Here is a 72,089-nt window from a genome sequence, read left to right as displayed (position 1 = left end):
CCTCCACAAGAGCAGGGCAGCCTCCTGGGAGCAACATATGGGCCAAAATCAACCAAAATTCAATTTAATTCAATTCCTCACCAAATTGAATCAAGGCCATCCAACACCCATTCTCCCTCAAATCCAAAGCTAGCAAAGCCCACTCAACATGACTCAAAGGCACATAGAGAAGCTAGATTAGGAATTTCATTTTTGTGAATTTGTTTTTAATTTCAATTTCATTTTATTTTCATTTTGTAAAAAAAGCCTATATAAAGGGCATCATTCTCATTTCAGAGAGGAGGTTGGCTCTAGGAGAGAGCCCCCATTAGAGAATATTGGAGGGAAGCTCCATTAGAAAGCTCTCTTAGTTTTCATTTTTGTTTTGGATCTTGGGTGGAGAATTGAAGAACTTCTGTTTCAATTCCACCTTGAGATCTCTTGTTAATCTTTCTGCATAATTCAAAATTCATTTGCTGTTTTAAATCTTCTTCTTCTGCAACTCTAGCCTTTTTGTTTTGGATCTTGAATTGAGGTTGAAGAGCTCCATTGATTCAAATTCTGAGAATCATCTTTCACTCATCCTCTCAATTGATCTAAGGATTAGGTTTTAATCTTCTCTGCTATTTTTAAACCTCAGTTTCTTCTGCAATATATTTTCTAACTGAGCAAAGGAGAATTGAGATCCAGATTTGCTTCCTGAGTTCATTGCTCTTCTTGGATCCTCAAATTCTCTTTTAGATTTTACAATTGAGCTAAGTTTCTTTCTGTCTTGTTCTTCAACCAATTTTTCATTTCTGTTTGAATCTGCTGCACTTACTTCATCTTTTACTTCTTTGCTTGATTGCACTTTACATTTTCTTGTTGAAGTTTTAATTCCCTGCACCCAATCCCCTTTACATTTGATGCAATTTACATTTCTTGTCATTTAAGATTTTGCCAATTTACTTTTCTTGCTCTTTAAGTTTCTATGCAAGTTACTTTCTGCACTTTACAATTCTTGCAAATTTACATTCTGTTGGCTACAGTTTCACACAATTCACTCAATGTTAGCTTGACTAAACTAATCACCCACTAAAGTTACTTGATCCATCAATCCCTGTGGGATCGACCTCACGCTTGTGAGTTATTACTACTTGATGCGACCCGGTACACTTGCCGGTTGGATTTGTGTGTTGGAAATTCGTTTTTCCACAAAAACACCATCATTGGGGAGACACGACAGAGGGACAGTCCAATGGTTAGCTACCAGGACTTGTCGGGTTGGCTCTATAACCGACAGATGATATCATCAGCCACTAGGAACAGGCATGCATCATATGCATCATAAGGCTAGACACCAATAGCTTGGACCTTGACTAACTCGGGATTATTAACCAAAAGTCCACTATCAATATCAACCTAGTTACAAGACTTTAGTAACCCAAAGAGGTGCTGGGCATCAATGTTCTAAGAAGAATTGTGAGCCAAGTGTCTGTAGTGAATATGTGTCGAGTACAAATAAGCTAAGAAACTGCTACAACACATGAGACTGAGCTAAAGCTTACAGGGAAAGAAAATAAAGAAAAGTAATTGCCAAGGATAAGCGATTAATAAGAGGTCATAGCAGTATGTTAATTGATGCTCGAAGGAGACATTCTATGCCTAAAGATCAATAAGAAGTGAGTTACTGCATTTTCTGCATAAAACCCCATGAACTAATAATAATAACTTGCTGACATGAACACCCTTTTCTGTTTCATTCTTTCTTCTTAATAATTCAATACTTGCTTAGGGACAAGCAAGATTTAAGTTTGGTGTTGTGATGCCAGGGCATCTTAGGCTAGTTTCACTAGCATTTTTCTTTGTTTTCAATTGGCTTTATGCACTTTCTTGAGTTATAAGTAAGCAAATTAGGTAAAAATTCATGCATACCTAGATTCATCCAATTATGATTAATTTGATGCAATTTCATCAGAATTATGCCATAAATACTTATGTGCTAAGAATGAGGCAAATTCCTGTGACTATAGCAAGACTTTGATGTATTTGTTTGGTTGATGATAGGTGAAAGAAAGCATGGAAGGAGGTTGAAGAAGGAGCCTGGAGAAGATGAAGAGGAAGCAACGTTGGTGGCCAAGTTGGACCACCAACGTTGCCTCCAACGTTGGAAGAGAGGCAGAGAAATCCTCTGTAAAGTTTACTGATGCTCACGTTGGAGGGAGCGTTGGACATCCAACGTTATCCCCAACGTGGTGATGAAAAATTCAATTCTCGTGTACCACCAACGTTGGTGGCCAAGTTGGACCACCAACGTTGCCTCCAACGTTGGAAGAGAGGCAGAGCAATCCTCTGTAAAGTTTACTGATGCTCACGTTGGAGGGAGCATTGGACATCCAACGTTATCCCCAACGTGGTGATGAAAAATTCAATTCTCATGGTGAAAAAGGGCACCGCACGCGAAAACGTAGTGTACGTGCACGCGTGAAGAAGCAAAAACTTAGCCTTCACGCGCACGCATGGTGCATGCGTACGCGTGAACAAGCAACATTTCAAATTTCACGCTTACACGTGATGCACGCATACGTGTGGTTAAGCTGAACGTTAGCCCTCCAACGTTGAGTCAAACGCCAATGACAACAAGCTTTCCAATTTTTTTGGTTTTGTGCTAAATGGCGTTTGAGTCAACGTTGGCCATCAAACGTTTACTCCAACGTGAAGCATCAGAACTCACAATTCAAATAGATCACTTCTCAACAGCTACGGAAACCAATTGGAGCCATTTTCAACCCAATTCTATCAAGGTCAAAAACCCAATTTAGAGATTGAAGAGCAATGGAAGAAAGTGTATAAATAGCTTAGGAATTGAGTTAGAAAGGGGCTTTTTCCATATTTTCTATTTTTACACTTACTACACTTTTCATTTCAGAATGTATTTTTTAATTTCAATTTCCATTTTGAGAGCTATGAACAACTAAACCCTATTTCATTGGGTTAGGGAGCTCTATTATAATTCAATGGATCAAAAGTAGTTTCATCTTCTTCTTCTTTATTTTCTCTTGATTTTTGTTAGAAAGCTTTCGGTATTAATTCAATTGGATGGTTGTCTTGAGAGAGAAGCTATCCATAATTGGAATTCTTCGAAGTCTTAAGAGAGGAATAAAGAATTCATGCTAGAATTGCTTTCTCACATTGGATTAGATTGGGGGGTTGGATGGATATAATGACATGTAATCCTACCAATACTTTGATCTATGAATTTGTGTGGTATAGTCAGTGACCGAACTTCAACTCTTCCCATGAGTAATTAAATCAAGACATTGGGCAATTGTTCATGCTTAGATAGATTGGTGAGCCAAGACATTGGGATCCGATCATCTAAGATTGCCAAGCAATGTCAATGAATGCATTGATTGATGAAGAGATGAAAATAATTTGATCCGGAAAATTCAATATCTCCTAAAACCCAATGAATTCCCTATCTCTGATCTACCCATTCTATTTACATTCTGCTCTTTAATTTTATGCTTAATCCCTATTCCCATCTAATTTCTTGCAATTTAAGCTTCTGTTATTTAATTTCCAGCAATTTAATCTCTGTTCATTTACTTTCTTGCAATTTAAGTTTCCCGCCAAGTTACTTTCTGCAATTTTCAACTAAATCTGATTTCGCTCAACTAGCACAATTCACCAATTATAATTGATAAATCTACCAATCCCTATGGGATTTGACCTCACTCTATTGTGAGTTTTTACTTGACGATGAACCAGTGCACTTGCCAGTAGGAAATTTGTTGAGAGGCAAATTTTAACGTATCATAATGAAGTGATCAATTATTGGCTATGAAGAACAAGGAGGTTTGATTTTATAAGTGGCTAGAAAATATAAAAGAAAGTAAATGTCAGGAACTAATAAAAGAAAGAAAAAAAACTCTTGGCTAGACATAGGTAACTGAGATCACCATCCTTGTCTACAAACTAAATATTGAAAATTATGAGGGACTAACCCATTTAGTCTACTTCTATACTTGATGTAAGTATAATGTCTACCTCAATGCATTAAGTACGACAAATAGGCTTGATCAACATCAATCCATAAGTCCTAACTTACCTACTAATTGACTTAGTAGTAGGCTAGAGTCAATGGTTATCAAATTGACCACTAAAAGTTCTCAAATCACCAATACATTAAGACCCAATGACTCAAGGTCACTCAATTCCCTTAGCATAGAGCAAGACTAAAGAAAACTACACAATAACTAGAGAAAGCATTTCATCAAACACCTAGAGTGCAATAAAAGTAAACATCACAAAATGCAAGAATTAATGAAACCCATAACTAACATAAGCAAGAAATCAACAATAGCAATGAAGATAAACATAAAAAGACATAGAAACATAAAATTGCATTAAAAGGAAATTAAATCCAACAAGGGTTAATAAACATAAAAGAGAGCAAAATAAGAGAAATTACAAGTAAAACTAAGAAGATTGAGACAATAGAACAATAAAATATAGAGAGAACAGAAATAAAAACAAGAATTAAAAGTGGATTTAAGGAAATTTAACCTAAACTACCATAAATTCTTGAGAGAAGGGAGAGCTTCTCTCTCTAGAATCCTAACCTACAACATGATAAAAACTCTCCTATGAGTCTCTCCCCCCATTCCCCTGCCATCCATGGGTTCAAAAGTATCAGAAATGAGTTGGATTGGGTTTCAGCAGGTCCAGAAATCGCCCCGGCGTTTTCTATTGAGTTGGTCACGTCCTGCTTGTCACGTGTACGCATGGGTCATGCGTACGCTTCGCCTGGCATATTTTCTTTCCATGCGCACGCGTGGGCCATGTATACGCGTCATTTGGCAGATGTTCCTCCCACGCGTAAGCATAGACCACGTATACGCGTCACTTGGCAGATTTTTGCAAACCCTCATTTCTTCATGAATTCTCCATTTTGCATGCTTTTCTTTTCACTCCTTCCATCCAATCCTTGCCTTATGAACCTGAAGTCACACAACAAACATATCAAGGCATCGAATGGAATTAAAGTGAAGTAAAATTAGCAATTTAAAGGCTTAAAAAGCATGTTTTTACTCTTAAGCACAAATTAGGAGCAATTCAAAAAACCATGCTATTTCATTGAATAAATGTGAGAAAAGTTGATAAAATCCCCTAAATTTAACACAAGATAAACCACAAAATTGGGATTTTTCACTATGTCCCTGCAAATTTCTTAGTCTTAGACATAGGAGAGGATGAGGATGACTATGTCATCCTTGGAAGACCTTTCCTAGCCACAGCCAATGCCATCTTTGATGTGGCTAAGGGAGAACTAACCCTAAAGCTAACAGAGGATCATATCTTATTCAAGATGCCTCACCACAATTCTCCCTCTAAAAGAGAGATAATTGTGCAACACTTAGTTTGCCAACTCTCTCTTTCTGTGCAGAGCTTTACAAAGCCCCCAGACATCAATTCTAAGTTTGGTGTGGGGCAGCCCTCAACAAGCTCTAAGCACAAAGGTACTAAAAATAAAGTACCTAAAGGCTGAAAGGACAAAAAGGTTCCTACTGAAGACCTCTCACCTGGCATGAGAGTTGTCTTCACTAAGAAGCCAGCCTTACCACACATAGTGAGCCGTGTCCTATCTATAGAGCATGTAGAGCTCATTCATGATAGGACAGGCAAAAAATTCACTGTCAGGAGAAAAAATCTAAGCCCATACTCACCTCCGTAAGGAGCTGAAGTTCAACCTAGTGACATTAAAAGAGCACTTGTTGGGAGGCAACCCAACTTTACTCAACCATTTTTATTTTCTTCTATTTTGTTTTTCTTTCAATTGTTAGAGTCATGATCATGTGATTCAGTCAAGAGACAGGATTCACAACAGTTAAAATAGAACTCTCCAAGTGGAGTGTCAAAGTTAAACGCTAGCCAGGAAGTCCTGCTGGGCATTCAATGCCCCAAGAGGGGAGCATTACTAGCGTTGAACGCCAGCCAGGGAGCAGCCCCTGGAGTTCAAGTGCCAATGCAGAAAAGTAGAGAATCCGGAATTCCCTATTCTCTTAGGACCAAGAGGTCCCACAGAAGCTCCACCTCCTTCTTCTTTCCCATTTATCATATTTGCTCGAGGGCGAGCAAAACTCTTAAGTTTCGTGTTGCAAAGCTTTGCTTTGTGACCTCTACCACTTTTAAGTATAGAAGAAGAGGATGGAGCAAACTAGAGAGCATGCACATGAACCTGTGCAGCCACCTCAACAAAGACAAAGGAGTGACATAGAAGAGACCAAGCATCACATTGGATCCTCAATGAGGAGCACTGGCCACCATCAGGTGGATTCGTTCTCTTTTAATCCTTTCCTATCATTTTTCTATTTTCTATATGTTTTATTATCTGTTTTCTTGTTCTAGTTGCATGATCATTTGCATTTGATATCTTTAAGTTATAAAATATTCCATATATCTCTCACCTTACTTAAATGAATTTTTTTTATTTGAAAAGAACTGAAAGATGCATGAATTTCAAGGTCTAAAATAAGATTAGTTTGATTAGTTTGATGTGGTATCATTTGCGTTTGTTTTCTGAATGTATGATTGATACACAGAATTCACTCCCCATACAAAATGAATCCGTTCTTTGGCAAGCGCACCAAATTATTGTCAAGTAATAACTCACAATAAAGTGTGGTTGAATCCCACAGAGATTAACGGATTAAGCAAACAATTGTTGATTAATTAGCTTAGTTAGACAAGCATAATTGGATGATAAGCAACAAGGAAATGTAAATAACATGAGAGTAAAGGAAAGCAATAAAGTGCAAGAAAGCAAATGGAATAAATGTAAAGTACAAGAAAGTAAAATGCAAGAAATGTAAAGGGCAAAAAATGTAAATAACCAAAAAGCAAATAAAAGAAAGAAAGATAAAATAAACATTGGGATCAAGAGATATTGCATTATTCGGATTAATTGATTTCATCTCATCTTCAATCATGCAACTCATTGACCTCTTGCCAATCATGAGTGATTGACTTCCAATTCCTTGGTAACTCAATCTCCCCAATTTTGATCAATAGCCAATTCCTTGGTCTAGTTGGTCATAAGAGGAGATGAAGCTTCTTCCCTAATTATACCACACATCCACATAAATCCAAGTAGTGGGTAGATTAAATGTCACAATATCCAACCCAAAACCCAAATCTACTCAAGTATGAGAAGAAATTTCAAGCATGGTTTTATGGTTCCTCTTCCAAGCTTCACATAAAACCCAAATACATTCAATCTCTTTTCCAAGATAATTGAATGCTAACATGAAGAACGAAAATCCTTCAAGTAAATCGAAGAAAGATGAAAAGAAGAAGAAGAATAAAAACAATCTAATTGGTGCACAAAATTGTAATCATCAATAATGGCTCCAAAAACTTAGTAGCGCTCTCAAACGTGAATCACACTTAGTCACAACTCCGCACAACTAACCAGCAAGTACACTGGGTCGTCCAAGTAATACCTTGCGTGAGTAAGGGTCGATCCCACAGAGATTGTTGGTATGAAGCAATCTATGGTCATCTTGTAAATCTCAGTTAGGCGGATAATAAATGTTATGGAGTTTTCGAATAGTAAATAAATAAAACAGAAAATAAAGATAGAGTTACTCATGTAATTCAATGGTAGGAATTTCAGATAAGTGCATGGAGGTGCTGTGTTCCTTCTGAATCTCTGGTTTCCTACTACTTTCATCCAATCCTTCTTACTCCTTTCCATGGCAAGCTGTATGTAGGGCATCACCGTTGTCAATGGCTACATCCTATCCTCTCAGTGAAAATGGTCCAAATGCTTTGTCACAGCACGGCTAATCATCTGTCGGTTCTCGATCATGTTGGAATAGAATCCCTTGATTCTTTTACGTTTGTCATCACGCCCAACAATCGCGAGTTTGAAGGTCGTCACAGTCATTCAATCCTGGAATCCTACTCGGAATAACACAGACAAGGTTAGACTTTCTGGATTCCCATGAATGCTACCATCAATTATAGCTTATACCATGAAAATTCTGATTAAGGAATCCAAGAGTTATGCGCCCGGTCTAAGGTAGAACAGAAGTGGTTGTCAGTCACGCGTTCATAGGTGAGAATGATGATGAGTGTCACGGATCATCACATTCATCATGTTGAAGTGCAACAAATATCTTAGAATAAGAACAAGCGGAATTGAATCGATAATAGTAGTAATTGCATTGAAACTTGAGGTACAGCAGAGCTCCACACCCTTAATCTATGGTGTGTAGAAACTCCACCGTTAAAAATACATAAGTGATGAAGGTTCAGGCATGGCCGAATGGCTAGCCCCCCAAAACGTGATCAATAGTCTCCTCAGATGAATAATAAAATAAAACTGAGACCAAAGATGTCTAGTCCACTAGTAAAAAGTTCTATTTATACTAAACTAGCTACTAGGGTTTACAGAAGTAAGTAATTGATGCATAAATCCACTTCCGGGCCCCACTTGGTCTGTGTTTGGGCTGAGCTTGATCTTTATACGAGCTGAGGCTTCTTTTGGAGTTGAACGCCAAGTTGTAACATGTTTCTGGCGTTCAACTCTGGTTCGTGACATGTTTCTGGTGTTTGAATCCAGAATGCAGCATGGAACTGGCATTGAGCACCAGTTTACGTCGTCAAATCTCGAACAAAGCATGGAAAGCTCTGGATGTCTACCTTCTAACACTGTTGAGAGCGCGCCATTTAGATTTCTGTAGCTCTAGAAAATCCATTTCGAGTGAAGGGAGGTCAGAATCCAACAACATCAGCAGTTCTTTGTCAGCCTTTTATCAGAGTTTTGCTCAAGTCCCTCAATTTAAGCCAAAATTTACCTGAAATCATAGAAAAACACATGAACTCATAGTAAAGTCCAGAAATGTGAATTTAGCATAAAAACTAATGAAAACATCCCTAAAAGTAGCTAGATCCTACTAAAAACTACCTAAAAATAATGGCAAAAAGCGTATAAATTATCCGCTCATCACAACACCAAACTTAAATTGTTGCTTGTCCCCAATCAACTGAAAATCAATTAGGATAGAAAGAAGAGAATATACTATAAATTCTAGAATGTTAATGAATATTAGTCCTAATTAGATGAGCGGGACTTGTAGCTTTTTGCCTCTGAACAGTTTTGGCGTCTCACTTTTTCCTTTGAAGTTTAGAATGATTGGCTTCTATAGGAACTTAGAATTTCAGATAGTGTTATTGATTCTCCTAGTTATATATGTTGATTCTTGAACACAGCTGCTTTTATGAGTCTTGGCCGTGGCCCTAAGCATTTTGTTTTCCAGTATTACCACTGGATACATAAATGCCGCAGATTGTGACTCAGCTTTGCTAAAGTCCCCAGATAGAGGTGTCCAGAGCTCTTAAGCACACTCTTTTTTCTTTGGATCACGACTTTAACCACTGATGAGCGGATATTTTATACGCTTTTTGGGGGTAATTTCATGTAGTTTTTAGCATGTTTTAATTAGTTTTTATTTAAATATTATTAGTTTTTAGGCAAAATTCATATTTCTGGACTTTACTATGAGTTTGTGTGTTTGTTTGTGATTTTAGGTATTTTCTGGCTGAAATTGAGGGAGCTGAGCAAAAATCTGAGTTAGACTGAAAAAGGACTGCTGATGTTGTTGGATTCTGACCTCCCTGCACTCGAAATGGCTTTTTTTGAGCTACACGAGTCCAATTGGTGCGCTCTTAACGGCGTTAGAAAGTAGACATCCAGGGCTTTCCAGCAATATATAATAGTTCATACTTTGCGCGAAGATAGATGACGTAAACTGGCGTTCAACGCCAGTATCATGCTGATGTCTGGCGTCCAGCGCCAGAAACAGGTTACAACCTGGCGTTGAACGCCCAAAACTACCCCAGGCACGTGAAAAGCTTAAGTCTCAGCCCCAGCACACACCAAGTGGGCCCCAGAAGTGGATTTCTGCACTATCTTTCATAGTTTACTCATTTTTTGTAAACCTAGGTTACCAGTTTACTATTTAAACAACTTTTAGAGATTTACTTTGCACCTGATGACATTTTTAGATCTAAAATTTGTACCTTTTGGCAGCATGAGTCTCCGAACTCCATTGTTGAGGGTGAGGAGCTCTGCAGCGTCTCGATGAATTAATACAATTACCTTTGTTTTCCATTTAAACACGCTTGTTCCTATCTAAGATGTTCATTCGCGCTTAAACATGAAGAAGGTGATGATCCGTGACACTCATCACCTTCCTCGATCCATGAACGTGTGCCTGACAACCACCTCCGTTCTACATCAGACTGAATGAGCTTCTCTTAGATTCCTTAATCAGAATCTTCGTGGTATAAGCTAGAATTGATGGCGGCCACTCTTGAGGATCCGGAAAGACTAAACCTTGTCTGTGGTATTCCGAGTAGGATTCAAGGATTGAATGGTTGTGACGAGCTTCAAACTCGTGATTGCTGGGCGTGATGACAAACGCAAAAGGGTCAATGGATCCTATTCCAACATGATCGAGAACCAACAGCTGATTAGCCGTGCTGTGACAGAGCATCTGGACCATTTTCACTGAGAGGATGGGAGGTAGCCACTGACAATAGTGACACCCTACATACAGCTTGCCATGGAAGGAGCCTTGCGTGTGGAAAAGGATTTCAAGGAAGAATTGAAGTCAGAGGACAAAGCATCTCCAAAACCCCAACATGTTCTTCATTAATAAAGTAACAATTACTTATTCCAAACACTTTTACTTCTTACAATTAAATCCAAATAACCTTATTGACATCCTGACTAAGATTAATAAAATAAACATAGATTGCTTCAAACCAATAATCTCTGTGGGATCGACCCTTACTCACGTAAGGTATTACTTGGACGACCCAGTGCACTTGCTGGTTAGTTGTGCGGAATTGTCAAGAATTGTGATTTTCAATTTCGTGAACCAAGTTTTTGGCGCCGTTGCCGGGGATTATTCGAGTTTGAACAACTAAAGGTTTATTTTGTTGCTTAGATTAGGAAGAATTTATCCTTTTTTTTTCACTAGAATTGCATCTTTTATTATCCCTTTTTAAAATTTTTTTTTCAAAAATATTATTTTTCTTTATCAATTTTTAATTTTTAATTTCTTTTCGTGAGTTCAGTGTCTTGTTTAAAGTTTGGTGTTAATTGCATATTTTATATTTTTCTTTAAATTTTCGAAATTGTGTTCTTTGTTCTTCATTGATCTTCAAGTTGTTCTTGTTTATTTTTCTTGTTTGATCTTGAGTTTTTCTTGTTTTGTGTCTTTTCTTGTTTTTCTTGTTCTTTTTCAAAACATTAACTTTCAAAAATTATACTTTTATCCATAAAAATAAAAAATCTTTAAAATACGTTACATTTTTAGCTGGTTATAGTGTTGGCTTATGTTCTTGGCAATTGGGCATCTTCTTTTTAAAATCTTTTTTTTAAATAATTTTTCTTAATTTAATCTTGTGCCAAACTTTAAGTTTGGTGTTTTCTTGTTGATCTTTCTTTAATTTTTGAAAATTTATCTTGGTTTTCTAAAAATTTTAAGTTTGGTGTTTTTTCTTTTGTTCTTGGTGTTCTTGTGAATCTTCAAGGTGTTCTTGAGTCTTTCTTATGTTTTGATCTTAAAATTTTTAAGTTTGGTGTTCCTTGGTGTTTTTCCTCCACAATTTTCTAAAAATTTTAAGTCTTGTGTCCTTTGTGTGTTTTTTTCTCTTTCATCATAAAATTCAAAATTCAAAAAAAAAAATAAATATCTTTTCTAACTAATTTTAAACTATATTTTCAAAATTTTTTATATAAAAATTCAGATTTCAATTTCAAAATTTTTCAATTCTTATTTTTTTAATATATATTTTATTATCTTTTTTTTTCAAAAATTTTATCCTAACCACTTTCTCCTTTTCCTCAAATTTTTGGAAAATCTTCAAAAAAATATTTTCATTTTTTTTATTTTATTTCGTTTTTACTTGTTCTATTTTTACTTTATTTTATAAAATAAATTTTTATAAAATAAATAATATCAACATCCATACCATCTCATTTATTCCATCATGGAACTAAGTGGAAATGAACAGTCCAGGAGGACTCTGGGGTCATATGCTAACCCCATTACTGCTTCATATGAGAGTAGTATCTGTATACCCTCCATTGGAGTTAGTAGCTTTGAGTTGAATCCTCAGCTCATTATCATGGTGCAGCAAAACTGCCAGTATTCCGGTCTTCCACAGGAAGAACCTACAGAGTTTCTGGCACAATTTTTACAAATTGCTGACACAGTACATGATAAGGAAGTAGATCAGGATGTCTACAGATTATTACTGTTTCCATTTGCTGTAAAAGATCAAGCTAAGAGGTGGTTAAATAACCAGCCTAAGAACAGCATAAAAACATGGAAACAGCTGTCAGAAAAATTCCTGAATCACTATTTCCCTCCAAAACGGATGACACAGCTAAGGCTAAGCATCCAAGGCTTCAAACAAGGAGATAATGAATCCCTTTATGATGCTTGGGAGAGATACAGAGAGATGCTAAGAAAATGCCCCTCTGAAATGTTTTCAAAGTGCGTGCAATTAGACATCTTCTACTATGGGCTTACAGAAAAAGCTCAGATTTCTCTAGACCACTCAGCTGGTGGATCTATACATATGAGAAAAATAATTGAAGAAGCTCAAGAGCTTATTGATACAGTTGCCAGAAATCAGCATCTGTACCTAAGCAGTGACTTCCATGAAAGAAGAAGCTAAAACAGTAATTGCTGAACTCAGTCCTGTGGATCAAGCTAATGAATTCAATCAGCAATTAGACTTTCTAACCCAGTAACTAGCCGAATTCAAGGAAATACTACAGGAAACAAGAATGGCTAACAGGAATATGGAAGTACAGTTAAAGCAAGCAGAAAAGCAACTGTCAAAATAAATAGCAGAAGAATGCCAAGCAGTTCAATTAAGAAGTGGGAAAACATTAAATACTTCACTTCAAAGCAGCAGGAAGCCAAGAAATGAACAAATAGCTACTCAAAATCCCTCTGAGGACAATCAGAGCCCAGAGAGGAATAATGTTGGCGCTGAATGCCCAAACCATGCTCATTCCTGGCGTTCAACACCAGAAACAAGCATGAATCCGGCGTTGAACGCCCAAGGGGAGCACAGTTCTGGCGTTCAGACGCCAGTAACAGATAAGGAGTTAGCGTCTAACGCCACTCTAGCTCCCACCCCTGGCATTCAAACGCTAGTGGGGGATCAGTCACATACAAGTGCTGATAACAACCCTTCTAAAAAGGCTTCCCAATCCACATCTGTAGGCAATAAACTTGCAGCAACTAAGGTTGAGGAATACAAAGCCAAAATGCCTTATCCTCAAAAACTCCGCCAAGCGGAACAGGATAAGCAATTTGCCCGCTTTGCAGACTATCTCAGGACTCTTGAAATAAAGATTCCGTTTGCAGAAGCACTTGAGCAAATACCCTCTTATGCTAAGTTAATGAAAGAGATCTTAAGTCATAAGAAGGATTGGAGGGAAACTGAAAAAGTTTACCTCACTGAAGAATGCAGTGCAGTCATTCTGAAAAGCTTACCTGAGAAGCTTAAAGATCTCGGGAGCTTTATGATACCATGCACATTAGAGGGTAATTGTACCAAGCAAGCTCTATGTGATCTTGGGGCAAGTATCAACCTAATACCTGCATCTATTATCACAAAGCTTGGTTTGACTGAAGAAGTCAAAACAACCCGGATATGTCTTCAACTTGCTGATGGCTCCATTAAATACCTATCAGGTGTGATTGAAGACATGATTGTCAAGGTTGGGCCATTTGCCTTTCCTACTGACTTTGTGGTGCTGGAAATAGAGGAGCACAAGAGTGCAACTCTCATTCTAGGAAGACCTTTCCTAGCAATTGGCCGAACCCTCATTGACGTCCAAAAAGGGGAAGTAACCTTGAGAGTCAATGAGGAGGACTTCAAGTTGAATGTTGTCAAAGCCATGCAACATCCAGACACCCCAAATGACTGCACGAGTGTTGATATTATTGACTCTCTAGTAAGAAAGGTCAATATGACTGAGAGTCTCGAATCAGAGCTAGAGGACATCTTTAAAGATGTTCAGCCTGATTTGGAGGAATCAGAGAGAATAATAGAACCTCTGAAAATCCCTCAAGAAGAGGAGAAACCTCCTAAACCCGAGCTCAAACCATTACCACCATCCCAGAAATATGCATTTCTGGGAGAAGGTGAGACCTTTCCTGTAATCATAAGCTCTACCCTAGAGCCACAGGAAGAGGAAGCACTAATTCAAGTGCTAAGGACACACATGACAGCTCTTGGGTGGTCCATCAGTGATCTTAGGGGCATTAGCCTAGCTAGATGCATGCACAAGATCCTATTGGAGGGTGACGCCAAGCCAGTGGTCCAACCACAAAGGCGGCTGAATCTAGCCATGAAGGAAGTGGTGCAGAAGGAGGTCACTAAATTACTAGAGGCTGGGATTATTTATCCTATTTCTGACAGCCCCTGGGTAAGCCCTGTCCAAGTCGTCCCTAAGAAGAGAGGCATGACAGTGGTTCATAATGAAAAAAATGAACTGGTTCCTACAAGAACAGTTACAGGGTGGCGTATATGTATTGATTATAGAAGGCTCAATACAGCCACCAGAAAGGATCATTTTCCTTTACCATTCATAGACCAGATGTTAGAAAGACTAGCAGGTCATGAATACTACTGCTTCCTAGATGGATATTCAGGTTATAATCAAATTGCAGTAGATTCCAGGATCAGGAGAAAACGGCATTCACATGCCCATCTGGAGTATTTGCATACAGAAGGATGCCATTTGGCCTGTGCAACGCACCTGCAACCTTTCAGAGGTGCATGCTCTCAATTTTCTCTGATATGGTGGAAAAATTTCTGGAAGTCTTCATGGATGAGTTTTCAGTATTTGGAGACTCATTCAGCTCCTGCCTTAACCATTTAGCACTTGTTCTGAAAAGATGCCAAGAGACTAACCTGGTTTTAAACTGGGAAAAATGTCACTTTATGGTGACTGAAGGAATTGTCCTTGGGCACAAAATTTCGAACAAGGGAATAGAGGTGGATCAAGTTAAGGTAGAGGTAATTGAAAAATTACCACCACCTGCCAATGTTAAGGCAGTCAGAAGCTTTCTGGGGCATGCAGAATTCTATAGAAGGTTTATAAAGGATTTTTCAAAAATCGCCAAACCTCTGAGCAACCTGCTAGCTGCTGACACGCCATTCATCTTTGATAAGGAGTGTCTGTAGGCATTTGAGACTCTGAAAGCTAAATTGGTCACAGCACCAATCATTTCTGCACCAAACTGGACATTGCCATTTGAACTAATGTGTGATGCCAGTGACCATGCCATTGGTGCACTGTTGGGACAAAGGCATGACAAGCTCCTGCACGTCATTTACTATGCCAGCCGTGTTCTAAATGACGCACAGAAGAATTACACAACCACAGAAAAAGAGCTACTTGCAGTGGTTTACGCCATTGACAAATTCAGATCCTATTTAGTAGGATCAAAAGTGATTGTGTACACTGATCATGCTGCTCTTAAATATCTACTCACAAAGCAGGATTCAAAACCCAGACTTATAAGATGGGAGTTGCTTCTGCAAGAGTTTGATATAGAAATAAGAGACAGAAAAGGGATAGAGAATCAAGTAGCAGATCACCTGTCCCGAATAGAACCAGTAGAAGGGACGTCCCTCCCTCTTACTGAGATCTCTGAAACCTTTCCGGATGAGCAACTCTTTGCCATCCAGGAAGTGCTATGGTTTGCAGATATTGCAAACTACAAGGTAGTGAGGTTCATACCCAAAGATTACAGTAGGCAGCAATCAAAGAAATTGATCACAGATGCAAAGTATTATCCTTAGGATGAGCCGTATCTTTTTAAGAGATGTGCAGACGGAGTAATCCGTAGATGTGTGCCTAAAGAAGAAGCGCAGAAGATCCTATGGCACTGCCATGGATCCCAGTATGGAGGACATTTTGGAAGTGAGCGAACAGCCACAAGAGTCCTCCAATGTGGCTTCTACTGGCCTACTCTCTATAAAGATTCCCGAGTGCTTGTACTTAATTGTGACAGTTGCCAAAGATCTGGTAATCTGCCTCACAGTTATGCCATGCCTCAACAAGGAATCTTAGAGATTGAGTTATTTGATGTATGGGGTATTGACTTCATGGGGCCTTTCCCACCATCATACTCAAACACTTATATTCTTGTGGGAGTAGATTATGTATCCAAATGGGTGGAAGCTATTGCAACACCCACTAATGACACTAAGACATTGTTAAAATTCCTCCAGAAACACATCTTCAACAGATTTAGCACCCCTAGAGTACTAATTAGTGATAGGGGCACTCATTTCTACAATAAACAGCTCTATTTTGCTTTGGTTCGTTATGGAGTTAGCCACAGGGTGGCCACTCCATATCATCCACAGACTAATGGGCAAGCTAAAGTCTCAAATAGAGAAATCAAAAGAATCCTGGAATGGACTGTAATTAACCATAGAAGGGATTGGGCAAGAAGCTTGGATGATGCTCTGTGGGCCTACAGAACAGCATTCAAGACCCCTATAGGGACCTCCCCATACCAGCTTGTGTATGGAAAGGCATGTCACTTGCCAGTGGAACTGGAACACAAGGCCTACTAGGCAACCAGATTCCTAAACCTTGATGCCAAGTTAGCTGGAGAAAACAATTGCTCCAGTTAAATGAGCTAGAGGAATTTAGACTCAATGCTTTCGAAAATGCAAAAATTTACAAAGAGAAAGCGAAAAGATGGCATGATAAGAAATCGTCATCCAGAGTCTTTGAGCCGGGGCAGAAAGTTCTGCTATTTAATTCTAGGCTCAAATTATTCCCCGGGAAATTAAAATCCCGGTAGAGAGGTCCAACAACAAGTGTATCACCATATGGATACGTAGAGATTCAAGATAATGAATCTAACAAAAAGTTCATTGTTAATGGACAGAGAGTTAAACATCATCTTGAAAGCAATTTTGAGCAAGAATGCTCAAAACTGAGACTTGATTAAAAGCTCAGTAATAGTCTAGCTAATGACATTAAAGAAGCGCTTGCTGGGAGGCAACCCAGCCATTCACAAAATTTAATTTTATTTGTTTTTGCTAATTAATTGATCTTTACAGGTATATGTCAAAGTATCTCCAAAAGGTAAAATAGCAATTGATTGAATTCACAGAGTTACAGGGAAATTTGGAAGCTCACTGACGTGAAAAAGCCAGTAAGAAACGTTTTGGGCGTTGAACGCCCAAAAGAAGCACCCACTGGGCGTTCAACGCCAGTAAGGGTAGCCATCTAGGTGTTAAGCACCTTCTGGGCATTCAACGCCAGATTGACAGCTTCCTGGGCGTTCAGAAAAACACCCAGTGACAAAGGACTTCCTGGCGTTCAACGCCAGAAACAAGCAACAGCTGGGCGTTGAACGCCCAGGAGAAGCAGCAATTGGGCGTTAAACGCCCAAAACATGCAGCGTTTGGGCATTTAACGCCAGGATGGTGGGGAGGAGGTAAAATTCGTTTTTCTTCAAAAATTTTCTAATTTTTATGTTTCAATTCATGATTTCTTGCATAAACATGTTTCCAAATATCATCCTTCAATTCCAAAAATTTTAATCCTAATTTCTAAAATCCCTAATTTCTGAAATCCCTTTTTCAAAGATTTTACATGCATCTTCATCCATAAAGACAAATGATTTCAAATCCAATCCAACTTTTTTTTAAGTTTTTCAAAATTTAATTATCTTTTAAAATCTTGTTCAAATTAAAAATTCAGATTCATTTCAGATCTTTTTAAATTATATCCTTTTCTTATCATATTTATCTTTTATAAATCATATCTCTTATCTTATATCTTTTTCTTATTTTCGAACACCCACCCCCTCCCTTTAAATTCACTTTCGGCGCCCCGCTCATCATCCACCATTCCACACTTGCTCTCCTCCTATCCCTCTTCTCTCTCTTCTTTTGCTTGAGGACAAGCAAACCTCTAAGTTTGGTGTGCTTATCCGTGATCACAAAAACATACTCGCTTTGATCATGGCCCCTAAATGAAAACAACCCAACCCAAGAGGCAAGAAAGAGAATACTCCAAAGCCACTTTGGAATCAAGGGAAGTTCTTAACTAAAGAACATTTAGACCATTACTACAAAAATAATGAGTCTAAGATCAGTGATCCCGGAAGTCAAGTTCGATCTGAAAGAAGATGAATATCCGGAGATCCAAGAACAAATTCGAAACAGGAACTGGGAAATCCTAGCTAATCCTGAAACGAAAGTGGGAAGGAACATGGTTCAGGAGTTCTATGCTAATCTATGGTAGACAAACAGGCAAAGAATAATTGGAGCTGCTCTCTATGACCATCGGACCTTAGTCAGAGGAAAGATTGTTCATACCCATCCTGACAAAATCAGGGAGATCTTTAAGCTTCCTCACCTGAAAGATGACCCAGACTCCTTTAATAGGAGAATGATGAGGGTAAATAAAGGCTTGGACAAGATTCTAGAGGATATATGCATCCCTGAAGCCAGGTGGACCACCAGCACGACTGGCATCCCAAATCAACTCAAAAGATAAGATCTCAAACCAGCAGCCAGAGGCTGGCTGGATTTCATTGGGCATTCTATATTGCCCACCAGCAACCGTTCTGAAGTTACTATTAAAACAACAGTGATGATTCACTGCATCATGTTGGGAAAAGAAGTAGAAGTCCATCAACTGATCTCGTGTGAACTATACAAAATAGCAAACAGGAATTCCAAGGATGCCAGATTAGCCTATCCAAGCTTAATTTCTATGCTCTGCAGAGATGCCGGAGTGAAGATGGGAATAACAGAGTATATCTCAGTTGAGAGGCCAATCACTAGAATATCAATGGACAGACAACAGCTGTAGGATGATCCAATCAAGAGGAGAGCACAGGAAGTCCTCCCAGAACTTCCTCAATTCGAATATTGGGAACATCTTGAGGCATCTATTTCCAAATTGCAAGAAGCTATGAACCAAATAAAGGAAGAACAGAACAATCAAAGTAGCATGCTTTGCAAACTGCTTAAGGAACAAGAAGAGCAAGGGCGTGATTTAAGGGAGCTGAAGCGCCAGAAATTAATCTTTGAAGGACCAAGCACCCCACAGATCAGAGGAACATCTACTTCTCAAAACACAGGTTATTGAGTTCTAATTTTAGCTTTAACTCTGTGATAGTGTTATTATAGAAATTTACCTTAGGAGATATATATAGTAGTAGTAGTAGTAATTAGTATATCTATTCTGGCTTTATTCCCAATTAAGTTATAATTTATTTTTCTCGTCATCATCAGACATCAATAAAATAGTAGATAATTAGAATAAAGAAGTAATTTAATTTTTTCGAGTTCTTAATAAGGAAAATTCTAATTATTTATATGTGGTGGCAATACTTTTTGTCTTCTGAATGAATGCTTGAACAGTGCATACTTTTGATATTCAATTTTATGAATGTTAAAATTGTTGGCTCCTGAAAGAATGAGGAACACGAAAAATATTATTAATGATTTGAAAAATCATGAATTTGATTCTTGAAGCAAGAAAAAGCATCCATTTCCAAATAAAAAACATTTACAAGGAATCATTGGATTAAGAAAAGGATCCAAGCCTTTGAGCATCAGTGGATAGGAGGGCCCAAGGAAATAGTTCCAGGCCTAAGCGGCTAAACCAAGTTGTCCCTAACCATGTGCTTGTGGCATGCAGGTCCAAGTGAAAAACTTGAGACTAAGTGGTTAAAGTCGTGATCCAAAGAAAAAAGAGTGTGCTTAAGAGCTCTGGACACCTCTAACTGGGGACTCTAGCAAAGCTGAGTCACAATCTGAAAAGGTTCACCCAGTCATGTGTCTGTGGCATTTGTGTATCCGGTGGTAATACTGGAAAACAAAGTGCTTAGGGCCACAGCCAAGACTCATAAAAGTAGCTGTGTTCAAGAATCAACATACTTAACTAGGAAAGTCAATAATACTATCTGAATTCTGAGTTTCTATGGATGCCAATCATTCTGAATTTCAAAGGATAAAGTGAGATGCCAAAACTGTTTGGAAGCAAAAAGTTACTAGCCCCGCTCATCTAATTAGAATCTGAGCTTCACTTAAAACTCTGAGATATTATTGCTTCTTGATTTCTTTTTATCCTCTTTTATTCATCTAGTTGCTTGAGGACAAGTAACAGTTTAAGTTTGGTGTTGTGATGAGCGGATATTTTATACGCTTTTTGGGGGGTAATTTCATGTAGATTTTAGCATGTTTTAATTAGTTTTTAGTTTAATATTATTAGTTTTTAGGCAAAAATTATATTTCTGGACTTTACTATGAGTTTGTGTGTTTTTCTGTGATTTCAGGTATTTTCTGGCTGAAATTGAGGGAGCTGAGCAAAAATCTGAGTTAGGCTGAAAAAGGACTGCTGATGCTGTTGGATTCTGACCTCCCTGCACTCGAAATGGGTTTTTTTGGAGTTACACGCGTCCAATTGGCGCGCTCTTAACGGCGTTGGAAAGTAGACATCCAGGGCTTTCCAGCAATATATAATAGTCCATACTTTGCGCGAAGATATACAACGTAAACTGGCGTTCAACGCCAGTATCATGCTGCTGTCTGGCGTCCAGCGCCAGAAACAGGTTACAAGCTGGAGTTCAACGCCAGAAACAGGTTACAACCTGGCGTTGAACGCCCAAAACTGCCCCAGGCACGTGAGAAGCTTAAGTCTCAGCCCCAGCACACACCAAGTGGGCCCCAGAAGTGGATTTCTGCACTATCTTTCATAGTTTACTCATTTTTTGTAAACCTAGGTTACCAGTTTACTATTTAAACAACTTTTAGAGATTTACTTTGCACCTGATGACATTTTTAGATCTAAAATTTGTACCTTTTGGCAGCATGAGTCTCCAAACTCCATTGTTGAGGGTGAGGAGCTCTGCAGCGTCTCGATGAATTAATACAATTACCTTTGTTTTCCATTTAAACACGCTTGTTCCTATCTAAGATGTTCATTCGCGCTTAAACATGAAGAAGGTGATGATCCGTGACACTCATCACCTTCCTCGATCCATGAACGTGTGCCTGACAACCACCTCCGTTCTACATCAGACTAAATGAGCTTCTCTTAGATTCCTTAATCAGAATCTTCGTGGTATAAGCTGGAATTGATGGCGGCGACTCCTGAGGATCCGGAAAGTCTAAACCTTGTCTGTGGTATTCCGAGTAGGATTCAAGGATTGAATGGCTGTGACGAGCTTCAAACTCGCAATTGCTGGGCATGATGACAAACTCAAAAGGGTCAATGGATCCTATTCCAACATGATCGAGAACCAACAGCTGATTAGCCGTGCTGTGACAGAGCATCTGGACCATTTTCACTGAGAGGATGGGAGGTAGCCACTGACAATGGTGACACCCTACATACAGCTTGCCATTGAAGGAGCCTTGCGTGTGGAAAAGGATTTCAAGGAAGAATTGAAGTCAGAGGACAAAGCATCTCCAAAACCCCAACATGTTCTTCATTAATAAAGTAACAATTACTTATTCCAAACACTTTTACTTCTTACAATTAAATCCAAATAACCTTATTGACATCCTGACTAAGATTAATAAAATAAACATAGATTGCTTCAAACCAATAATCTCCGTGGGATCGACCCTTACTCAGTAAGGTATTACTTGGATGACCCAGTGCACTTGCTGGTTAGTTGTGCGGAATTGTCAAGAATTGTGATTTTCAATTTCGTGCACCAACCACTCAGTCTCAAGCTTTTCACTTGGACCTGAATGCCACAAGCACATGGTTAGGGACAGCTTTATTTCCTTGGGCCCTCCTATCCATTGATGCTCAAACCCTTGGATCCTTTTTACCCTTGCCTTTTGATTTTAAGGGCTATTGGCTTTTTCTTCTTGCTTTTTCTTTTTCTTTCTAAATTTTTTTTCGCCATTTTTTTCTCTTTTTTTTCGCAAGCTTTTGCTTTTTCACTACTTTTTCTTGCTTCAAAAATTAATTTCATGATTTTTCAGATTATCAATAGCATTTCTCTTTTTTCATCATTCTTTCAAGAGCCAACAATTTTAACATTCATAAACAACAAAATCAAAATTATGCAATGTTCAAGCATTCATTCAGAAAACAAAAAGTATTGTCACCATATCAATATAATTAAACTAAATTCAAGGATAATTTCGAAATTCATGTACTTCTTGTTCTTTTGAATTAGAAACATTTTTCATTTAAGAGAGGTGAATGATTCATGGAATTTATTTATAGCCTTAAGACATAGTTACTAAATACTAATGATCATGTAACATAGACACAAATATAGATGACATAATAAGCATAGAAAAACAAAAAACAGAAAAATAAGAACAAGAAATGAGTCCACCTTAGTGATGGTGGCGTTTTCTTCTTGAAGAACCAATGTTGTCCTTGAGTTCTTCTAAGTCTCTTCCTTGCCTTTGTTGCTCCTCCCTCATTGCTCTTTGATCTTCTCTAATTTCATGGAGAATGATGGAGTGCTCTTGATGTTCCATCCTTAATTGATCCATATTGTAACTCAAATCTTCAAGAGAAGTGTTGAGTTGTTCCCAATAGTTGTTGGGAGGAAAGTGCATCCCTTGAGGCATCTCTGGGATTTCTTGATGATGAGCTTCCTCATGCGTCTCTTGGGTTCCATGAGTGGGCTCTCTTGTTTGCTCCATCCTATTCTTAGTAATGGGTTTGTCCTCCTCAATGGGGATGTCTCCTTCTATGATGACTCTAGCTGAGTAACATAGATGGCAAATAAGATGAGGAAAAGCTAGCCTTGCCAAAGTAGAGGGCTTATCGGCTATTTTGTAGAATTCAAGGAAGTTAACTTCATGAATATCTATTTCCTCTCCAATCATGATGCTATGGATCATGATGGCCCGATCCACAGTAACTTCAGATCGGTTGCTAGTGGGGATGATGGAGCGTTGGATGAACTCCAGCCATCCTCTAGCCACAGGCTTGAGGTCCAGTCTTCTTAATTGAACCGGCTTGCCTTTGGAGTCTCTTTTCCATTGAGCTCCTTCAACACATATGTCCCTAAGAACTTGGTCCAACCTTTGATCAAAGTTGACCCTTCTTGTGTAGGGGTGTGCATCTCCTTGCATCATAGGCAAGTTGAATGCCAACCTCACATTTTTCGGACTAAAATCTAACTATTTCCCCTGAACTATTGTAAGATAGTTCTTTGGATTCGGGTTCATACTTTGATCATGGTTCCTAGTGATCCATGCATTGGCATAGAACTCTTGAACCATTAAGATTCTGACTTGTTGGATGGGGTTGGTTAGAACTTCCCAACCTCTTCTTTGGATCTCATGTTGGATCTCTGGATACTCATTTTTCTTGAGCTTGAAAGGGACCTCGGGGATCACCTTCTTCTTGGCCACAACATCATAAAAGTGGTATTGATGGGCTTTGGAGATGAATATTTCCATCTCCCATGACTCGGAGGTGGAAGCTTTTGTCTTCCCTTTCCCTTTTCTAGACGTTTCTCCGGCCTTAGGTGCCATCAATGGTAATGGAAAAACAAAAAGCTTATGCTTTTACCACACCAAACTTAGAATATTGCTCGCCCTCGAGCAAAAGAAGAAAGAAAAGAAGAAGAAGAAGAAGAAGAGAAAATATGGAAGAGAGTGGAGAAAGGTGTATTCGGCCAAGGTATAGGAAAGGGGGTTGTGTTATGTGAAATTTAAGAAGAATGGAGGGGTTTATATAGGGAGAGGAGAGGGAGTAGGTTCGGCCATTTAGGGTGGGTTTGGGTGGAAAAGAAATTTGAATTTTGAAGGTAGGTGGAGTTTATGGGGAAGAGTGGATGGATGTGAGTGGTGAGGGGGTAATTGGGAAGAGAGATTGAGGTGATTGGTGAAGGGTTTTGGGGAAGAGTGTGTATTGGAAAGAGAGGATGAATCTCGAGAAGAGGGGAGAAAATGGTAGTTGGGGATCCTGTGGGGTCCACAGATCCTGAGATGATTCTATGGGGTCCACAGATCCTGAGGTGTCAAGAATTTACATCCCTGCACCAATTAGGCATGTAAAATGCCTTTGCATGCAATTCTGGCATTTAAATGCCGAAGTGATGCATGTTCTGGGTGTTCAACGCCCATGTGCAGCTTGTTTCTGGCGTTGATCGCCAGTTCCATGCTTGTTTCTGGCGTTCAGCGCCAGCTCTCCTCAGGCTGTATTCCTGGCGTTTGAACACCAAGGCGTTGCTTGTTTCTGGCGTTCAACGCCAAATCCATGCTCTGTTCTGGCGTTGAACGCCAGCCAGATGCTCCTTACTGGTGTTTAAACGCCAGTAAGTCCTTCCTCCAGGGTGTGATTCTTCTTCTGCTATTTTTGATTCTATTTTTAATTTTAATATTTTTTTCGTGACTCCACATGATCATGAACATAATAAAATATAAAAGAACAATGAAAATAAAATAAAATTAGATAAATAAAAATTGGGTTGCCTCCCAATAAGCGCTTCTTTAATGTCAATAGCTTGACAGTGGGCTCTCATGGAGCCACACAGGTGATCAGGTCAATGTTGTATAGTCCCAACACCAAACTTAGAGTTTGGTTGTGGCCTCCCAACACCAAACTTAGAGTTTGACTGTGGGGGCTCTGTTTGACTCTATATTGAGAGAAGTTTTTCATGCTTCCTCTCCATTGTTAAAGAAGATCCTTGAGCTTTAAACACAAGGTAGTCCCCATTCAATTGAAGGACTAATTCTCCTCTGTTAACATCTACCACAGCTCCTGCTGTGGCTAGGAAGGGTCTTCCAAGGATGATGCATTCATCCTCCTCCGTCCTAGTGTCTAAGATTATGAAATCAGCAGGGATGTAAAGGCCTTCAACCTTTACCAACACGTCCTCTTCTATGCATAAGCTTGTCTTACTGACTTGTCTGCCATTTGTAATTAGAATAAGGCAGGCTGTACCTCAATGATCCCCAGTTTCTCCATTACAGAGAGTGGCATAAGATTTATGCCTGACCCTAGGTCACACAGAGCTTTCTCAAAGGTCATGGTGCCTATGGTACAGGGTATTATGAATTTGCCAGGATCTTGTCTCTTTTGAGGTAAAGTTTGCTGAATCCAGGTATCTAGTTCACTAATGAGTAAGGGAGGTTCACCTTCCAAAGTCTCATTACCAAATAACTTGGCATTCAGTTTCATGATAGCTCCTAGATATTGAGAAACTTGCTCTCCAGTTACATCTTCATCCTCTTCAGAGGAAGAATAGTTTTCAGAGCTCATGAATGGCAGAAGGAGGTTTAATGGAATCTCTATGGTCTCTATATGAGCCTCAGATTCCCTTGGGTCCTCAATAGGGAACTCCTTCTTGCTTGAGAGATGTCCCATGAGATCTTCCTCATTGGGATTTGCGTCCTTTCCCTCCTTCTTGCATTCGGCCATGTTGAGTATTGGTGCACGAATTTGTGATTCGCACAACTAACCAGCAAGTGCACTGGGTCGTCCAAGTAATACCTTACGTGAGTAAGGGTCGATCCCACGGAGATTATTGGTTTGAAGCAATCAATACTTATTTTATTAATCTTAGTCAGGATGCCAATAAAGTTATTTAGATTTAGTTGTAAAAAGCCAAACTATTTAAAATTGTAAGTTGAAATAATAAAGAATAATAGCGTTACTTGTTGTGCAGTAATGGGGAATATGTTGGAGTTTTGGAGATGCTTTGTCCTCTGAATTCCTGCAATGTAATATTTAACTCAATTGTTTGTAAAGCACGTCTACGGCAAGCTGCATGTAGGGCGTCACCATTGTCAGTGGCTACTTCCCATCCTCTCAGTGAAAACGTTCCTATGCTCTGTCACAGCACGGCTAATCATCTGTCGGTTCTCAATCAGGTTGGAATAGAATCCATTGATTCTTTTGCGTCTGTCACTAACGCCCAGCCTTCAGGAGTTTGAAGCTCGTCACAGTCATTCAATCCCAGAATCCTACTCGGAATACCACAGACAAGGTTTAGACTTTCCGGATTCTCATGAATGCCGCCATCAATCCGGCTTATACCGCGAAGATTCTGTGGGGGAATCTAAGAGAAGTTCATTCAGTCTGATGTAGAACGGAGGTGTTTGTCAGACACACGTTCATAGATTGAGAGAGGTGATGAGTGTCACGGATCATCACCTCTATCACAATTAAGCGCGAATAAACATCTTAGATCGGACCATACACACATTTGAGTGAAATAGAAACAATTGCATTAATTCATCGAGACGCTGCAGAGCTCCTCACCCCCAACAATGGAGTTTAGAGACTCATGCCGTCAAAAGTATGTAATTCAGATCTGAAAATGTCATGAGGTACAAGATAAGTCTCTAAAAGTTGTTTAAATAGTAAACTAGTACCCTAGGTTTACAGAAAATGAGTAAACAAAGATAATGGGTGCAGAGATCCACTTCTGGGGCCCACTTGGTGTGTGCTGGGGCTGAGACTAAAGCTATCCACGAGTAGAGGCCTTTCTTGGCATTAAACTTCAGGTTATGACGTGTTTTGGGCGTTCAACTCCGGATCATGACGTTTTTCTGGCGTTTAACTCCAGACAGCAGCATGAACTTGGCGTTCAACGCCAAGTTACGTCGTCTATCTTCACGCAAAGTATGGACTATTATATATTGCTGGAAAGCCCTGGATGTCTACTTTCCAACGCCGTTGAGAGCGCGCCAATTCGACTCTTGTATCTCCAAAAAATCCATTCCGAGTGCAGGGAGGTCAGGATCCAACAGCATCAGCAGTCCTTTTTCAGCCTAAGTCAGATTTTTGCTCAACTCCCTCAATTTCAGCCAGAAAATACCTGAAATCACAGAAAAATACACACACTCATAGTAAAGTCCAGAAATATGATTTTTGCCTAAAAACTAATAATATTCTACTAAAAACTAATTAAAACATACTAAAATCTACATGAAATTACCCCCAAAAAGCGTATAAAATATCCGCTCATCAAGTATATCAATGGCCTTGTACTCTCTCTTTGGATTCTCTTCTGTATTGCTTGGGAGAGTACTAGGAGGGGTTTCAGTGATTTTCTTACTCAGCTGGCCCACTTGTGCCTCTAGATTTCTGATGGAAGACCTTGTTTCACTCATGAAACTTAAAGTGGCCTTAGAGAGATCAGAGACTAAATTTTCTAAGTTAGTGGTACTCTGTTCATAATTCTCTGTCTGTTGCTGAGAAGATGATGGATAAGGCTTAATATTGCTAAGCCTATTTCTTCCACCATTATTAAAGCCTTGTTGAGGCTTTTGTTGATCCTTCCATGAGAAATTTGGATGATTTCTCCATGATGAATTATAGGTGTTTCCATAAGGTTCACCCATATAATTTACCTCTGCTATTGCAGGGTTATCAGGATCATAAGCTTCTTCTTCAGAAGATGCCTCTTTAGTACTGTTGGATGCATTTTGCCATCCATTCAGACTTTGGGAAATCATGTTGACTTGCTGAGTCAACATTTTGTTCTAAGCCAATATGGCATTCAGAGCATCAATCTCAAGAATTCCCTTCCTCTGAGGCGTCCCATTATTCATGGAACTCCTCTCAGAAGTGTACATGAACTGGTTATTCGCAACCATGTCAATAAGTTCTTGAGCTTCTGTAGGCGTTTTCTTTAGGTGAATGGATCCACCTGCAGAATGGTCCAATGACATCTTAGAGAACTCAAATAGACAACAATAGAATATATCTATCATGGTCCATTCTGAAAATATGTCAGGAGGACATCTTTTGGTCATCTGCTTATATCTTTCCCAAGCTTCATAGAGGGATTCACCATCTTTTTGTTTGAAGGTTTGAACATCCACTCTAAGCTTGCTCAGCTTTTAAGGAGGAAAGAACTTAGCCAAGAAGGTCGTGACCAGCTTATCCCAAGAGTCCAGGCTATCTTTAGGTTGTGAATCCAACCATGTTCTAGCTCTGTCTCTTACAGCAAAAGGGAAAAGCATGAGCCTGTAGACTTCAGGATCTACTCCATTCATCTTTACAGTCTCACAGATCTGTAAGAACTCAGTTAAAAACTGATAGGGATCTTCTAATGGAAGTCCATGAAACTTGCAGTTTTGTTGCATTAGAGTAACTAGTTGAGGTTTCAGCTCAAAATTGTTTGCTCCAATGGTAGGAATTGAGATTCTTCTTCCATCAAACTTGGAAGTAGGTGTAGTATAATCACCAAGCATCCTTCTGGCATTATTGTTGTTGGGTTCGGCTGCCATCTCCTTTTCTTGTTCGAAAATTTCAGCAAGGTTATCTCTAGATTGTTGTAATTTAGCTTCTCTTAGTTTCCTCTTCAGAGTCCTTTCAGGTTCTGGATCAGCTTCAACAAGAATGCCTTTTTCCTTGTTCCTGCTCATATGAAAGAGAAAAGAACAGAAAAAGAAGAGAAGAGGAATCCTCTATGTCACAGTAAAGAGGTTCCTTATTATTAGTAAAAGAAGAAAGGGAATAAAGAAAGGAGAATCCAAACACAAAGGTGAGGATAGGGGCAGTGATTTGAGATGAAGAGAGGTGAAGATAAGTGTTAGTAAATAAATAAATAAATAGAAGAAGATGAGAGAGGGAGAAATTTTCGAAAATAAATTTTGAAAAGGAGTTAAATGATTTTCGAAAATAAAATTAAAATTAAAATTTAAAACAATTAGTTAATTAAAAAGAATTTTGAAAAAGGGATGAGATATTTTCGAAAAGTAGAGAGGGAAAAGTAGTTAGGTAGTTTTGAAAAAGATAAGAAACAAACAAAAAGTTAATTAGTTTTAAGTGAAGCTCAGATTCTAATTAGATGAGCGGGGCTAGTAGCTTTTTGCTTCCAAACAGTTTTGGCATCTCACTTTATCCTTTGAAATTCAGAATGATTGGCATCCATAGGAACTCAGAAATCAGATAGTATTATTGATTTTCCTAGTTAAGTATGTTGATTCTTGATCACAGCTACTTTTATGAGTCTTGGCCGTGGCCCTAAGCACTTTGTTTTCCAGTATTACCACCGGATACACAAATGCCACAGACACATAACTGGGTGAACCTTTTCAGATTGTGACTCAGCTTTGCTAGAGTCCCCAGTTAGAGGTGTCCAGAGCTCTTAAGCACACTCTTTTTGCTTTGGATCACGACTTTAACCACTCAGTCTCAAGCTTTTCACTTGGACCTTCATGACACAAGCACATGGTTAGGGACAGCTTGATTTAGCCGCTTAGGCCTGGATTTTATTTCCTTGGGCCCTCCTATCCATTGATGCTCAAAGCCTTGGATCCTTTTTACCCTTGCCTTTTGGTTTTAAGGGCTATTGGCTTTTTCTTTTTTTTTCTTTATCCAATGATTCCTTGTAATTTTTTTTCACAAGCTTGTTTTTCACTGCTTTTTCTTGCTTCAAGAATCAATTTCATGATTTTTCAGATCATCAATAACATTTCTCTTGTTCATCATTCTTTCAGGAGCCAACAATTTTAACATTCATAAAATTCAATATCAAAAATATGCACTGTTCAGACATTCATTCAGAAGACAAAAAGTATTGCCACCACATATAAATAATTAAAATTTTTCTTATTAAGAACTCGAAAAAAGATTATTGCCTCTTTATTCTAAAAATCTACTATTTTATTCATGTTTGATGATGATGAGAAAAATAAATCATAACTTAATTGAAAATAAAATCAAAATAGATATGCTAATTACTACTACTCTTATATAACTTCTAAGGTAAATTTTTATAAAAATACTATCACAGAGTTTAAAACTTAAAATTAGAACTTAACAACCTGTATTTTTGGGGAGTGGATGTTCCTCTAGTCTGTGGGGTGCTTGGTCCTTCAAGGAATAACTTCTGACGCTTTAGTTTCTTCAGTTCACATCCTTGCTCTTCTTGTTCCCTTAGGTGCCATGATCTTGATGAGTTTTAGCTCAGTGATCATGGCAACTCACACCAAACTTAGAGGTTTGCTTGTCCTCAAGCAAAAGAAATGACAGGAGAGGAATAGAGGGAGAGGCAATTTTGAAATCCAAAAGATATGATGAGTTGAAAAAGATTTGAAAAAGATTTGGATTGGAAAAAGATTTGGGTTTATGAATTAAGATATATTTGATATTTTTGAAAAAGGGATTTTAGAAATTAGTGTTTTTAGAAATTAGGATTAAAAATTTTTGGAATTGAAGGATGACATTTTGAAACATGTTTATGCAAGAAATCATGAATTGAAACATAAAAATTTAGAAAAATTATAAAGAAAAACGAATTTTACCTCCTCCCCACCATCCTGGCGTTAAACGCCCAACTGGTGCATGTTTTGGGCGTTTAACGCCCAAATGCTGCTTCTCCTGGGCGTTCAACGCCCAGCTGATGCATTTTTCTGGCGTTGAACGCCAGGAAGTCCTTTGTCACTGGGCGTTTTTCTGAACGCCCAGGATGCTAACAATCTGGCGTTAAACGCCCAGAAGGTGCTTCCTTCTGGCGTTTAACGCCCAGATGGCTACCCTTACTGGCGTTGAACGCCCAGTGGGTGCTTCTTTTGGGCGTTCAACGCCCAAAACATTTCTTACTGGCTTTTTCACGCCAGTGAGCTTCCAATTTTCCCTGTAACTCTGTGACTTCAATCAATTGCTATTTCACCTTTTGAAGATACTCTAGCATCTACCTGTAAAACTTGATCAAATAGAAAAGCAAATAAAATTAAATTTTGTGATTTGGCTGGGTTGCCTCCCAGCAAGCGCTTCTTTAATGTCATTAGCTGGACTGTTACTGAGCTTTTAATCAAGTCTCAGTTTTGAGCATTCTTGCTCAAAATTGCCTTCAAGATAATGTTTAACTCTCTGTCCATTAACAATGAACTTTTTGTTAGAGTCATTATCCTGAAGCTCTACGTATCCATATGGTGATACACTTGTAATTACATATGGACCTCTCCACCGGGATTTTAATTTCCCAGGGAATAATTTGAGCCTGGAAATGAATAGCAGAACTTTCTGCCCTGGCTCAAAGACTCTGGATGACAATTTCTTATCATGCCATCTTTTTGCTTTCTCCTTGTAAATTTTTGCATTCTCGAAAGCATTGAGTCTAAATTCCTCTAGCTCATTTAACTGGAGCAATCATTTTTCTCCAGCTAACTTGGCATCAAGGTTTAGGAATCTGGTTGCCCAGTAGGCCTTGTGTTCCAGTTCCACTGGCAAGTGACATGCCTTTCCATACACAAGCTGGTATGGAGAGGTCCCTATAGGGGTCTTAAATGCTGTTCTGTATGCCCACAGAGCATCATCCAAGCTTCTTGCCCAATCCTTTCTACGGTTAATTACAGTCCGTTCCAGGATTCTTTTGAGTTCTCTATTTGAGACTTCAGCTTGCCCATTAGTTTGTGGGTGATATGGGGTAGCTACCCTGTGGCTAACTCCATAACGTACCAGAGCAGAGTAAAGCTGTTTATTGCAGAAATGAGTGCCCCCATCACTGATTAATACTCTAGGGATACCAAATCTACTGAAGATATGTTTCTGGAGGAATTTTAACACTGTTTTAGTGTCATTAGTGGGCGTTGCAATAGCCTCCACCCATTTGGATACATAATCCACTGCCACCAGAATATAAGTGTTTGAGTATGATGGTGGGAAGGGTCCCATGAAGTCAATGCCCCATACATCAAACAACTCAATCTCCAAGATTCCTTGTTGAGGCATGGCATAACTGTGAGGTAGGTTGCCTGATCTTTGGCAACTATCACAATTAAGCACAAACGCTTGGAAATCTTTATAGAGAGTAGGCCAGTAGAAGCCACTTTGGAGGACTCTTGTGGCTGTTCGTTCACTCCCAAAATGTCCTCCATACTGTGATCCATGGCAATGCCAAAGGATCTTCTGTGCTTCTTCTTTAGGCACACATCTACGGATTACTCCGTCTGCACATCTCTTAAAGAGATATGGTTCATCCCAAAGATAGTACTTTGCATCTGTGATTAATTTCTTTGATTGCACTCTACTGTACTCTTTGGGTATGAATCTCACTGCCTTGTAGTTTGCAATGTCTATAAACCATGGCACTTCCTGGATGGCAAACAGTTGCTCATCCGGAAAGGTTTCAGAGATCTCAGTGAGAGGGAGGGACGCCCCTTCCACTGGTTCTATTCGGGACAGGTGATCTGCCACTTGATTCTCTGTCCCTTTTCTGTCTCTTATTTCTATATCAAACTCTTGCAGAAGCAACACCCATCTGATGAGTTTGGGTTTTGAATCCTGCTTTGTGAGTAGATATTTAAGAGCAGCATGATCAGTGTACACAATCACTTTTGATCCTACTAAATAGGATCTGAATTTGTCAATGGCGTAAACCACTGCTAGTAGCTCTTTTTCTGTGGTTGTGTAATTCTTCTGTGCATCATTTAGAACACGGCTGGCATAGTAAATGACGTGCAGAAGCTTGTCATGCCTTTGTCCCAACACTGCACCAATGGCATGGTCACTGGCATCACACATCAATTCAAATGGTAATGTCCAGTCTGGTGCAGAGATGATTGGTGCAGTAACCAATTTAGCTTTCAGAGTCTCAAATGCCTGCAGACACTCTTTATCAAAGATAAATGGCGTGTCAGCAGCTAGCAGGTTGCTCAGAGGTTTGGCGATTTTTGAAAAATCCTTTATGAACCTCCTATAGAATCCTGCATGCCCCAGAAAGCTTCTAATTGCCTTAACATTAGCAGGTGGTGGTAATTTTTCAATTACTTCTACCTTAGCTTGATCCACCTCTATTCCCTTGTTCGAAATTTTGTGCCCAAGGACAATTCCTTCAGTCACCATAAAGTGACATTTTTCCCAGTTTAAAACCAGGTTAGTCTCTTGGCATCTTTTCAGAACAAGTGCTAAATGGTTAAGGCAGGAGCTGAATGAGTCTCCAAATACTGAGAAGTCATCCATGAAGACTTCCAGGAATTTTTCCACCACATATAAGAGAAAATTGAGAGCATGCACCTCTGAAAGGTTGCAGGTGCATTGCACAGGCCAAATGGCATCCTTCTGTAAGCAAATACTCCAGATGGACATGTGAATGCCGTTTTCTCTTGATCCTGGGGATCTACTGCAATTTGATTATAACCTGAATATCCATCCAGGAAGCAGTAGTATTCATGACCTGCTAGTCTTTCTAGCATCTGGTCTATGAATGGTAAAGGAAAATGATCCTTTCTGGTGGCTGTATTGAGCCTTCTATAATCAATGCACCCACGCCACCCTGTAACTGTCCTTGTAGGAACCAGTTCATTTTTTTTCATTATGAACCACTGTCATGCCTCCTTTCTTAGGGACAACTTGGACAGGGCTCACCCAGGGGCTGTCAGAAATAGGATAAATAATCCCAGCCTCTAGTAATTTAGTGACCTCTTTCTGCACCACTTCTTTCATAGCTGGATTCAGCCGCCTTTGTGGTTGAACCACTGGCTTGGCGTCATCCTCCAGCAAGATTTTGTGCAGGCATCTGGCTGGGCTAATGCCCTTAAGATCACTAATGGACCACCCAAGAGCTGTCTTGTGCGTCCTTAGCACTTGAATTAGTGCTTCCTCTTCCTGTGGCTCTAAGGTAGAGCTTATAATTACAGGAAAGGTATCACCTTCTCCCAGAAATGCATATTTCAGGGATGGTGGTAATGGCTTGAGTTCGGGTTTTGGAGGTTTCTCCTCTTCTGGAGGGATTTTCAGAGGTTCTATTATCTTCTCTGATTCCTCCAAATCAGGCTGAACATCTTTAAAGACGTCTTCTAGCTCTGATTCGAGACTCTCAGCCATATTGACCTCTTTTACCAGAGAGTCAATAATATCAACACTCATGCAGTCATTTGGGGTGTCTGGATGTTGCATGGCTTTGACAACATTCAACTTAAACTCTTCCTCATTGACTCTCAAGGTTACTTCCCCTTTTTGGACATCAATGAGGGTTCGGCCAGTTGCTAGGAAAGGTCTTCCTAGAATGAGAGTTGCACTCTTATGCTCCTCCATTTCCAGCACCACAAAGTCAGTAGGAAAGGCAAATGGCCCAACCTTGACAATCATGTCTTCAATCACGCCTGATGGGTATTTAATGGAGCCATCAGCAAGTTGAAGACATATCCTGGTTGGTTTGATTTCTTCAGTCAAACCAAGCTTTCTGATAGTAGATGCAGGTATTAGGTTGATACTTGCCCCAAGATCACATAAAGCTTGCTTGGTACAAACACCTTCTAATGTGCATGGTATCATAAAGCTCCCAGGATCTTTAAGCTTCTCAGGTAAGCTTTTCAGAATGACTGCACTGCATTCTTCAGTGAGGTAAACTTTTTCAGTTTCCCTCCAATCCTTCTTATGACTTAAGATCTCTTTCATGAACTTAGCATAAGAGGGTATTTGCTCAAGTGCTTCTGCAAACGGAATCTTTATTTCAAGAGTCCTGAGATAGTCTGCAAAGTGGGCAAATTGCTTATCCTGTTCCGCTTGGCGGAGTTTTTGAGGATAAGGCATTTTGGCTTTGTATTCCTCAACCTTAGTTGCTGTAGGTTTATTACCTACGGAAGTGGGTTGGGAATCCTTTTTAGAAGGGTTGTTATCATCACTTGTATGTGACTGATCCCCCACTGGCATTTGAATACCAGGGGTGGAAGCTGGGGTGGCGTTAAACGCCACCTCCTTGTTTGTTACTGGCGTTTGAACGCCAGAACCATGTTCCTTTTGGGCGTTCAACGCCAGATCCATGCTTGTTTCTGGCGTTGAACGCCAGGAATGAGCATGGGCTGGGCGTTCAGCGCCAGCATTATTCCTCTCTGGGCTCTGATTGTCCTCAGAGGGATTTTGATTGGCCATCTGTTCATTTCTTAGCTTCCTGCTGCTTTGAAGTGAGGTATTTAATGTTTTCCCACTTCTTAATTGAACTGCTTGGCATTCATCTGCTATTTGTTTTGACAGTTGCTTTTCTGTCTGCTTTAATTGCACTTCCATATTCCTGTTAGCCATTCTTGTTTCCTGTAATATTTCCTTGAATTCGGCTAGCTGCTTGGTTAGAAAGTCTAATTGCTGATTGAATTCATTAGCCTGATCCACCGGACTGAGTTCAGCAGTTACTGTTCTAGCTTCTTCTTTCATGGAAGATTCACTGTTTAGATACAGATGCTGATTTCTGGCAACTGTATCAATAAGCTCTTGAGCTTCTTCAATTGTTTTTCTCATATGTATAGATCCACCAGCTGAGTGGTCTAGAGAAATCTGAGCTTTTTCTGTAAGCCCATAGTAAAAGATGTCTAATTGCACCCATTCTGAAAACATTTCAGAGGGGCATTTTCTTAGCATCTCTCTATATCTCTCCCAGGCATCATAAAGGGATTCATTATCTCCTTGTTTGAAGCCTTGGATGCTTAGCCTTAGCTGTGTCATCCGTTTTGGAGGGAAATAGTGATTCAGGAATTTTTCTGACAGCTGTTTCCATGTTTTTATGCTGTTCTTAGGCTGGTTATTTAACCACCTCTTAGCTTGATCTTTTACAGCAAATGGAAACAGTAATAATCTGTAGACATCCTGATCCACTTCTTTATCATGTACTGTGTCAGCAATTTGCAGAAATTGTGCCAGAAACTCTGTAGGTTCTTCATGTGGAAGACCAGAATACTGGCAGTTTTGCTGCACCATGATAATGAGCTGAGGATTCAGCTCAAAGCTACTAACTCCAATGGAGGGTATACAGATACTACTCCCATATGAAGCAGTAGTGGGGTTAGCATATGACCCCAGAGTCCTCTTGGACTGTTCATTCCTACTTGCTTCCATATTGGATTACAAGAGATAATTTATATGTTGATTTTATTTATTTTATAAGAGTGGAATAAATAAAAACAAAATATATAAAAAGAAGTTAAAAATAATTTTTTTTTCGAAAAATTTGAAATTAAAATTTGAAATTTATATAAAAAATTTCGAAAATGTAGTTTTAAAATTAGTTAGAAAAGATTTTTTTTTTTGAATTTTATGATGAAAGAGAAAAACACACAAAAGGCACAAGACTTAAAATTTTTAAATCTAATGCTCCTTATTTTCGAAAATTTTTTGGAGGGAAAACACCAAGGAACACCAAACTTAAAAATTTTAAGATCAAGACACAAGAAAAACTCAAGAACACTTTGAAGATTCACAAGAACACCAAGAACAAAAGAAAGAACACCAAACTTAAAATTTTTAGAAAACTTTAATAAAATTTTCGAAAATTATAAAGAGATTAACAAGAAAACACCAAACTTAAAATTTGGCACAAGATTCAATCCAAGAAAAGTTATTTTTGAAAGAGGTTCCAAAGGGTATAACCAATTATCAAGAACAACTTAAATATCAAGGAAGAACCAAGAACACTAACACGAGAATTTTAAAGAAGATATAAAATATGCAATTAACACCAAACTTAGAATAAGACACTAAACTCACGAAAAATTAACAGTTAATTGAGAAAAATAATATTTTTGAAAAGAAATTTTTGAAAAGAAACTATCCTATCAAAATTTAATGACTCTGTAACAACCAAAAATAAATTATCCCTGATCTAAGAAATAAAATATGCCTTCAATTGTTCAAACTCAATAATCCCCGGCAACGGCGCCAAAAACTTGATGCACGAATTTGTGATTCGCACAACTAACCAGCAAGTGCACTGGGTCGTCCAAGTAATACCTTACGTGAGTAAGGGTCGATCCCACGGAGATTATTGGTTTGAAGCAATCAATACTTATTTTATTAATCTTAGTCAGGATGCAAATAAAGTTATTTAGATTTAGTTGTAAAAAGCCAAACTATTTAAAATTGTAAGTTGAAATAATAAAGAATAATAGCGTTACTTGTTGTGCAGTAATGGGGAATATGTTGGAGTTTTGGAGATGCTTTGTCCTCTGAATTCCTGCAATGTAATATTTAACTCAATTGTTTGTAAAGCACGTCTACGGCAAGCTGCATGTAGGGCGTCACCATTGTCAGTGGCTACTTCCCATCCTCTCAGTGAAAACGTTCCTATGCTCTGTCACAGCACGGCTAATCATCTGTCGGTTCTCAATCAGGTTGGAATAGAATCCATTGATTCTTTTGCGTCTGTCACTAACGCCCAGCCTTCAAGAGTTTGAAGCTCGTCACAGTCATTCAATCCCAGAATCCTACTCGGAATACCACAGACAAGGTTTAGACTTTCTGGATTCTCATGAATGCCGCCATCAATCCGGCTTATACCGCGAAGATTCTGTGGGGGAATCTAAGAGAAGTTCATTCAGTCTGATGTAGAACGGAGGTGTTTGTCAGACACACGTTCATAGATTCAGAGAGGTGATGAGTATCACGGATCATCACCTCTATCACAATTAAGCGCGAATAAACATCTTAGATCGGACCATACACACGTTTGAGTGAAATAGAAACAATTGCATTAATTCATCGAGACGCTGTAGAGCTCCTCACCCCCAACAATGGAGTTTAGAGACTCATGCCGTCAAAAGTATGTAATTCAGATCTGAAAATGTCATGAGGTACAAGATAAGTCTCTAAAAGTTGTTTAAATAGTAAACTAGTACCCTAGGTTTACAGAAAATGAGTAAACAAAGATAATTGGTGCAGAGATCCACTTCTGGGGCCCACTTGGTGTGTGCTGGGGCTGAGACTAAAGCTATCCACGAGTAGAGGCCTTTCTTGGCGTTAAACTTCAGGTTATGACGTGTTTTGGGCGTTCAACTCCGGATCATGACGTTTTTCTGGCGTTTAACTCCAGACAGCAGCATGAACTTGGCGTTCAACGCCAAGTTACGTCGTCTATCTTCACGCAAAGTATGGACTATTATATATTGCTGGAAAGCCCTGGATGTCTACTTTCCAACGCCGTTGAGAGAACGCCAATTGGACTCCTGTAGCTCCAAAAAATCCATTCCGAGTGCAGGGAGGTCAGGATCCAACAGCATCAGCAGTCCTTTTTCAGCCTAAGTCAGATTTTTGCTCAACTCCCTCAATTTCAGCCAGAAAATACCTGAAATCACAGAAAAATACACACACTCATAGTAAAGTCCAGAAATATGATTTTTGCCTAAAAACTAATAATATTCTACTAAAAACTAATTAAAACATACTAAAATCTACATGAAATTACCCCCAAAAAGCGTATAAAATATCCGCTCATCAAGTATATCAATGGCCTTGTACTCTCTCTTTGGATTCTCTTCTGTATTGCTTGGGAGAGTACTAGGAGGGGTTTCAGTGATTTTCTTACTCAGCTGGCCCACTTGTGCCTCTAGATTTCTGATGGAAGACCTTGTTTCACTCATGAAACTTAAAGTGGCCTTAGAGAGATCAGAGACTAAATTTTCTAAGTTAGTGGTACTCTGTTCATAATTCTCTGTCTGTTGCTGAGAAGATGATGGATAAGGCTTAATATTGCTAAGCCTATTTCTTCCACCATTATTAAAGCCTTGTTGAGGCTTTTGTTGATCCTTCTATGAGAAATTTGGATGATTTCTCCATGATGAATTATAGGTGTTTCCATAAGGTTCACCCATATAATTTACCTCTGCTATTGCAGGGTTATCAGGATCATAAGCTTCTTCTTCAGAAGATGCCTCTTTAGTACTATTGGATGCATTTTGCCATCCATTCAGACTTTGGGAAATCATGTTGACTTGCTGAGTCAACATTTTGTTCTAAGCCAATATGGCATTCAGAGCATCAATCTCAAGAATTCCCTTCCTCTGAGGCATCCCATTATTCATGGAACTCCTCTCAGAAGTGTACATGAACTGGTTATTCGCAACCATGTCAATAAGTTCTTGAGCTTCTGTAGGCGTTTTCTTTAGGTGAATGGATCCACCTGCAGAATGGTCCAATGACATCTTAGAGAACTCAAATAGACCAAAATAGAATATATCTATCATGGTCCATTCTGAAAATATGTCAGGAGGACATCTTTTGGTCATCTGCTTATATCTTTCCCAAGCTTCATAGAGGGATTCACCATCTTTTTGTTTGAAGGTTTGAACATCCACTCTAAGCTTGCTCAGCTTTTAAGGAGGAAAGAACTTAGCCAAGAAGGCCGTGACCAGCTTATCCCAAGAGTCCAGGCTATCTTTAGGTTGTGAATCCAACCATGTTCTAGCTCTGTCTCTTACAACAAAAGGGAAAAGCATGAGCCTGTAGACTTCAGGATCTACTCCATTCATCTTTACAGTCTCACAGATCTGTAAGAACTCAGTTAAAAACTGATAGGGATCTTCTAATGGAAGTCCATGAAACTTGCAGTTTTGTTGCATTAGAGTAACTAGTTGAGGTTTCAGCTCAAAATTGTTTGCTCCAATGGTAGGAATTGAGATTCTTCTTCCATCAAACTTGGAAGTAGGTGTAGTATAATCACCAAGCATCCTTCTGGCATTATTGTTGTTGGGTTCGGCTGCCATCTCCTTTTCTTGTTCGAAAATTTCAGCAAGGTTATCTCTAGATTGTTGTAATTTAGCTTCTCTTAGTTTCCTCTTCAGAGTCCTTTCAGGTTCTGGATCAGCTTCAACAAGAATGCCTTTTTCCTTGTTCCTGCTCATATGAAAGAGAAGAGAACAGAAAAAGAAGAGAAGAGGAATCCTCTATGTCACAGTAAAGAGGTTCCTTATTATTAGTAAAAGAAGAAAGGGAATAAAGAAAGGAGAATCCAAACACAAAGGTGAGGATAGGGGCAGTGATTTGAGATGAAGAGAGGTGAAGATAAGTGTTAGTAAATAAATAAATAAATAGAAGAAGATGAGAGAGGGAGAAATTTTCGAAAATAAATTTTGAAAAGGAGTTAAATGATTTTCGAAAATAAAATTAAAATTAAAATTTAAAACAATTAGTTAATTAAAAAGAATTTTGAAAAAGGGATGAGATATTTTCGAAAAGTAGAGAGGGAAAAGTAGTTAGGTAGTTTTGAAAAAGATAAGAAACAAACAAAAAGTTAATTAGTTAGTTGAAAAAGATATTAAAATCAAATTTGAAAAGATAAGAAGATAAGAAGATAAGAAGTTAGAAAAGATATTTTAAAATCAAATTTTTGAAAAAAAAAAAAGATAAAACTTGAAAAAGATATGATAAAAAGATATGATTAAAAAGATATAGTTGGAAAAGATTTAATTTTTTTAAAATTAAAATTAATTATATAACTAACAAGAAACTAAAAGATATGATTCTAGAATTTAAAGATTGAACCTTTCTTAACAAGAAAGTAACAAACTTCAAATTTTTTAATCAATCATATTAATTGTTAGTGTAATTTTCAAAAATCATGAAATTCTATTAAGAAAAAGATTTTTGAAAAATAGTTTTTTTTTTAAATTTTCAAAAATAGGAAAAAAATGAAAAAGATTTGATTTTTGATAGAGATTTTGAAAAGATAAATTTTTTAAATTTGAAAATTTGACTTGACTTGTAAGAAACAACTAATTTTAAAACTTTTTAACTAAGTCAACCCAAATTTTCGAAATTTTTGAGAGAAATAAGGAAAAGATATTTTTTGATTTTTTGAATTTTTAATGATGAGAGAGAAAAACATAAAAATGACCCAAAACATAAAAATTTTGGATCAAAACACAAAATGCATGCAAGAACACTATGAATGTCAAGATGAACACCAAGAACACTTTGAAGATCATGATGAACATCAAGAACATATTTTTGAAAAAAAAATTATGCAAAGAAAATATGGAAGACACCAAACTTAGAAATCTTTAATGCATGGACACTATGAATGCAAAAATGCACATGAAAAACAATAAAAGACACAAAACAAGAAAACATCAAGATCAAACAAGAAGACTTACCAAGAACAACTTGAAGATCATGAAGAACACTATGAATGCATGAATTTTCGAAAATTGCAAGAACAAGATGAATATGCAATTGACACCAAACTTATAACTTGACTCAAGACTCAAACAAGAAACACAAAATATTTTTAGTTTTTTATGATTTTATGATTTTTTTTGTATTTTCTTTTATATTTTTCGAAAAACATATAGGAAAAATAAAATAAGAAATTCAAAATTTTTAATAAGAATTCCAGGAATCTTTCAATATTAGCCTAAAGCTCCAATCCAAGGGTCGGGCATGGCTTAATAGCCGGCCAGCTTTAGAAGATATAAATCAAGCATGTAACAACTGGTATTCCAATTAACTTGCCTCTATGCTGATGGTTTTGAAGCCTCAATCCAATTGAGTTAGACATGGCTTCACAACCAGCCAAGCTTCAACATACTTTATGAAACACTAGAATTCATTCTTAAAAATTTTGAATAATTTTTTGAAAAAAAAAAGAAAAAATTTTGAAAAATATTTTGGAAAACTTTTTAAAAAGAAAATAAAAAGAAAATTACCTAATCTGAGCAACAAGACGAACCGTCAGTTGTCCATACTCGAACAATCCTCAGCAACGGCGCCAAAAACTTGGTGCACGAAATTGTGATCATCAACAATGGCTCCAAAAAACTGGTAGCGCTCTCAAACGTGAGTCACACTTAGTCACAACTCCGCACAACTAACCAGCAAGTGCACTGGGTCGTCCAAGTAATACCTTACGTGAGTAAGGGTCGATCCCACGGAGATTGTTGGTATGAAGCAAGCTATGGTCATCTTGTAAATCTCAGTTAGGCGGATAATAAATGTTATGGAGTTTTCGAATAGTAAATAAATAAAACAGAAAATAAAGATAGAGTTACTCATGTAATTCAATGGAAGGAATTTCAGATAAGTGGATGGAGGTGCTGTGTTCCTTCTGAATCTCTGTTTTCATCCAATCCTTCTTACTCGTTTCCATGGCAAGCTGTATCTAGGGCATCACTGTTGTCAATGGCTACATCCCATCCTCTTAGTGAAAATGGTCCAAATGCTCTGTCACAGCACGACTAATCATCTGTCGGTTCTCGATCATGTTGGAATAGAATCCCTTGATTCTTTTGCGTTTGTCATCACGCCCAACAATCGCGAGTTTGAAGCTCGTCACAGTCATTCAATCCCGGAATCCTACTCGGAATACCAGAGACAAGGTTAGACTTTCCGGATTCCCATGAATCCTGCCATCAATTCTAGCTTATACCACGAAGATTCTGATTAAGGAATCCAAGAGATATGCGCCCGGTTTAAGGTAGAACGCAAGTGGTTGTCAGTCACGCGTTCATAGGTGAGAATGATGATGAGTGTCACAGATCATCACATTCATCATGTAGAAGTGCAATGAATATCTTAGAATAAGAACAAGCGGAATTGAATCGAAAATAGTAGTAATTGCATTGAAACTTGAGGTACAGCAGAGCTCCACACCCTTAATCTATGTTGCGTAGAAACTCCACCGTTAAAAATATAAAAGTGATGAAGGTTCAGGCATGGCCGAATGGTCAGCCCCCAAAACGTGATCAATAGTCTCCTCAGATCAATAATAAAATAAAACTGAGACCAAAGATGTCTAATACACTAGTAAAAAGTTCTATTTATACTAAACTAGCTACTAGGGTTTACAAAAGTAAGTAATTGATGCATAAATCCACTTTCGGGGCCCACTTGGTGTGTGTTTGGGCTGAGCTTGATCTTTACACGAGCTGAGGCTTCTTTTGGAGTTGAACGCCAAGTTGTAACGTGTTTCTGGCGTTCAACTCTGGTTCGTGACGTGTTTCTGGCGTTTGACTCCAGAATGTAGCATGGAACTGGCGTTGAGCGCCAGTTTACGTCGTCAAATCTCGAACAAAGTATAAACTATTATATATTGCTGGAAAGCTTTGGATGTCTACTTTCCAACGCCATTGAGAGCGCGCCATTTGGATTTCTGTAGCTCTAGAAAATCCATTTCGAGTGAAGGGAGGTCAGAATCCAACAACATCAGCAGTCCTTTGTCAGCCTTTTATCAGAGTTTTGCTCAAGTCCCTCAATTTCAGCCAAAATTTACCTGAAATCACAGAAAAACACATGAACTCATAGTAAAGTCCAGAAATGTGAATTTAGCATAAAAACTAATGAAAACATCCCTAAAAGTAGTTAGATCCTACTAAAAACTACCTAAACACAATGCCAAAAAGCGTATAAATTATCCGCTCATCACTAATCCACTGAAAAACAATAGAGCTCTTTGAAAGAGTTAGTGATTCATAACTAAAATATTTACAAGTAAGAAAGTGGAAGAGGAGAGAAGTGTGGGTGAGAAGAGGGAGTCCGAAGACCCATCCCTAGCAGAAATTGTTATCCAATTCTATGAAACTAAGGCCTTTATATAGGCTCTCCTAAATTACAAACTTAAATGAAATTGAATGCAAATTACAATGAAAAGCAAATAAACTATTCTAGATGCTTCTTGTGGCCTTGATTGGTTGACAATTGTGGCTTGAATTAGAGTTGAAGTGGGCTTGGTTGAAGGTTGCGGGCTACAGGAAGAAGTTGGCATGTGGGTTCAAGTGCCACGCCCAATAGAATTTGCTCTTTAATTTGGATTGTGACCCACTTTGCAATGTTGAACGTATGGAGTTGTTTGGGCCCCAAATTGAATGTCCACTATGATATATTATATATTGTTAGAAAGCCCTGAATGTCAGCTTTCTAACGCCACTAAAATCAACTTATTTCGACCTCTGCATCTCACGTTATGCCCATTTGAAGGTGAAGAGGTCAGTTTGCCAAGTACCCCGGCTTGCCACGCCCATTCTCGGCGTGTCACGCCCCTTGTGTTGTGAAACTGGCGTGCCATGCCCATTTTTGGTGTGCCACGCCTTGAATGATGCACCAAATCTTCCTCTCTGGCCATTAGAACTGGCGTGGCACACTCAGAACCGGGCGTGCCACGCCCATCTTATGAAAGGGATTGGCATGCCACGCCCTCGAGCTGGCGTGCCACACCCAGGCTTGCAATGCTGAAGAGAATGGTCTTTTTCACTTTCAAGTGTAACATCCACTATTGAGTTTTATATATCGTTGGAAAGCTCTAGATGTCAGCTTTTCAACGCCACCAAAATCACATCATTTAGACCTCTACAACTCAAGTTATGTTCCTTTGAAGATGAAGAGATCAGGCTGGTAACTCTGCAAGGACGTGTTTTGCTCCTTGTGATTTCGGGGTCAATATCTTCCTCAATTCTAGTGTTCACTATAAAGTGTTATATATGGTTGGAAAGCTCTGGATGTTTGATGGGTGGAAAAACGATTCCACACAAAGCTCACCGATAAGTGTACCGGGTCGCATCAAGTAGTAATAAGTCACAAGAGTGAGGTCGATCCTACAGGGATTGATGGATCAAGCAACTTTAGTGGGTGATTAGTCTAGTCTAGCTAACATTGTTGAATTGAGTGAAATGGAAGTGGCAAAAGGTAAATTGCAGTAAATTAAAAGTGCAGAAGAAGTAAATTGGCTGAATCTTAAAGAGCAAGAAATATAAATTGACAGAATCTTAAATGACAAGAAAGGTAAAATGCATGAAATGTAAAGGGGGCTGGGTGCTGGAAATTAAAGAAAGCAATGAAGCAAGCAATCAATGAGATCTTGAGAACAAGTAACAAGAAGTTTAAATTGTAGGAAAATTAAATCAAGCTCACAGCAAACTCAAATGTAAAATTCAGAGGAAGAAATCATGACTTAGAGCAATTACAGGAAATTAAACTTGCAGGAAGAGTAAATCAGATTAAATCATGGACAGAAATGTAAAGATTGCAGAAAAGTAGAAGTGCAGAAGAGTAATCAAGCTCAATGAAAATGAAACTGTAATTAAAAGTGCAGACTAAGTGCAATACTTGAAATACTTGAAAGTGTTTCAAAGAAGGCTTTCTATTCTATCCTACTCCTATTGCTCTCTAGCAGAGACAGCCTTCCTAATGAAATGAAACTGATGCCTTTTTATAGGCTTTACAAAATGAAAATCAAATTGAAATTGAAAATAAATTACAAATTAAATGAAATTCCTAATCTAGCTTGTTCTTGTGCCTTTGAGTGATGATGTGGGCTTTGCTTGCTTTGGATTTAAAGAGAGATAGATCTGGTTGGTCTTGGTTCAATTGGTTTGGAGACATGAGTTAAGGTTGCTTGGTTCAAGTTGATTTGGCGTGTGAGAACCTTTCAGGGGAGCGCTCGGTTAAGTGCAATAACACAGCGCTCCCTTTGCTTTGTGCCTTGGCTCATTTGATGCGTGAGAAGCATTGTTCAAAGCGCTCAGTTTACTTAGATAACATAGCGCTACTAGCTTTGGGTGGGACTCTCCCTTCGAACTATGGTGGCCTCCTTTTAATCCATTTCCTCATGAAACATAGTGCTCAGTGAACTAAGTTCACGTATCGCTCTCTCTTGCTTTGGACAAGGTCCCATTTCGACCCTTGGTGACTTCAATTGTTGTAGGGCAACACCAAACTAAGAATGTAATCATATGCCAATTTATTAAAATTAAACAAAGCAAACAGAGAAAGTAAACAAAGCAAAGAAAAGAAATGTTACCTACGGTTGACATGTTCTTCACTTTCTTTATCTTCTTCCAGTTTGTTAAGAGGAATGACCTCAAGGGGGGAGAAGATTCAACTATTGTCCCTTGTTTTGGCTTCTCCTCAGTAAGCTTCCTTTTGTAAATGGCTTGATTGAGCTTGCATGCTGGATCAGGGACAGAATTGGTGCTCTTGTTAGTTGCCTTCACTTCTTTGGATTCAAGACTTGGTTACTGTGTGTGTATTGGAATTTTATCTTCATCCAGAGCCTTTTGAATTGGTGGCTCAATGAGCTCTTCCTTTATGTACTTCTCTGCCTCACTTGAGTGTGAATTTTCTTGACTGACTTCCTCACTTTCTTGTTCTTCCACTTCCTCCTTTCTATCCACCAATTGATCTTCACCTTCCTTGCTTAGCAATTCTCTGTTTCTTCTTGCTTGCTCCAAATATCCATTCATCTTATTGTAGAGGGTTTCTTTCCTTTTCCAGGATTGTTCTTGTCTTCCAAAAAATTCTCTGGACTTTTGAAGGAGATCCTATGAAGGTTGAGAGTAATTTTTCGGACATGAACGTGTTATAGTGAAGTTGTTTTGAGGGTTATTGAGTGAATTTTGTGAGTTGTGGAATGAATTTTGTGGTTGGTAAGATGAGTTGTATGGATCTTGGAGGAAACATTGTGTTGAGGCATAATCAAGTGATGAAGAACTTTCAAATGAGAAACTGGAAAGTGAGGGTGGACAATTTTGCATGACTTTATTGAGAGTATACTCCAGGAAGATGTCTCTTGATGAATGGAGTACGAACTGTTGACATTCCCTTCCCAGCCATGGTTTGTGTAACTGTCATCACAGGATGAGTCACTTTGTGGCTCTGGGAGATGTTCATACTCTTTCAATTCTTGGTGATACTCCCAACCACCATGAGGATAATGATATGAATCATTTTGTGGTGGTGGTTGGTATCCCATATGATTTTCTTGCTCATCTTGTGTCTCTGAAGTAAATCTCCATGGATTGGAGTGCTCAGAATTTATATTTTCTTGGTGATATTCCCAGCCACCAGTAGAGATTGGTGTGGGTAATATCCCGTAAAATTTGTTTGATCATAAGATGAGTTGAACTCCATTTGAATTTTGTAAAACACAACATCAATGAAGATTGAAATTCATATCTCAGAGAAGAATTTCTTAGTGAGGCAATAACTCAAACACCTTGCTATCAGCATAAAACAAAAAACAAAAAAACAAAGAAAATGCTTAATCTAGACCTCTCACCCACTTAATCATTTTTTATCTAAATCAATCCCCGGCGACGGCACCAAAAACTTGATGGGTGGAAAAACGATTCCACACAAAACTCACCGGCAAGTGTACCAGGTCGCATCAAGTAGTAAAAACTCACAAGAGTGAGGTCGATCCCACAGGGATTGATGGATCAAGCAACTTTAGTGGGTGATTAATCGACTCAAGCTAACATTGTTGAATTGAGTGAAATTGAACTGGTAGTAGGTAAATTATAGAAAATTAAAAGTGCAGAAGAAGTAAATTGGCTGAATCTTAAAGAGCAAGAAATGTAAATTGACAGAATCTTAAATGACAAGAAAGGTAAATTGCATGAAATGTAAAGGGGGCTGGGTGCTGGAAATTAAAGAAAGCAATGAAGCAAGCAATCAAAGAGATCTTGAGAACAAGTAACAGGAAGTTTAAATTGCAGGAAAATTAAATCAAGTTCACAGCAAATTCAAATGTAAATTTCAGAGGAAGAAATCATGACTTAGAGCAATTGTAGGAAATTAAACTTGCAGAAAGAGTAAATCAAATTAAATCATAGACAGAAATGTAAAGATTGCAGAGAAGTAGAAGTGCAGAAGAGTAATCAAGCTCAATGAAAATGAAACTGTGAAATTTAATTGCAATACTTGAAATGTAAAAGCGCAGAAAAATTAAAAGTGTTTCAAAGAAGGCTTTCTATTCTATCCTACTCCTATTCTTTTCTAACAAAGCCAGCCTTCCTAATGAAATGAAACTGATGCCTTTTTATAGACTTTACAAAATGAAAATGAAATTGAAATTGAAAATAAATTACAAATTAAATGAAATTCCTAATCTAGCTTGTTCTTGTGTCTTTGAGTGATGATGTGAGCTTTGCTTGCTTTGGATTTGAAGAGAGATAGGTCCGATTGGCCTTGGTTCAATTGGTTTGGAGGCATGGGTCAAGATTGCTTGGTTCAAGTTGGTTTGCTGTGTGGGAACCTTCCAGGGGAGCGCTCGGTTAAGTGCAATAACGCAACGCTCCCTTTGCTTTGTGCCTTGGCTCATTTGATGCGTGAGAAGCATTCTTCATAGCGCTCAGTTTACTTAGATAACATAGCGCTACTAGCATTGGGTGGGACTCCCCCTTCAAACCATGGTGGCCTCCTTTTGGTCCATTTCCTCATGAAACATAGCGCTCAGTGAACTAAGTTCACGTAGCGCTCTCTCTTGCTTTGGACAAGGTCCCATTTTGACCCTTGGTGACTTCAATTGTTGGCAATTTCCTTGTTGCAATAGCGCTTAGCAAAGTGGCGCTCGCTTGTATGTGCCTGGTTTGATCCTTGGCTCCATCTTTCTTTGACATTGCGGCTTGCTTTTTTTTCATGAGGAGCCTGATAAAATGAAAACAATGAACGGAGCACTCCTTTGATGAATGCTTGCCTTGAAGTAGCGCTTTGCCTTGCTCCCTTCTTGGGCGCTCCGTTTTGATCATGAACGTAGCACTAGTGTTTATTGCTTTAAGCTTTCGTTCCATCCATTTTCAAATAATGATGTCAATGCATGCATGGTTCATGATGATATAAAGAATGCAATATTTAAGCACTAATCATCAATTTCTTGCATGAAAAAGCATAGAAAAACATGACATGATGACATGTCATCAATGTCTACTTTCAAATGGCACTAAAATCACCTCATTTGGAGTTCTGTAGCTCAAAATATATTCATTTGAATGAGAGAAGGTCAGGCTGGCATATGCCCCGGCGTGCCACGCTCAAAATCACTCCTCTAGAACTTAAGGCTGGCGTGCCATGCCCAAAACACCAAGTGGCACGCCCTCTTTGAGATCTTGGCTATTCAAGCATAGCGTGCCATGTCCAGAGCTCCAAGTGGCACGCCCATTGTGTTGTGTTAAGCAACCCTTCTCTGTTTCGTTGGCCTGGCGTGCCACGCCCAAAGTGCTGGATCAAAATCACTCCTCTGGAACTCAAGCTTGGCGTGCCATGCCCATGCACCAAGTGGCACGCCCAAAACTTCTTCTTTTCTTCTTTTGAGCTTGTTTTGTGCTTTTTGCTTCTTTTTCCACCATTTTCTACAAAATTCATCAAATCAAAAGATCAAACCAATATACAACTTAAGTACAACAAATACTTAATAATTGGGCATTATAAATTAAATTTTGATATGAAAAAGTATAGAAAAATATGACATGATGTGCAGTCATCAATGATTAAACAGTACATATTTGAAGTTGAAATTTATGAATGTTGGCTCTTGAAAGAATAAGGAAAAAGGAAAAGAATTATTGATAATTTGAAAAAATCTAAAATTGATTATTGAAGCAAGGAAAAGAAGCAAAAAGAAAAAGCTTGCTTGTGAAAAGAAAATGGCAAAAAAAAAAGAAAGAAAAAATAAAAAGCAAGCAGAAAAAGCCAAAAGCTATTTAAACCCAAAGGCAAGAGTAAAAAGCCAATAACCCTTTAAACCAAAAGGCAAGGGTAAAAAGGCCCAAGGCTTTGAGCACCAGTGGTTAGGAGGGCCCAAAGGAATAAAATTCTGGCCAAAGCAGCTAAACCAAGCTGTCCCTAACCGTGTGCTTGTGGCGTGAAAGTGTCAAGTGAAAAGCTTGAGACTGAGCGGTTAAAGTCGTGGTCCAAAGCAAAAAGAATGTGTTTAAGAACTCTGGACACCTCTATCTGAGGACTCTAGCAAAGCTGAGTCACAATCTGAAAAGGTTCACCCAGGTAAAGTGTCTGTGGCATGAATGTATCTGGTGGTAATCCTGGAAAACAGAGTGCCTAGGGTCATGGCCAAGACTCAAAAAGCTGTGTTCAAGAATCAAAATAAGCTTAACCAGGAGAGTCAATAATATCATCTAGATTCTTAGTTCCTAAAGATGCCAACATCTCTGACTTTTAATGGATAGTGAGATACCAAAACTATTCAGAAGCAAAAAGCTCTAAGTCCTGCTCATCTGATTTTTACTAAGCTTCATTTGAAACTTAGAAATTTATTGTATCTTAATTTTCTTTTTTATCCTACTGTATTTTTAGTTGCTTGGGGACAAGCAACAGTTTAAGTTTGGTGTTGTGATGATGGGATATTTTATACGTTTTTTGACATCATTTTCATATAGTTCATAGTAGTTTTTATTTAGTTTTTATTAAGGTTTTATAGGTTTTAGTGTTAAATTCACATTTTTGGATTCTAGTATGAGTTTTTTGTATTTTTGGGCAATTTCAGGTATTTTCTGGCTGAAATTGAGGAAATGGAGCAGAAGTCTGATTTAGAGACAAAGAAAGCACTACAGATGCTGTCTAGATCTGACCTGCCTGAATTTGGAAGCACTTTTCTAGAGCTACAGAAGTCCAAATGGAGCGTTATGAATAGCTATGGAAAGCTGACTTCCAAAGTTTTCTAGCAATATATAATAGTTCATTTTTTGCTTCGAATTAGAAGGCCCAAAACTGGCGTCCAACGCCAGCTTCCTGCCCCTTTCCAGGTGTCCAGCGCCCAAAGAGCATAGCCCAATGTCCAAAGGCCCAGAAAGGACCCCCTAGCTGGCATTCCACGCCCAAGGAGCCTCAATTCACATGGATCTCATCAAAGCTCAGCCCAAACACTCACCAAGTGGGCCCCAGAAGTAGATTTTAGCACTAAATAGACTGTTTTACCCTACTAGTCATCTATTTAAGGGATTAAACTTATGTAATTAGGGGGGATCACCATCATCATCTTTTACGTTCTTCGAATTTTCCATTAGGGGAGATAATCATGATCATCCTTGTGTTTTAATTTCAGTATGAGTTTCTAACCCTCCTAGGTTGAGGGGAGGAGCCCTACTAAGTCCTTTGAATTAATAAAAGTACTATTTCTTCTTCTTCAATCCGTGTTTTATCTATCTCTAAGATGTTTATTCATACTTCATCGTGATGAATAGGATGATCTAACCAATTATCTCTGTTCATCACATTAATACAAACGTGCCTAACAAACACCCGCGTCTACTTGGATTCAGAACGCGTCTTTCACCGGACAGTGACGAACAACAGCTTGAATATACATCTCTTAGACGGTTAATCCACAACTTCATTGAGGACTTCTCGCGAAATTATTTGAGCCAATTTTAGGGGAGATTAGGGTGTTTATCGCAGAGGCTAGAACCCAAAGATGCAGCAATCTCTGATCCAGAAGATCCGACCTTGTTTGTGGCATTTTGAGTAGAATCATGAAGGAAAATGGACTGTATGCACTTTACCCTCAAGTAGAGATGGATCAACCTTAAACCGGGGGTTCAGATCTGGAGGAGTATTGGCAGTTGCTCAAACCAGTGTCAATCACATACAGCCTACCATTGAGGAAGATCATTCACAAGCAAAGAAGACGGTAGTACCAGAGTTACTTCAGAAAGAAAAAGCAACTCCAACTCTCAATCTAATCTTATCATCTATTCCTATCCCTGAAAATACATGCTTTACACATCCAATATAAAATCTTCTAATTCCGCCTAACTAAGACCTGCAAGACAACCATAAGCTTGCTTCAAGCCACAATTCTTGTGGGGTCGATCCTGACTCGCTCAGGTATTACTTGGATGACGCAGTGCACTTACTGGTACTACTGTTGTTTTACGAAATAGTGTGGGTTTTGTGTACACACGCACCAGTTTGGAACCTTGGGTGTCTGTGCAACGGAGAAAGTTGAGGTGCTTCGGCATTAGGGAAAAATCGGGCAAGGTATGGTTTTGGTTTCTCGTAGATAATATATAATGTTTTGTGAAAACATAGGCTAGGCGACCATAGGATAGGTTGAAATGTGTAAGTGTATTTATGTTTAGTAACCTTGATAGAAATATGGAATTATGTTGACAATTAGTTAATGAATGATGATATTGTTGATTGTTGATGTTGATGTTGACGTTGATGTTTGATGATGATGATAACGTATTATGATAAGCATGAGTTATGTTGTTGGGATTGTTGGATTGTGTGGAAGGGAATTGAATATAATTGAGTAAGTGGTTTGTACGGAAGTGATGGAAACGACATAGAATGATATTGAGCATGTTTAGTGTTGTTTTTAAGTGTGAAAACATTGGTAGTAAATGGAAGATTGGTAAAAGTAGAGGTTTTGGAACTTTTGTTGAAAAACTAATTTTTGACTGAACTTCAACGGGCCATAACTCGGCTTTCGGACCCCAAAATTTTTCAAATTTGTTTTAAAAGAAAATTGGATCCATGAAGTTTATGCCATTCAAAGAATAGACTAAAAATGACTTTTTAACAAAAAAGTTATGCGTATTGAATGTTTGGTGTGCAAAGGTGAATTCGGTAGGACTTAGCAGCTTGTTAACCTTTATGGAGGACATGCATACGCGGACAAAAATGCGACGCGGGCATTCGGCTCTATTCAAACGTCTCGTGTACGCAGGTGTGTGCATGCGTACATGAGAGGATAGTTTTACAGGCTCGCGTACACAGGAAAGTGCCACGCGACGCAAGACATCTCCTCTGTCCAAGGGGCTCGTGTACGAAAAACTTGGCATGCGTACACAGAACCCCTTGGTGCGCGGAATTACACTTTGCACAACTGAACCAGCAAGTACATTGGATCATCCAAGTAATACCTGAGTGAGTTAGAGTCGATCCCACGAGGATTGTTAGCTTGAATCAAGTTGTGGTTATCTTGTAGATCTTAGTCAAGCAGATAGAAATGTTGTTTGTTTGTTTAAAGTGCATAAAAGTAAAATAAAAATAACGTTACTTAATTAAAGGTGAATACAATGACAAGAAGATGGTTAAGGCTTCAGTTATGCTTTATTCTTCTGGATTAATTCGGTCTCACTGTCTGCGCCAACTGTGAATGATTTCTTCTATGGCAGGCTATATGTGATCAACGCCTTTTTTGAGAGATCGCCAATCTTCTTCCAAGCTGAACACCAGGGTTAGTGCGCATCCAGTCTGATTGAGGGCGAAGCTTCTGCAGTTCATTCCCCTTGATGATCTTACTCAAAACACCACAGACAAGGTCGAATCTTCTGGATCAGAGAATGCTGCGTCTTTGGTTCTAGCCTAATCTCCCCATACCTCGGCTGAACTAGTGCCTCAGGAAGTCCTCTACAAACTCATGGATTAGTCATCTAAGAGATGTATAATCAAGATAGTGGTTTATTGATATCTGGTAGCATGAATCCCCACACTTTCGTACTGTTGTACCAGGAAGTGCATTGGATCATCCAAGTACTACCTGAGCGAGTCAGGGTCAATCCCATGAGGATTGTTGTTTGAAGCAAGCCATGGTTATCTTGCAGGTCTTAGTCAGGCAAATCAAAAGGTTGTTGATTTTATGTCATATATGGAGTTGTAAGAGTAATGTGTGAAAGGAATACCAAATTGAAATAAATGATAGGAATAGGGTTAAGGATTGGAGTTGCTTTGTCTTTCTGAATGAACTCTGGTACTACTGTCTTCTTTGCGTGTGAATGATCTTCTACTATGGCAGGCTGTATATGATCAAAGCCATTGCTCATAGTCATTGATCTCCTCTGCTCTAGATCAAACGCCATTGTCCGTGGTCATTCAATCTGACGGAGGGTGAAGCTCTAGCAGTTGATTCTCTTGTTGATCCTACTCAAAACGTCACAGAAAAGGTCGAATCTTCTAGGTTTGAGAATGCTACTTTTAAGGATTATAGCCTATACCACGGAGACCCTAATCTCCCGGGAAATCAGCTGAACGGGTGTCTCAAGAAGTCTCCAATGAAGTCGTGGATTAACCTTCTGAGAGATGTATAAACATAGCTGTTGGCTCGTGCTTTCCTGCAAAGTATTCACACAAACCCAAGTAGACGCGGGTGTTTGTCAGCCATGTTCGTCTTGATGTCATGAACAGAGCTAATTTGTTAGATCATCCTATTCACCACGACGAAGATCGGATATACATATTTGATTTGAGTCCATATTTGATTTGAGTGGATTTCATCACATCAACCTACACTTAAGCACCAAAATAGCATACTTTTGTGTTCCCTAAATAGAACCCAAATGTGAAAACATGCATTTTTGTGCTTAAATTGAGCAATTTAATTCCACTTTTATTCCATTTGATACCATGACATGCTTGTTGAGTGATTTCAGGCCTTAGAGGCAAGAATGGATGACCAAAAGTGGAACGAAGCATGTACATGGAAGAACACATGAAGAAAACAAGGAAAAGTACACACAGCAACGTGTGCGTGCGCACAAGTGCCTGTGCATACGCACAGGAGGATTTTCAGCTAAGTGTGTGGATGCACACATCTGTGCATCCGCACAGGTCCCTGCACGTGATTTTGTTAATGAAACATGTGCTGCGCGATTTTGGAGGCCTTTGGCCCAATTTTGGAAGGCTTGGATGCTGAAATCAAGTACTATATGAAGGAAACTTCATGCCATAACAAAGAGAGCCATCTTAGAATAGGAAAAATACATAGTAGGAGTAGGAGTAGTGTAGATTAGGAAATTCTCTCTTAGGGTTTGTAGCATTTTATACTCAAGTTTTGCTTTTGGATTATAGCAATTTTATTGTAAGTATTTCTTTAATTCTCTCTTTTATTATACCACTTGTTCTACACTTCCTTTTATTTTCATCTCATTTTTCAACATTTACATTGTCTTGCAATTTTGATTCCTAGTTGTTTAATTTGATATTTGATGGCTTTTATATGTTTGTTGAGTTGCTTTTATTGATTTTGATCATTTATGGCTCCTAGCTTTCATTAATTTCCCAATTTTGCCATGTTTTATGATTATGCCCTCTATGTGTTTGATAAAATGCCAATTTTAGTTATGGGTTAATTTCCACCCCTTGACTTGGGGAAAATGAGTCTATGGATTACTAGAGCCATAATGTCCAACATTTAGTGATAAATTCTTGGGTTGTTAGTTGTTATTGTTTCCACTAATGCTAGCTTTTTACTAAGGTAATTAGTAAGTTAGCTAGGATTTGCAGATTAATAACAACTATGCTCACTTGACTTATCCTTTGATGTTAAGGGTTGACTTAGTGAGATTAATCCATCATAATTATCATAGTTGTGGTTATAGCAAGGAAGGGATTCCATAACTCATCCCAAGTCAAGGTTTCATTTATGTTTTAAATCACATTTTCATCACTTTATAGTCTTACTTGTTCATATTGCATACGTAGTTCTTTTATTCCTTTATTAGTTTATTAATTGCAATTTTGTCTTGTTCTTTTATCCCTTTATTGCTTACTTCTTCATTGAAAACACCCCCTTTTCTTCTCACAATCAAAATTGTGTGCGCTCATTGGCATTAGTTCCTAGGGAGAATGACCCGGGAGTCTAAATACTCTCGGCTTATATTCACTTTGATTTGTGACATATTTAGGATTATAATTTGATTGATAATCAATTGTTGGGTTTGGACTATACTTGCAACGTCAATCCTATTTTTAGTACGAAAATCCAAACCTATGCTCTTGGTCATTGTCAATCTTAGAAGTAAATCAAACACTGATAGAAGAAGAAACATTAATACTTTTATTAATTCATAGGACTCAGCAGGGATCCTCCCCTCAACCTAGGAGATTTAGAAACTCATACTGAAGTAAAAACAATGGTAAAACATGTATGATGGTAAATATGATCCGAAAAAGCTCTAAATTACATAAATTAAATCCCTTAAATACTAAACAGATAACTACTACGGGTAAAATAGTCTTTTTAGTGCTAAAATCCACTTCTAAGGCCCACTTGGTGAGTATTTGGCTGAGCTTTGATGAGATCCACATCCTATGAGGTCTCTTGGGCATGGAACGCAAGCTAGGGGGTCCTCATTGGGCGTATGGATGCTGGTCTTTGCTTTTGGGCGCTGGACGCCAGGAAGGCGGCAGGAAGCTGACGTTGAACGCCAGTTTTGGGCCTTCTAATCCGAAGCAAAGTATAAACTATTACATATTGCTGGAAAGCTCTAGAAGTCAAATTTCCAAAGCCGTTGAGAACGCTCCATTTAGACCTCTGTAGCTCTAGAAAAGATCTTTCGAGTGCAAGGAGGTTAGATTCGGACAGCATCTACAGTGCTTTCTCTGTCTCTGAATCAGACTTCTGCTCCAGCTCCTCAATTTCAGCCAAAAATTACCTGAAATTGTACAAAAACACAAAAACTCATAGTAGAATTCGAAAATGTGAATTTAACACTAAAACTTTAAAAAACTTAATAAAAACTAAACAAAAACTACTAAAAACTATATGAAATTGATGTCAAAAAGCGTATAAAATATCCGCTCATCACAACACCAAATTAAAACAATTGCTTGTCCCCAAGCAACTAAAAACATAGTAGGATAGAAAAAGAAAATTAAGATACAATAAATCTCTAAGTTTCAAATGAAGCTTAGTTACAATTAGATAAGTAGGACTTAGTAGCTTTTTGCTTCTGAATAGTTTTGGCATCTCACTATCCATTGAAACTTAGAATAGTTGGCATCTTTAGAGACATAGAATCCAGATTATATTATTGACAATCCTAGTTAAGCTTATTGGTGGACGAAATTGTGATCACATCAATATAGTATTAATATATTTATTGTAGGATTGTGGAACTTAGGATTTTTGGTATGAGTGGGCACAATTCCGTTCAACTGACCAGCAAGTGTACTGGGTCGTCCAAGTAATACCTTACGTGAGTAAGGGTCGAATCCACAGAGATTATTGGTTTGAAGCAATCAATATTTACTTTATTGATCTTAGTTAGGATGTCAACAAGGATTAATTTGGATTAAAAGTGAAATTACTGGAATTTGATAAAAGAGGGAACAATGTTACTTTGATTTGCAGTAATGGGAAACATGTTGGAGTTTTGGAGATGCTTTGTCCTCTGACTTCAACTCTTCCTTGAAATCCTCTTCTCACACGCAGGTTCCTTCCATGGCAAGCTCTATGTAGGGTGTCACCGTTGTCAGTGGCTACTTCCCATCCTCGCAGTGAAAACTATGCTCACGCACTCTGTCACAGTACGGCTAATCACCGGTTGGTTCCCGCTCCTACTGGAATAGAATCACTCTTTTGCGTCTGTCACTAACGCCCAGCAGGTTAAAGTTTGAAGCACGTCACAGTCATTCAATCCCGGAATCCTACTCGGAATACCACAGACAAGGTTTAGACTTTCCGGATTCTCATGAATGCTGCCATCAATCCGGCTTATACCACAAAGATTCTGTTGGGGAATCTAAGAGATATTCATTCAATCTGATGTAGAACGGAGGTGGTTGTCAGGCACACGTTCATGGGTTGAGGAAGGTGATGAGTGTCACGGATCATCACCTTCTCCACAGTTAAGCGCGAATAAACATCTTAGATAAGAACAAGCGTGTTTGAATGGAAAACAAAGGAATTGTATTAAATCATCGAGACGCTGCAGAGCTCCTCACCCCCAACAATGGAGTTTAGAGACTCATGCCGTCACAGAGTATGTAATTCAGATCTGAAAATGTCATGAGGTACAAGAGATGTCTGTAAAAGTTGTTTAAATAGTAAACTAATAACCTAGGTTTACAGAAAATGAATAGACTAAGATAATTGGTGCAGAAATACACTTCTGGGGCCCACTTGATGTGTGCTGGGGCTGAGACTAAAGCTTTCCACGTGCAAAGGCCTTTCTTGGCGTCAAACTTCAGGTTATGACGTGTTTTGGGCGTTCAACTCCGGATAATGACGTTTTTCTGGCGTTTAACTCCAGACAGCAGCATGAACTTGGCGTTTAACGCCAAGTTACGTCGTCTATCCTCGCGCAAAGTATGGACTATTATATATTGCTGGAAAGCCCTGGATGTCTACTTTCCAACGCCGTTGAGAGCGCGCCAATTGGACTCCTGTAGCTCCAGAAAATCCATTTCGAGTGCAGGGAGGTCAGGATCCAACAACATCAGCAGTCCTTTTTCAGCCTAAGTCAGATTTTTGCTCAGCTCCCTCAATTTCAGCCAGAAAATACCTGAAATCACAGAAAAACACACAAACTCATAGTAAAGTCCAGAAATATGATTTTTGCCTAAAAACTAATATTATTCTACTAAAAACTAACTAAAACATGCTAAAATCTACATGAAATTACCCCCAAAAAGCGTACAAAATATCCGCTCATCACAACACCAAACTTAAACTGTTGCTTGTCCTCAAGCAACTAGATGAATAAAGTAGGTTCTAATAGAGATAAAGAAATAATAATATTCTCGAGTTCTAAATGAGGCTCAGATTCTTATTAGATGAGCGGGGCTTGTAGCTTTTTGTCTCTGAACAGTTTTGGCATCTCCCTGTATCTTTAAATTTTCAGAATGATTGGCATCCTTAGGAACTCGGAATTCAGATAGTATTGTTGATTCTCCTAGTGTAGTATGTTGATTCTTGAACACAGTCATTTTATGAGTCTTGGCTGTGGCCCTAAGCACTTTGTCTTCCAGTATTACCACCGGATACACAAATGCCACAGACACATAACTGGGTGAACCTTTTCAGATTGTGACTCAGCTTTGCTAAAGTCCCCAGTTAGTGGTGTCCAGAGCTCTTAAGCACACTCTTTAGCTTTGGATCACGACTTTAACCATTCAGTCTCAAGCTTTTCACTTGGACCTTCATGACACAAGCACATGGTTAGGGACAGCTTGATTTAGCCGCTTAGGCCTGGATTTTAATTTCCTTGGGCCCTCCTATCCATTAATGCTCAAAGCCTTGGATCTTTGCTAAAATTTTCGCCACTTTTTTTTTTTTTTTTGAACTGCTTTTTCTTGCTTCAAGAATCAATTTCATGATTTTTCAGATCCTCAACAATATTTTTCGTGTTCTTTGTCCTTTCAGGAGCCAATATCCATCAAATTCAAAGTACATATTATGCACTGTTCAAGCATTCATTAAGAGAACAAAAAGTATTGCCACCACACATAATTAATTAAAATTTTATTTATTAAGAACTCGAAAAACATAAATTACTTCTTTATTCTAAAAGAAAATCTACTACTTTATTCATGCCTAATGATGATGAGAAAAATAAATTATAACTTAATTGGAAATAAAATCAAAATAGACATCCTAATTACTACTAAATATCTTCTAAGGTTAATTTCTAAAAGGAATAATCTCTACTAAGTTGGAACAGAGAAATTGGAACTCAGCAACCTGTTGTTTTGAGGAGTGGATGCTCCTCTGGCTCTTTGGGGTGTGGTTCAAGGATTAATTTTTGGCGCTTCAGCTCCCTTAGATCACGCCCTTGCTCCTCTTGTTCGTTGAGCAGTTTGCAAATCATGCTACCTTGATTATTCTGTTCTTCCTTTATTTGATCCATAGCTTCTTGCAATCTGGAAACAGAAGCCTCAAGTTGTTCCCAATATTCATATTGGGGCAGTTCTGGGAGGGCTTCTTGTGCTCTCCTTCTGACAGGATCCTCTTGTTGCTGTTGCCTGACCATTGATATTCCAGTAATGGGCTTTTCAATTGGGATATATTCAGTTATTCCCATCTTTACTCCAGCCTCTTTGCAAAGCATAGAAACTAGGCTTGGATAAGCCAATTTGGCATCCTTAGAATTCCTGTTTGCTATTTTATATAGCTCACAGGAGATCAGCTGATGGACTTCCACTTCTTTTCCCAACATGATGCAGTGAATCATGACAGCTCTTTTGATGGTAACTTCAGAATGGTTGCTGGTGGGCAAGATGGAACGACAAATAAAGTCCAGCCAGCCTCTGGCTACTGGTTTTAGATCTTCTCTTTTGAGTTGGACTGGGATGCCAGTTGTACTGGTAGTCCACTTGGCTCCAGGGATGCATATGTCCTCCAGAATCTTGTCCATCCCTTTATTGACCCTCATCATTCTCCTATTAAAGGAGTCTGGGTCATCTTTCAGTTGAGGGATTTTGAATATCTCCCTAATCCTGTCAGCATTGGTATGAATGATTTTTCCTCTGACCACTGTCTTATGGTCAAAGACAGCAGCTCCAATGATTCTTTGCCTTTCTGTCTGCCATAGATTAGCATAGAATTCCTGAACCATATTCTTCCCCACTTTCGTTTCAGGATTGGCCAGAATTTCCCAATTCCTGTTTTGAATTTGCTCTTGGATTTCCGGATATTCATCTTCTTTCAGATCAAATCTGACTTCCGGGATCACTGATCTGTGACTCATTATCTTGTAGTAATGGTCTGAGTGTTCTTTAGTTAAGAACTTCCCTTGGTTCCAAAGTGGCTTTGGAACGCTTTCTTTCTTTCCTCTTGGGGCGGTTTGTTTCCCTTTAGGAGCCATGATCAAGAGACACAATAGTTTTTGTGATCACGGGAAAAACACACCAAACTTAGAGCTTTGCTTGTCCCCAAGCAAAAGAAAGGAAAGAAGAGGGATAGGAGGAGAGCAGTGTGGAATGGTGATGATGAGGAGGGCGCCAAACACAAGATATAGGGAGGGGGGTGGGTAATTTTCGAAAAAAAATTTAAGAAAGAGATAAGATAAAAGATATAATTTAAAAGATATGATCAGAAAAAGATATAATTTTAAAAAAGAAAAGATATGAATCATAATTTAAAAGATAATTTTGAAATTTAATTTTGTTTTTTTTTAAAAAGGATTTTTAAAAGAAGTTAAAGATGTGTTGGAAACAAATTTGAAAAGCTGATGGCTTGAATTGGAAAGCCATTTGGCTTTTGGGTTAAGATAAATCTAAAAAATTTGCAATCATTGGATTTTAGAAATTAGGATAAAAACTTTTGGAATTGAAAGTGATAATTTAAAATATGTTTATGCAAGAAATCATGAATTGAAACATAAAAATTTTGAAAAAATACAAAGAAAAACGAAATTGTACCTTCTCCCACCATCCTGGCGTTAAACGCCCACATGGTGCATGGTTTGGGCGTTTAACGCCCAAATGTTGCTTCTCCTGGGCGTTCAACGCCCATGTGATGCTTCTTCCTGGCGTTGAACGCCAGGAGGTCCTGCTTTACTGGGCGTTTTTCTAAACGCCCAGAATGCTAGCAGATTGGCGTTAAACGCCCAGAAGGTGCATCTTTCTGGCGTTTAACGCCCAGAAGATGCTTCTTCTTGGCGTTTAACGCCCAGAAGGCTACCCTTACTGGCGTTAAACGCCCAGTGGGTGCTTCTTTTGGGCGTTTAACGCCCAAAGTATTTCTTACTGGCTTTTTCATGCCAGTGAGCTTCCAAATTTCTCTGTAACTCTTGGGACTTCAATTAATTACTAATTCACCTTTGAAGATACTTGGGCTTAAACCTGTAAAGAAAAGAAAATTTATTTAATCAGTAAATAAACTTTGTAAATGGCTGGGTTGCCTCCCAGCAAGCGCTTCTTTAATGTCATTAGCTGGACTGACACTGATATTCAATGTAATCTCAGTCTTGAGCATTCTTGCTCGAAATTATCTTCAAGATAGTGTTTAACTCTTTGTCCATTGACAATGAACTTTTTGTTAGAGTCACTATCCTGAAGTTCTATGTATCCATATGGTGATACACTTGTGATCACATATGGACCTCTCCACCGGGATTTTAATTTCCCAGGGAATAATTTGAGCCTTGAATTAAATAGCAGAACTTTCTGTCCTGGTTCAAAGACTCTGGATGACAATTTCTTATCATGCCATCTTTTTGCTTTCTCTTTGTAAATTTTTGCATTTTCGAAAGCATTGAGTCTAAATTCCTCTAGCTCATTTAACTGTAGTAATCGTTTTTCTCCAGCTAACTTGGCATCAAGGTTCAGGAATCTGGTTGCCCAATAGGCTTTGTGTTCCAGTTCCACTGGCAAGTGACATGCCTTTCCATACACAAGCTGGTATGGAGAGGTACCTATAAGGGTCTTGAATGCTGTTCTGTATGCCCACAGAGCATCATCCAAGCTTCTTGCCCAATCCTTTCTACGGTTAATTACAGTCCGTTCCAGGATTCTTTTAAGTTCTCTATTTGAGACTTCAGCCTGCCCATTAGTTTGTGGGTGATATGGAGTAGCCACCCTGTGGTTGACTCCGTAACGTACTAGAGCAGAGTAGAGCTGCTTATTACAGAAATGAGTACCCCCATCACTGATTAACACTCTAGGGATACCAAATCTGCTGAAGATATGTTTCTGGAGGAATTTTAACACTGTTTTAGTGTCATTAGTGGGTGTTGCAATCGCCTCCACCCATTTGGATACATAATCCACTGCCACCAGAATATAGGTGTTTGAGTATGATGGTGGGAAAGGTCCCATGAAGTTAATACCCCATACATCAAACAACTCAATTTCCAAGATTCCTTGTTGAGGCATAGCATAACTGTGAGGCAGGTTGCCTGATCTCTGGCAACTATCACAGTTAAGCACAAATGCTCGGGAATCTTTGTAGAGAGTGGGCCAGTAGAAGCCACTCTGGAGGACTCTTGTGGCTGTTCGTTCACTTCCAAAATGTCCTCCATACTGTGATCCATGGCAATGCCAAAGGATCTTCTGTGCTTCTTCTTTAGGCACACATCTACGGATTACTCCGTCTGCAAATCTCTTAAAGAGATATGGTTCATCCCAAAGATAGTATTTTGCATCTGTGATTAATTTCTTTGATTGCACCTTACTGTACTCTTTGGGTATGAATCTCACTGCCTTGTAGTTTGCAATGTCTGCAAACCATGGCACTTCCTGGACGGCTAGTAATTGCTCATCCGGAAAGGTTTCAGAAATTTCAGTGAGAGGGAGGGACGCCCCTTCCACTGGTTCTATTCGGGACAGGTGGTCTGCTACTTGATTTTCTGTCCCTTTTCTGTCTCTTATTTCTATATCAAACTCTTGCAGAAGTAGCACCCATCTGATGAGTCTGGGTTTTGAATCCTGCTTTGTGAGTAGATATTTAAGAGCAGCATGATCAGTGTACACAATCACTTTTGATCCTACTAAGTAGGATCTAAATTTGTCAATTGCGTAAACCACTGCAAGTAGCTCTTTTTCTGTGGTTGTGTAATTCTTCTGTGCATCATTTAGCACACGGCTGGCATAGTAAACGACATGCAGAAGCTTGTCATGCCTTTGTCCCAACACTGCACCAATGGCATGGTCACTGGCATCACACATTAGTTCAAATGGTAATGTCCAGTCTGGTGCAGAGATGATTGGTGTTGTAACCAATTTAGCTTTCAGAGTTTCAAATGCCTGCAGACACTCTTCATTAAAGATGAATGGCGTGTCTGCAGCTAGCAGGTTGCTCAGAGGTTTGGCGATTTTTGAAAAATCCTTTATAAACCTCCTTTAGAACCCTGCATGTCCCAGAAAGCTTCTGATTGCCTTAACATTAGCAGGTGGTGGTAGTTTTTCAATTACTTCTACCTTAGCTTGGTCCACCTCTATCCCCTTGTTCGAAATTTTGTGCCCAAGGAAAATTCCTTCAGTCACCATAAAGTGACATTTTTCCCAGTTTAAAACCAGGTTAGTCTCTTGGCATCTTTTCAGAACAAGTGCTAAATGGTTAAGGCAGGAGCTGAATGAGTCTCCAAATACTGAAAAGTCATCCATGAAGACTTCCAGAAATTTTTCCACCATATCAGAGAAAATTGAGAGCATGCACCTCTGAAAGGTTGCAGGTGCATTGCACAGGCCAAATGGCATCCTTCTGTATGCAAATACTCCAGATGGACATGTGAAGGCCGTTTTCTCCTGATCCTGGGGATCTACTGCAATTTGATTATAACCTGAATATCCATCCAGGAAGCAGTAGTATTCATGACCTGCTAGTCTTTCTAGCATCTGGTCTATGAATGGTAAAGGAAAATGATCCTTTCTGGTGGCTGTGTTGAGTCTTCTGTAATCAATGCACATACGCCACCCTGTAACTGTCCTTGTAGGAACCAGTTCATTTTTTTCATTATGAACCACTGTCATGCCACCCTTCTTAGGGACAACTTGAACAGGGCTCACCCAGGGGCTGTCAGAAATAGGATAAATAATCCCAGCCTCTAGTAATTTAGTGACCTCTTTTTGCACCACTTCTTTCATAGCTAGGTTCAGCCGCCTTTGTGGTTGAACCACTGGCTTGGCGTCATCCTCCAACAAGATTTTGTGCATGCATCTGGCTGGGCTAATGCCCTTGAGATCACTAATGGACCACCCAAGAGCTGTCTTGTGCGTCCTTAGCACTTGAATTAGTGCTTCCTCTTCCTGTGGCTCTAAGGTAGAGCTTATAATTACAGGAAAGGTCTCACCTTCTCCCAGAAATGCATATTTCAGGGATGGTGGTAATGGTTTGAGCTCGGGTTTTGGAGGTTTCTCCTCTTCTTGAGGGATTTTCAGAGGTTCTATTATCTTCTCTGATTCCTCCAAATCAGGCTGAACATCTTTAAAGATGTCCTCTAGCTCTGCTTAGAGACTCTCAGCCATATTGACCTCTCTTACCAGAGAATCAATAAGATCAACACTCATGCAGTCATTTGGGGTGTCTGGATGTTGCATGGCTTTAACAACATTTAACTTGAACTCCTCCTCATTGACTCTCAAGGTTACTTCCCCTTTTTGGACATCAATGAGGGTTCGGCCAGTTGCTAGGAAAGGTCTTCCTAGAATGAGAGTTGCACTCTTGTGCTCCTCCATTTCCAGCACCACAAAGTCAGTAGGAAAGGCAAATGGCCCAACCTTGACAATCATGTCTTCAATCACGCCTGATGGGTATTTAATGGAGCCATCAGCAAGTTGAAGACATATCCTGGTTGGTTTAATTTCTTCAGCTAAACCAAGCTTTCTGATAGTAGATGCAGGTATTAGGTTGATACTTGCCCCAAGATCACATAAAGCTTGCTTGGTACAAACACCTTCTAATGTGCATGGTATCATAAAGCTCCCAGGATCTTTAAGCTTCTCAGGTAAGCTTTTCAGAATGACTGCACTGCATTCTTCAGTGAGGTAGACTTTTTCAGTTTCCCTCCAATCCTTCTTATGACTTAAGATCTCTTTCATGAACTTAGCATAAGAGGGTATTTGCTCAAGTGCTTCTGCAAACGGAATCTTTATTTCAAGAGTCCTGAGATAGTCTGCAAAGCGGGCAAATTGCTTATCCTGTTCCGCTTGGCGGAGTTTTTGAGGATAAGGCATTTTGGCTTTGTATTCCTCAACCTTAGTTGCTGCAGTTTTATTACCTACAGAAGTGGGTTGGGAAGCCTTTTTAGAAAGGTCAGCACTTGTATGTGACTGATTCCCCACTGGCATTTGAATGCTAGTGGTGGGAGCTGGAGTGGCGTCAAACGCCACTTCCTTGTTTGTTACTGGCGTTTGAACGCCAGAACCATGCTCCTTTTGGGCGTTCAACGCCAGATCCATGCTTGTTTCTGGCGTTGAACGCCAGGAATAAGCATGGTTTGGGCGTTCAGCGCCAGCTTTATCCCTTTCTGGGCTCTGCTTGTCCTCAGAGGGATTTTTAGTAGCCATTTGTTCATTTCCTGTCTTCTTGCCACTTTGAAGTGAGGTATTTAATGTTTTCCCACTTCTTAATTGAACTGCTTGGCATTCTTCTGTTATTTGCTTTGACAGTTGCTTTTCTGTCTGCTTTAATTGTACTTCCATGTTCCTGTTAGCCATTCTTGTTTCCTGTAATATTTCCTTAAATTCGGCTAGCTGCTGAGTTAGAAAATCTAATTGCTGATTGAATTCATTAGCCTGATCCATCGGATTGAGTTCTGCAGTTACTGTTTTAGCTTCTTCTTTCATGGAAGATTCACTGTTTAGATACAGATGCTGATTTCTGGCAACTGTATCAATAAGCTCTTGAGCTTCTTCAATTGTTTTTCTCATGTGTATAGATCCACCAGCTGAGTGGTCTAGAGAAATCTGAGCTTTTTCTGTAAGCCCATAGTAAAAGATGTCTAATTGCACCCATTCTGAAAACATTTCAGAGGGGCATTTTCTTAGCATCTCTCTGTATCTCTCCCATGCATCATAAAGGGATTCATTATCTCCTTGTTTGAAGCCTTGGATGCTTAGCCTTAGCTGTGTCATCCGTTTGGGAGGGAAATAGTGATTCAGGAATTTTTCTGACAGCTGTTTCCATGTTTTTATGCTGTTCTTAGGCTGGTTATTTAACCACCTCTTAGCTTGATCTTTCACAGCAAATGGAAACAGTAGTAATCTGTAGACATCCTGATCCACTTCCTTATCATGTACTGTATCAGCAATTTGCAGAAATTGTGCCAGAAACTCTGTAGGTTCTTCATGTGGAAGACCAGAGTACTGGCAGTTTTGCTGCACCATGATAATGAGCTGAGGATTCAGCTCAAAGCTACTAACTCCAATGGAGGGTATACAGATGCTACTCCCATATGAAGCAGTAGTGGGGTTTGCATATGACCCCAGAGTCCTCTTGGACTGTTCACTCATACTTACTTCCATAATGGAATACAAGTTGAGAATTTATAGTTTGGAATGTAGCAATGAAACAAATAAAATTGGAATAAATAAAAAGAAGTTAAAAATATATATATATTTTTTTTTTCGAAAAAGATTTGAAATTGCAATCAAAAAAAAAATTCGAAAATGTAGCTTTAAAATTAGTTAGAAAATAAATACTTTTGAATTTTGAATTTTATGATGAAAGAGAAAAACACACAAAAGACACAAGACTTAAAATTTTTAGTCTAATGCTCCTTAATTTTCGAAAATTTTTGGAGGGAAAACACCAAGGAACACCAAACTTAAAAATTTTAAGATCAAGACACAAGAAAAACTCAAGAACACCTTGAAGATTCACAAGAACACCAAGAACAAAAGAAAGAACACCAAACTTAAAATTTTTAGAAAACTTTTAAGAAAATTTTCGAAAATTATAAAAATTAATAATAAAACACCAAACTTGGAGTTTGGCACAAGATTAAATCAAGAAAAATTATTTTTGAAAAAGATTTTTAAAATTACTGATGCTCCCTCATCAAGAATATAAGCCAATGCTTTAGCCAATTGGGAATAAATATGACACTTGATGCAGATGTTCTTGAAAAGAAACTATCCTATCAAAATTTAATAACTCTATAACAATAAAAATAAGAATAAAAATAAAAATAAATTATTCCTAATCTAAGAAATAAAATAAACCTTCAATTGTTCAAACTCAATAATCCCCGGCAACGGCGCCAAAAACTTGGTGGACGAAATTGTGATCACATCAATATAGTATTAATATATTTATTGTAGGATTGTGGAACTTAGGATTTTTGGTATGAGTGGGCACAATTCCGTTCAACTGACCAGCAAGTGTACTGGGTCGTCCAAGTAATACCTTACGTGAGTAAGGGTCGAATCCACAGAGATTATTGGTTTGAAGCAATCAATATTTACTTTATTGATCTTAGTTAGGATGTCAACAAGGATTAATTTGGATTAAAAGTGAAATTACTGGAATTTGATAAAAGAGGGAACAATGTTACTTTGATTTGCAGTAATGGGAAACATGTTGGAGTTTTGGAGATGCTTTGTCCTCTGACTTCAACTCTTCCTTGAAATCCTCTTCTCACACGCAGGTTCCTTCCATGGCAAGCTCTATGTAGGGTGTCACCGTTGTCAGTGGCTACTTCCCATCCTCGCAGTGAAAACTATGCTCACGCACTCTGTCACAGTACGGCTAATCACCGGTTGGTTCCCGCTCCTACTGGAATAGAATCACTCTTTTGCGTCTGTCACTAACGCCCAGCAGGTTAAAGTTTGAAGCACGTCACAGTCATTAAATTCCGGAATCCTACTCGGAATACCACAGACAAGGTTTAGACTTTCCGGATTCTCATGAATGCTGCCATCAATCCGGCTTATACCACGAAGATTCTGTTGGGGAATCTAAGAGATATTCATTCAATCTGATGTAGAACGGAGGTGGTTGTCAGGCACACGTTCATGGGTTGAGGAAGGTGATGAGTGTCACGGATCATCACCTTCTCCACAGTTAAGCGCGAATAAACATCTTAGATAAGAACAAGCGTGTTTGAATGGAAAACAAAGGAATTGTATTAAATCATCGAGACGCTGCAGAGCTCCTCACCCCCAACAATGGAGTTTAGAGACTCATGCCGTCACAGAGTATGTAATTCAGATCTGAAAATGTCATGAGGTACAAGAGATGTCTGTAAAAGTTGTTTAAATAGTAAACTAATAACCTAGGTTTACAGAAAATGAATAGACTAAGATAATTGGTGCAGAAATCCACTTCTGGGGCCCACTTGATGTGTGCTGGGGCTGAGACTAAAGCTTTCCACGTGCAAAGGCCTTTCTTGGCGTCAAACTTCAGGTTATGACGTGTTTTGGGCGTTCAACTCCGGATAATGACGTTTTTCTGGCGTTTAACTCCAGACAGCAGCATGAACTTGGCGTTTAACGCCAAGTTACGTCGTCTATCCTCGCGCAAAGTATGGACTATTATATATTGCTGGAAAGCCCTGGATGTCTACTTTCCAACGCCGTTGAGAGCGCGCCAATTGGACTCCTGTAGCTCCAGAAAATCCATTTCGAGTGCAGGGAGGTCAGGATCCAACAGCATCAGCAGTCCTTTTTCAGCCTAAGTCAGATTTTTGCTCAGCTCCCTCAATTTCAGCCAGAAAATACCTGAAATCACAGAAAAACACACAAACTCATAGTAAAGTCCAGAAATATGATTTTTGCCTAAAAACTAATATTATTCTACTAAAAACTAACTAAAACATGCTAAAATCTACATGAAATTACCCCCAAAAAGCGTACAAAATATCCGCTCATCACTTATTTTGATTCTTGAACACAGCTTTCTGAGTCTTGTCGTGACCCTAAGCACTCTATTTTCCAGTATTACCACCGGATACATTCATGCCACAGACACTTTAATTGGGTGAACCTTTTCATATTGTGACTCAGCTTTGCTAGAGTCCCCTAATAGAGGTGTCCAGATATCTTAAGCACACTCTTTTTGCTTTGGACAACGACTTTAACCGCTCAGTCTCAAGCTTTTTACTTAATACCATCACGCCACAAGCACATGGTTAGGGACGGCTTTGTTTGAGCCGCTTAGGCCAGGATTGTATTCCTTTCGGCCCTCCTAACCATTGATTCTCAAAGACTTGGGCCCTTTTACCCTTGTCTTTTGGTTTAAAAGGTTATTGATTTTTTTTAATCTACGCTCATTTTCCTGCATTTTTGGGCAGTAATGGATTTTTCTGCTTTTCATTTTTTTCTTTTTCTTTTTCGCCATTTTTTTCTTTCTTTTTCGCATGCATATGTAATTTTTTTCTTTTCAAAATGCTTTTTCTTTTTCTTTTTGTTGCTTTTTCTTGCTTCAAGAATCAATTTTTAGATTTTTCAGATTATCAATAATATTTTTCCTTTTTTCTTATTCTTTTAAGTGCCAACATTCTAAAGTTACAACTTCAAATATGCACTGTTTAATCATACATTTAGAAAACAAAAGCAATACTACCACATCAAAATAATTGAACTACTATTATTTTAAACTTTAAATTTATGTATCTCTCAATTCTTTTTAATAAAATTCTCTTTTAAGCAAGGTGAGAGATATATGGAACATTTTACAACTTAAAGACATCAATGCAAGTGATCATGCAATAAGAACAAAAGAACATATAAATAGACAGACAGAAAATAGAAAAATAATGGGAGAGGAGTAAAAGAGAATGAATCCACCTGAAAGATGGTGGCTAGTGCTCCTCCTTGAGGATCCAATGTAGTGCTTGATCTCTTTAATGTCACTCCTTTGTCTTTGTTAAGGCTGCTGCACAGGCTCATGTGCATGCTTTCTGGTTTGCTCCATCCTCTTCTACTATACTTTAGAGTGGTAGAAGTCACATAGCAAAGCTTTTGCAACACCAAACTTAAGAGTTTTGGTCATCCTCGAGCAAATATGATTAAAGAGGAAAAAGAAGGTGGGGTAGCTGGAGTTTCCATGGGACCTATTGGACCTAAAAGGCTAGGAAATTCAGATTCCATGCTTCTCTACATTGGCGTTTGAGCGCCCAGGGGCTGCTCCCTGGCTGGCGTTCAATGCCAGTAATGCTCCCCTTTTCGGGCGATGAATGCTCAGTGAGGGCTTCCTCACTGGCGTTCAACTTCGACACTCTATCCAGAGTGCTTTATTTTCACTGCTGTGAAATTTTGTCTCTGTTATGACTGATGAATAAACATAGTTGTTGGCTCGTGCTTTCTTGCCAAGTATTCACACGAACCCAAGTAGACGCGGGTATTTATCAAGCACATTCGTCTTAATGTGATGAACTGGGCTAATTTTTTAGATCATCCTTTCACCACGATGAAGATCAGATATACATCTTGGAAGTAAATCAAACACTGATCGAAGAAGAAACAATAATACTTTTATTAATTCATAGGACTTAACAGGGCTCCTCCCATCAACCTAAGAGGTTTAGAAACTCATACTGAAGTAAAAATAATGGTAAAACATGTATAATGGTAAATATGATCTGAAAAAGCTCTGAATTACATAAATTAAATCCTTTAAATACTAAACAGATGACTGGAAAGTGTAAAACAGTCTTTTTAGTGCTAAAATTCACTTTTGGGGCCCACTTGGTGAGTGTTTGGGCTGAGCTTTGATGAGATCCACGTGCTATGAGGTCTCTTGGACGTGGAATGCCAGCAAGAGGGTTCTCATTGGGCGTTTGGATGATGGTCTCTGCTTTTGGGCGCTGGACGCCAGGAAAGGGGCAGGAAGCTGGCGTTGAACGCCAGTTTTGGGCCTTCTAATCCAAAGCAAAGTATGAACTATTATATATTTCTGGAAAGCTCTGGAAGTTAGCCTTCTATAGCCATTGAGGGCGCTCCATTTAAGCTTCTATAGCTCCAGGAAATCTCTTCCGAGTGTAAGGAGGTTAGATCCAAACAGCATCTGCAGTGCTTTCTCTGTCTCTGAATCTGACTTCTGCTCTAGCTCCTCAATTTCAGCCAAAAATTACCTGAAATTTTACAAAAACACAAAAACTCATAGTAGAATCCAAAAATATGAAATTAACATTAAAACCTATAAAAACGTAATAAAAACTAAACAAAAACTACTAAAAACTATATGAAAATGATGTCAAAAAGCGTATAAAATATCCGCTCATCAATATCCGATGAAAGGTGCTCGTTGAACCCATGTAGAATACAGATAACCTTGTGCCAGTTCAACTCATTCATGAGGTTGAAGAATGAAGATACATCTTAGAATAGAGAATCAAACATGAATTTAGATAGAACAGTAACACTTTTATTAATCCATAAAACTCAACAGAGCTCCTCCCCATATCCTATGAGGTTTAGAGACTCATACTGCTAGAAAATACAATGAATGGTTCAAAAAATGCCATGAGAGATCCTAAAAAAGGGTGATCTTCTCCTTTTATAGTAACCTAATGACTAAGGATTAAAGAAATATGATAGGCTTAGGATTGTATTGTGAAAATCCACTTTCGGGGCCCACTTGGTGAGTGTTTGGGCTGAGCTTGAGTGGTCTCCATGTGCTAGTAGGGCTCTAGAGCATTGAACGCTGGCTAGAGGCACCTTTTTGGGCGTTGGACGCTGGTCACTCCTTTGTAGGCTCTGGATGCCACAATAGGGTAGATGGCTAGCGTTAAATGCCACTTTTGGGCCTTCAATTCTGAAGCAAAGTATAGACTTTTATATATTGCTAGAAATTCCTGAATGCTAGCTTTCCGTAGCCATTGAAAACTTTCCATTTGGACTTCTCTAGCTCTAGAAAAGCTTTTTTGAGTGCAAGGAGGTAAGATCCTGACAGCATCTGCAGTGCTTTCTCTGCCTCTAAATCAGACTTTTCCTCTAGCTCCTCAATTTCAACTAAAAAATAATTGAAATTGCATAAAAACACAGAAACTCATAGTAGAATCCACAAATGTGAATTTTTTACACAAAAAACTATGAAAATATAATAAGACTTAAATAAAGCATGCTAAAAACTATATGAAAATGATGCCAAAAAGCGTATAAAATATCCGCTCATCACCCCTATTTTCGGGAAAAGTGGATTTTTGTGATTTTAACCTATTTCTAACTTTGAAACCTCTATAGTTGCCTTTTTGAGTTCCAAATTTAGTTTCTACTCACAGTGAGAGGGGTGAACTTTGAGAGGGTGTTGACTTGGTGGTGAAGAAAGATTCTGAAGTGTTGAATTATGATTGAGAAGTGCTAAAACACTGAATATGTGATGAATAATGGCTAAGATTATATTGAATAATTGAATCTAAATTATTATTTTGGCTTGTGCACTTCTTTTTATCTGAGATACGAGTTTTCTTGGATAGATGCAGTAGCTAGCCACCACTTACTCCAGGTTGAGACCCATTACTCTGTTGACCCTATGTTACAAGATGTGGTTGGGAAC

General features: G+C 38.7%; 2 non-coding genes across 2 annotated transcripts; both read left to right on the top strand.

Annotated features, from left to right (window-relative positions):
• Positions 1–27,772: 27,772 nt before the first annotated feature.
• On the top strand, positions 27,773–27,876 carry LOC112798818 (small nucleolar RNA R71). The gene has a single exon (XR_003200415.1). It is a non-coding gene; the product is annotated as a small nucleolar RNA R71 (small nucleolar RNA).
• Positions 27,877–38,959: 11,083 nt separating this feature from the next.
• LOC112798807 (small nucleolar RNA R71) lies at positions 38,960–39,063 on the top strand. Its single transcript, XR_003200404.1, has one exon. It is a non-coding gene; the product is annotated as a small nucleolar RNA R71 (small nucleolar RNA).
• The last annotated feature ends 33,026 nt before the right edge of the window (positions 39,064–72,089 follow it).

The sequence above is a fragment of the Arachis hypogaea genome, chromosome 4 (genome assembly GCF_003086295.3).
Source record: "Arachis hypogaea cultivar Tifrunner chromosome 4, arahy.Tifrunner.gnm2.J5K5, whole genome shotgun sequence".
Classification (NCBI taxonomy): domain Eukaryota; kingdom Viridiplantae; phylum Streptophyta; class Magnoliopsida; order Fabales; family Fabaceae; genus Arachis; species Arachis hypogaea.
The sequence above is the reverse complement of the archived record's forward strand: the minus strand, read 5'-3'. Positions and strand labels throughout refer to the sequence as shown.